A 72,089-nucleotide genomic window follows, 5' to 3' on the forward strand; every position below is an offset into this window, starting at 1 on the left:
ATTTATTTTGAGAAGGAAAATATTGTGACAGAAATACCGATTAAAGGTATTCATCCAGGTGCATGCTTGCTGCCTACCTAATGGATCATACGTAGTTTCAGACACAGTTAACCAATGTTTTGGTTTGATAAATATGGAAGGCAGTTTAACTAGAACTTTGCATTGTCATCCAGGATCGATATCTTTTGATAAATACTATGATATATTTATCTCTGATTAAAAAAAAAAATCTATTGTTATATTCCACATTACAGAAACTTATAAAGGAGAATTCTTTGTAGAGGACAGACCAAGAAACATATCTATTTTGAATGATAAATTACTCGTTGCAACTGAGACCTATACTAGTATAATATACTATAATAAAATGTATGATATAATTTTTACATAAATTTACTTTCTTTCTCGATGTATGAAAATAAAAAAAAAAAATATGAGGATGTTCTTGATATTCTTATCTTGACAAACAATTAAGGAAAATTAATGAAATCATAGACATTGAAGGGAAAGCAAGCTCATATAATTAAGAAATAAATAACAAGTTTAAAAACTTCAATGGGAATTGAAGTGGGTCGGTCACGTGATCAAATCCTGTGAAGGCCGAAGGCCTTCTCAGAAGATTTGATCACGTACCGACCCACTTCAATTCCCATTGAAGTTTTTAAACTTGTTATTTATTACTTATATATACATTTGAGACGGACAATCGAATGTAATCGAATATAAATATTCCACTAACTGCACGTCGTAGATTTTGACTAATTACGCTAGGTGTAAATCGGCTTGAAAAGCGGTTACGCTTCAAATTCATCTGGCAAAGGATTCTGCTTTGAAGGAAATATTCTGTGAAAGGCTACTTGTGATCAATTATAGTGAGCGTATTGGTGTCTTGGAATTTTTGTATTCATGAGAACCCATATTCGATGTTTAAAAACACAAGAAACACGTCCGATGTTTGATAATAAAAAGTTGGAGGAATTGCGGTCGGAAAGGGATGGATGGAGACACTTGTCCGGACCAGATAACTTGAAATCAAGTACAAAATTTGATCAAAAACATAAAATCTACGATTTCAGTAAGGCATATTTATTAATTTATGATGTTGACATGGAGACACTGGCGACAGCTTACATTGTTCAGACAACGTCACAACGATCTCGATGATGGAGGTGTGCCTACCGAACTTCCAAAGTGCAGTGTTTGTCAGCTGTTTGTGGCGTGATTGCACTACATTGATATTTTTCAACAGATTTTCAAATTTATTGTGAGTAAAGTTTAATGAAAAAAAAATTATAGCATTCAGAGGTCTGCGAGAAAAATAAGGGTAAACGTAGAGACTATGCAGCTCAGACATGAAACTTATAACACGTAGTTTTCTATTCTCTATGTAAAATCGATCAAGAACTGTATTAAATACTCGTTTACATTGTAAATAAAATGATTATTATTTTACTTGCGTATTTTGTACATTTTTATGCATGAAAAACATGCTATATTGCTTAGTGGAGTAAGTCTTTTTATGTAGATATTACTGCGCTGTGTGATTAGGTCACGTAATGACCTATGACCTTCGAAAAACTTCATACAGGTATGAAGATATTAACTCTCTGCATGTTTATATAATAGAGAGATACCACAAATGTATATATTCCGAAAAGAAGTCAAAAACTTCTACAATATTGCATATTCTGTTAAACAGTCTCAGAAAAAAAGTAAATAGTTACATGTACATTGTATATATATATATATATATATATATATATATATATATATATATATATATATATATATATATATATATATATATATATATATATATATATATATATATATATATATATGTAGTATTGTATTATATTTAATGCCACAATACTGAAGCTGCTTCACAGTCTTCTTTCTATCTTTTAACTTCCTTCATTTTTTGAAGTTTTTTTTTCTTTATCAGGTTTTCTCTTCTCCACCTTCCAACCCCATGTAATGTTTCCCGACGAGACTTTTGCTGACCAGTTAGTTTTCTAATTTGCGCATAAGGTCCATTTTTGTACCATTACATTGTCGTTTTGAAGTATAACAACAAAGTCTATGACTCTTTTAATTATAACTATATAAACAGTAATAAGAGGGGAACTGAGAGAACATATCGTGATGTTCAAGTAAACGAAGTCCATATGATTACTTCCTTAGTGTTTCATAACGAATGAATATAAATCTAGCTACACCGAGAAAAGGAAGGGCCAACAAATCTTCTAATATAGTGTTTCTAAATAAATGCAGACTAAATCTAAGCCAATGGGGGAAAATATGATTTGTAAATAGACCTTTGATAAAGCTTTTGTTTTTAAAAAGCCTGCAGCTAAAATTGGTCATTGAACTGATCTCTTATCACATGATTAGAAACAGATTACCAGGCTTGATATTTTTCCTTCCCTTTTCTCGGCAAGGACAACATGGCAAAAATGTGTCGCCATACCTTCTTATTGATTTGCACCTTTTCATATAATCGGAAAGTGTACAGATGCCATATCAAAGTTCATGGTACCCGGTTGAAGGTAAGCAACGCAATTTTCAAAATAAATCTATGACAATTTATTGACATGTGTTTTGTATCTCTTAGATCTAACATTTTTAAACCAACTTTATAATAATTAAGCTACATTATACATACAAAAGCAATCTCGCTTAAAAACTAAATTAAGATCAGGATTTATTTTTTCTTGTTCATATATGATCTTTTGAATTAAAGAAAAACTTGCATTCACTTCGGCTTAGAGAAAAACATTGTAAGATCCTTAATATAACACTTTTGGCACTCTCACTTCTGTTTCCCAAATTTTAGTATAGGGGAGGAACAACAAGTTAAGGTATGTCACTCCTGACATAAATTATATCAAGGATTTTTTTAGAAGTATTTTTTAGATAACAACTCAAATATAATGATTCAAAATCGCAAAGAAAACTGGAGGTTAGGGTGCGTCTTACTGAGCAAACCGTACAATTAACTTGACCTTTTTCACTTAAATTGTATAAATTGTAACATTAAGGTTTATCCCTTTAATTTTAATCATACTTTGTCTGATGTAATCATGGCAATAAATATAATTTTATTTTATGTTACATTGTTTGAATAATATTTACTTTTGAAAAAATCCTGCAAATTAATGCGCGAAAATTACTGTGTAACCTTTTTGCACTAAAAACTATCAGATATGGTGTATTAAAAATGTAAAAAGACAATAAATATTTTATTGTATCAAGCTTTGACTTAAAACGTTTCGTGTAGTGTAAATTATGAACAAAAACGTTGAGGCCATTGATGTTAATTTTGTTTGTTTGTATGTTGTTTAACGTCCCTCTCGAGAATTTTTCACTCATATGGAGACGCCACCACTTGCCGGTGGAGAGCTGCAAATTTTGTCCTATACTCGGCATTTACGGCCATTGAGCAGTGAGGGCTCTTTTTCGTACCAGCACCTACTGCGACACGGGACCTCGGTTTATACGGTCTCATCCGAAGGACCGGTCTCCACGTCCCACAGTGGGATTCGAACCCGCGACGTAAGGATCAACTCCTTACGCCGCGACTCTAGAGCAGATGCTCTAACCACTGCGCCACGCGGGCATGTAAATTCTGAGATAATGGTAAAAATATGCAATGATCAGGCAAAAAACAATATAAATTTTATCTTGACTTCTTCAATATATTTTCATTTCTTGGAAAAGTCTGTTGATTGAATGTGTAAATTTTGTTCTAAAAATATTAATTGCTATATAAAAGTAGCATATGGATTCAGTGACATCCGTAAACTGTAATATACTTAATTTTTGTTAATAAAACATAGAATCATTTAACATGTTTAATGAATTTTTTTTCTCTAAATGATTAAAAGTTCGATTCCAGAAGTACATTCTGTACATTGATTACAGTTATTGCCCTGATACATTTTAGCGACTCTCTTGGTAGCTTAAACCTTATGCATGATAATGTGTAATAAGAGTTCTTGAATTATTTGTTTAATTATTTTATAGGCGCATTTTTAAATTTCTAATATTCGACTTCATGTTTGATTTATTATAAATTATTTTCAAAACATGAAAATTGAATATTTCAGATCGTGTTATCTTTCCATCTTTTAATTTTGATAAATATATTTCTGCTTTTCGTATGCCAGTCAGTGTACCAATAGTAATATTTTAAATGATATGCTTCGATAGCGAAATATATTTGACATACATTAGCATCTTTTCTCTCAGCCAAAGTTATGAATATTCTGATGATTCTTTAGTTTATACTGTAAAACCTATCATCTCATGTGAAAAGTAGAAAACAATCAAAATTTAAGTTGTCAAAATAATTTCTAAATATACGCAAAATTACGAATAAGTTGCTTTTTAATGATTCATAACTTGATCTGTATAATACTTTTTTTTACAGTTCCTTGAGTACACAGAAGTTTCAATGTCATCTTTATTTTACATGTAATTTATCGAAATGGACTCAAAGGCAACGTCTCAACTTGATGGTCACCTGAAATGTTCTCTCTGTTCCGATTTTTTCACAGATCCAAAGACACTGCCTTGTTTACATACTTTTTGTAAGACCTGTATTTTAAGTTACATGGAACAGGATCGTGCAAACAAACCATCCAAATGTCCAGTATGTTTTGAAACCTTTATAAAGAATCTAGATGATATCAAAACCAATACCTTCCTACAAAACATGATCCATCTGCTTAAAACACAGACGGAATGCACAGACCTTATGTGTTCCTTTTGTAAGATTTTGGGAGACATTAGACCGGCAGTCTCTCAATGTCTCACGTGTCTGGATTTGCTTTGTGAAGAGTGTGCAACATCAAGACACACATATACCACCATCACTAAAGACCATAAAGTAGTGTCTTTGAGGGAAATACGGACAGGACAACACAATGATGAAATAAGATCCTCGCAGTGTTTAGAAAACTGCCACTTGCACCCAAACGAGGGGCTGCGATACTTTTGTATCACATGCAAAACAGCAGCATGTTCTGATTGCGCAATCTGGGAACACAAAGGTCATAACACTCGACTCATTTCAGACGTAAGAAAAGAAAAGGAAATTGTAATAAAACAATTACACAATGAAATGACATTGAAATTATACACCTTGGAAAAAAACAAAGACTTGATAAAATCTAAACAAAGTAAACTTAGCTCATTGAAAACTCAAATACAAAACGACATCACGAAAAAGTGTTCAGAGGCTGTGAGCAAAATAGATAGAGGAAGAAATAAAATACGTATGCAGCTAGAGAATATAATGACACCGAGAACTCAGTCTCTTAAAAATGGATTTGAAAAGATATCAAAAGAATGTAAAAATATTAAAGAATCATTACAGTTTTCTGAATTGATGCAAAAGGGAAGGGATTGCGAAGTTGTTTATTTATTAGATGACATTTACGAAAGGTTGCAAAACCTTGCAAAAGCTGATAGTTCAGATAAATGTCTTTTGGAAGACATACCAAATTTAACGATTCAAATAACAGAGTCACAAGTAGAACTACTAGAAAACAAATCCCAGTCACCATTAACGTCTTCAAAAAGCGACACTTGTGGAAAGTGTATTCCTAAGGAATCCGATGAAAATACAAACCTGTCTGATTTCGTATCTCATTCTTCAAAAGCAGTGCAGACAGCAGAAGAAGACTTTGAAATCACAAACAAAAATATAGAAGTAAGAGTGGGACGCAGAAAATACAAATTCAATTTGCTTAGAATTTTGTATTTAACAGAAACGGATGACATGTTTAAAACGTTGAAACCAATATATAGTGGGATTGCATGGGTAGATGACAATCAGTTTGTTGCTGTCGATAAAGTTAATGCAAAAATCAAAATGGTTTCCCTTTCATCTGGCACAATATTGAAATCTGTTGTAGGATACCAACCACTAGCTGTTTCTGTTTGGAAAGATGGCATATCTTTTCTGTCGGTGAACAACCAAATGACATCCTTTAGTCGAGATTTCGTTGTGCAAAAAACACTCTCTGGCATATCCGCTGTATTTGCATCCCTGCCAAGTTTGAATCAATTGATGTGGACATCAAATGCAGTAATTTATTTCCAGAAGAATAATTTTGTAACATAAATACCTATGAAAGATCTTCCTCCAAATGGATATTTCTTACGTCATGCTTGTTGTCTTCCGAACGGATTATATGCTGTTTCAGACATGATTAATCGATGTGTTTATTTGTTAAGTATGCGTTGTGAATTAATCGAAACCTTATATTGTTATCCTGGATCAATATCTTTTGATAAATACTATAATATATTTATCTCTGATTTTGAAAATTCATCTATTGCCGTTTTCGACATTGAAGGGAATTATAAAGAAAGATTGCATGTGGAAGAAAGACCTATCAGCATATCTATTTTGAATGATAAATTACTAGTTGCAACTGAGAACAAAGTTTTATTGTATGATGTAGTTTTTACATGAATTAAATTATTATGTAATAGTGTTTACGTTTTAAAAAGGTGGTGTGTGCTCGGTATTCTTATTATGTATTATGACTATCCTTAATCTCGTTTTCGACTCGGGGACTACAAGTAATATTTTCTGTAAATCAGTATATTAATGTTAAATAAACATTATCCTATAACAAGGGGGGGGGGGTTACGATTAGAACTTCTTTTATTAACCCTGAATGTAGGATTGGATGAAACTTAGAGAACACAGAAATACATGCTGGTTGCTTCTATGTAAGTAAATGATATTAAAAAGGATAAGTTAAGTAACTTATCCTTTTTAATATCATTTACTTACATAGAAGCAACCAGCATGTGTTTCTGTGTTGTGCTACATCCTGCAGCTATCAAAAACTTATACATGAGAAGAAGACACTAACTGTGGCATTCAACTCGACATTTAGATATATCGACGATGTATTCTCAATTAACAATATTTACTTCCATTCATATTTCGACCCGATATATCCCAGTCAAATTGAAATAAAATATACCACAGAGTCTGACACGTTTCATATTTAGATAGAAAAATACCTTAATGGACTTTTGAGCTTGATTACTGTTCGTTATCTCCACATTTCACTCAGTTACATGTAATTGAGCCAGTGCACATGTGACCCAGTAGACTAGATATGCATATTAATGTTATTGTGATTTAACTTCGACAGGTGATCTTGCATTCAAAGGTTATATAGTAGAACCAATTTCAATTTATTAATAAAATGTGCAGTAAACAAGAAATTGATATGGAAAGATGATTAATGGTGACCTGTAGATGTGCAATAACGTTTCGGAATTTTTATTTTCACCCTGAATTTTCAAATGGGGGGGGGGGGGGAGGGGCAATGATGTTTAAAGTCTTAATGTCAAAGGTTTCATTATTTATGGTCTGGTTTGTCTTTTTTCTTAATTTGACATTGAATGAAGAAAGGGTCAAGGTAAAAAAAATTGATGCATCATATCTGGTGTCAATGTCTTCTATCCATGTCCCAAATTTAAATTCATAACGTCAAAGGCTTCTCAGATTATGCCCTGAATTATAAGTTCATGTAAAAGATTGACCTTGACTTTATAAATGAATCAAGGTAAAAAAAAATTCGTTGGCATGCACCATTTCTCTATACAACCTCTCCATGTTCCAAGATTTTTAATGTCAAAAGGTTCTTTAGTTATGGCTTGAAGCTGTTTTTCTCAATTTGACCTTGAATGAAGAAAAACTATCGGTGAATTAGAGGTTGATGGTTAAAAAGCTAACAAAGAGTGTCTAAAAATTAAATTAAATGTAGAACACAGCAAGCGCGGATTTAGACAGACATTCACTACCGTCAGCGAGAGAGAGAGAGATGGAGGGAGTTTCGATCAGTTGATAAGTTGGAGACATACAATAAAAAAAAAACCCAATTCTTTTCGATCCTTGATTAAATTGTAAATAAGTATATCATAAAATGTTTACATTGTTTTCTTTCTAACATTCGCTGACATATAGAGCGGGGGAAGGGGGTGGGTGTGGATTTAAAATGTCCCTATTGTTTTGTACTTTTGTTTATTAGAGTTTCAATTTCAAGTAGATATAGACGTTCGTTTATCATGCCAATTTGCGAGAATGACAAAGCGAGTGAACATTTGTCAAAACAAAAGAATAACAACGATTAAAGGTAACTGAAAACATCGCAGTGTCAAGTGATAAACAAACATCATGCATTCACATTAAACCCTTGCCACCTTGTGAACGTGCAATATTTGTTTTTAAATATTTATAATACATCTTTGATACGAAATCTAATCTAACCTTACTAAAATCGATAAGTAAGGACGTCAACTTTAATATATATATTTAATTAAAAATGTAACTGATTCATTTTTTAGCAATATGCGTAAATAATTTAAATGTGAAAAACTAGCGTTATTCATGAGAAATATGGTGAACATAAGTTTGACTTAGCTAAGACCTCGCTAAGTTCGTTTTATGTTACGGTTTGAGATATACTTAAGGTGAAATATCCCTCTGCTCCAAATTTCACGATTTTTTTTTTAATTTCCAACTTTGATTCTCATTAACAACAATAGCATTAGATTCAAATGTAAAATAGTTTGAAGTTTGAAGCGGTGCTTACTTTTTCACAAATTAATATTATATCTAATCATGATTTGAAGAAAATTTGATATCGTAAATAGAAAGATCAATATTTTTTTATCTCACCCTAAAATTATAAAAAATGAGGTATATATGAAAATAATATATACTATAATATCTATCAAATTCATATTAGAAAACATAACGAAGCGTTGCTCTTTTAATCAGAATATCACATTGTTTTCTGTGCTTGTAAAATAAAAAAATAATGCATCCATCTACAAGAGTTATCTTTCCATCTACAGGAGTTATCGTTCTTCAAAATATTTCTAGTGAAAAAAAAATTGATTAATTGAATGTAAAAAGTCTGGTTAGTCTGCATCTGATTTTCTGTAAAAATTAAAAGAATTATCTGTTAAGAGATATAATTATCTCAATTTTAACAGTTTAAAGGAACTGAATATAAATGTTTAAGGTAAACTATTATAAGTAATTAATAAAAATATAGCAATAGAAAATAGAAATCAATATTTGTAACTATGTTCGGATTAAAGCAGGCCCTGAGATTGTGCTTAAGTCATACTTATGTCCTACTTAAGTCAAAAACTTAGCAAGCTTTATGTTACGAGCGCCTCAATCGTAAGACCCGTGATTTTTGTTTGCTATAATGATGACCGTTTTTCAGAAAGTGCCAAGTTTTCAATATTTTTTTTTAAAGATCAGATTTGACCCGACCAAAAAATTCCCATTATTTGACATTTTTAACGACATTCAAAAATTCCACTATTTATACTTTCTAATCTATTTATGGGAAGCATTTTTACATAAACATATATTCATTAGCTTAAGGGTGTCACTTTTTATCACAAGAGAGAAAGAACCATATGTGGAATATTATTAAAAGATCCCAATTTTCAAGTGTTGCAGAATATGTCACCAAGCCAAGAACTCTATAGTCTCTAATAATCTGTATACATGTAACAAGTACTAGTATTTAAAGTGCAGGAAATCTATACACTGCTATAGCCATTGATGCATGTACACTGGTTAACAACTAGGCAGTCATAACATTATCGTCTTCTCTACATCTGGGTTCCTAAAATATGGTAAGTAAACGATATTTGAGCGTTAACCTGTTTTATTTTTTAAGATGAAGCTTAAACTAAGTTCATCGAGAGGAACAAAAAAATATGTACATACTTCCTCTCACAATGTAACCTGGCTGATGCTTTGGGTCACCTTGGAAAACAAACTATGGTTTGTGTTTCTGAATCTCTGACAGAATTTACATAATATTTGAACAACTTTACTTTGGTATAATCAGTTCTTACAAAATGGCACTAACGGAAAACATTGGATTCAACGAACAGTAACGATAGCAAATAATTAAACGTCATATAAACGCCTAAACGCAAACCTTGATTTTCTGTTGAAAAATCATCCTGATTTTTTCTTTCCTTTGTATGTTTTTAATTAGAATGAGACGAACTTTTTAGTATTGTATACATTGTATATATAGTGCATTGGCTCTATTCATTTACCCAGGCAACTTACCCAGTTCATTCACTGATGTACCTACTGATTGACATATTTAGTATTTGGGGTTATAATAACATAATTTATGGTTAATATTCAAAGAATATTCATATTTTAAACAATGCATTCAGTTATATTTCGCTTAAACTGAAAAAAAAAATTAAATAGACTAGTGTTTGATCTTTGTACTGTACTATTTATAGGAAAATCTATGACATGGAAGGGCAATCTATAATCAGAAACGCAGAGCACCTTAAATGTTTCATATGTTTGACGTTTTACACAGAACCAAAAACATTACCATGCCTGCATTCATTCTGTGAGACTTGTATTCTAAATTGTTCTGAAAAAAAAATATTTAATTGCCCCCTGTGCTGGAAGGCCTTTGTGATACAACCTAATGATTTAAAAACCAACGGGTATCTGCAGAACATGATTGATCTTTTCGAAACGCTGACGGATTCAACAAACCATGAATGTTCATTTTGCAAGGTCAAATTTAAAGAAATCAAGCCAGCCAACTCTAGATGTCTAACGTGTTTAGAATTCCTTTGTAAAGAATGTGCAAAATCCAGACATGCTTTCAACTCTTTCACTATGCATCACCATGTAGTGTCTTTGTCGGAAATAAGATCTGGAAAGTATTATGAAGAAATAAGATCGGCACAGTGTAAAACAAAGTGCACCCTGCATCCAAACAGAGTTATGGAGTATTTCTGTATTTCATGTGAAGCTTTTGCTTGTTGTGATTGCAAATTTTTACAACACAAGAACCATAAAGTTAAACTCATGTCTGATTTAAGAACAGAAAAAGAAAACATCATAAAAAATCTATCTGACGATTTAAAATTTAAATTGTCCACTTTGCAGGAAGACAAAAAGTTAATTGATTCTAGAAGAGACGATGTTTCAGCGATGAAAATAAAATTACGTGAAGATATAATGCAGAAATGTTCGGAGGCAGTAAGTAAAATAGATAGAAAACGAAATAAAATGCTGCAAGATTTAGAAGGATTTGCCGAACCAAGGATACAATCCCTTCAAAAAGAAGATAACAGATTATCTAAAGTGGCAAAAAATATTGAAGAATCTTTACATTTTTATGAAATTATGCAAAATGGAAATGACTATGAAGTTTTTCCTTTATTCGAAAAAATTCAAGAGCGCTTCCAAAGCCTCAAAAAAGAAAGTACTTTAAATAATTCTGAGTGTTTACTCGAAGAGTGTTTGCCGCAGATTGGGATTCATGTAACGGAACCAGAGTTAGAATTGACATACAATGATAAAATCACGGATAGCGATTTGTATCGTGAATCGGGGGATCCAAGTGACAATTCAGATAGTTCTTCATCCGAGCAAGCATCGGACGATGACGAGGAAACGGAAAGCATTTCCGTTACATTAGTAAGGGAGATTTACGTGAAAATATACTCCGATTCTGAGAGACCCGTTTTTAGTGGTATTGCATGGATTAACAACAACAAGTTCGTAACAGTGGATAAAGCTAATGAAAAAATCATAATGTACTCACTGTCATCTGGTAAAATATTGAAATCAATTAAAAATTCCAAAGCATTAGCTGTTTCTGTTTGGAAGAATGGCATTTCTTGTTTGTCAACTGACAATGTAATGTTAGACATCAGTCGAGATTTCAATCTGCGGGACACTCGTCATGGGATATCATCGCTGTGTGCAACCTCTCCATCTTTAAATCAAATGATATGGGTAGAAAAAACAACAATATATTCTCAAAACAAAAATGCTGTGAAATTACTACCTGTGAAAAATATGCCTGAAGATTCACATCCTTGTTTTCTGCGGCATGCTTGTTGCCTACCAAATGGATTGTTCGCAGTCTCTGACACAGCAAACCAGCGAGTTTACTTAATTAAAGAAAACGGAATTATATTTAAAACCCGATATTGTAATCCAGGATCGATAGCTTTCGATAAATATGACAATATATTTATATCTGACTATGACAGGTACTGTCTAGTTGTTTTTGACATGAATGGCGTTCATAAAGCAGATTTATATATAGACGAGAAACCAAGAAGCATATCTATATTGGAGAACCAACTACTTGTTGCCGCTGGTCACAAAATTTTGTTATATCACGTCGATTTAATATGAGTTATATCACTGAAACTGTTGTGAAAAACATATACTTTTTCTGATTTCAGAACTGACCCTTATTTGATATTATCCATGTTCTTATTTTTTTTTTGTTCACAATTATGTGTAATTAAAATAAGAAAGACTGTACTGAACAAGAAAAGAACAGAAAATCTTACTTGTTCATTTAATATTCATACACATAAATAATAATCATCATATTTATGTGAAATATATCCATTTTGTTGATAAGTTTGCAGAAGAATCCAAATTCTGATTCTAATGCATACATGTAGTATTTAATCAAAAGGAATTATACAGAGAGAATGGATATATTTGAATTGATACTTTCACTATCCATTAAGTCGAAAGGTGTATATGTATATTCGCAAGGTTATATATGTTATTTAAACGAGTTTGATATAGTGAATATAAAACCACTTATTATCTTATTATTATCTTCATGTTAATTTCTGTCCATCAAAATTCTGAGGAAGTTCTTAAACACACTTCGTCTGATTGATGTTCTGTTTCGTTGACATATATGACCCATGTTCATTATTGTTCACTCATGAAATAACTGGATACCTTTTTGCTTCTTTTTTAAATAAAAAAATAACAATAAAACGGTTTCTTTGTTTTTACGCTAAAGGACGGTTGCAACACTGCAGAAAAAATTATTATCTGCAAAGGGATGCTCTGCTTGGCAGTACTCTAGTTCGGTAATTTAAGAGCTTATGCCTGCGTGATATATATTTATTTCATTGCTTGATTTTATCTATGTTACGCACGAAAACAACTTGTAGTCAACATTCTCTAAATCAGAGACAGATCAAAAAAATATTCATATGAAACCTTGATCATTTATTGCTCTATTACCATCGCGGGCCATGATTTTAATAAACTTTAATCTCCACTAGGTCAAGAAGTTTTCACATGTTTAATTTTTCTGGCCCGGTGGTTCTTGAGAAGATTCTAAAAACATGTTACAAAATTTTCATTTATTCCTAAGTATCTTTCCTTAAACGAGGCTTGGCTCTTCATTTGAACAAACTTGAATCCCTTTCAACAATGGATGCTTGTGAACAAGTCCGTTATATCCAATTTAAAAAAGAAATCGATGAAATTAGACTACTTTTCAATCTTGTCATCATGAGTGCATATACTTATTCTAAATTACACTTATTTTGAACAAGCCTTTTTCTCTTTATTTGTGTAATGTTCGGGAAAAAATAATGATACTTCAAATTACACTTGCTTCTGAAATAGATTCTAATTTACACACTTTAACATTTTGAAGGATGGGGGGGGGGGGGGATTTGGACGAAGGTAAGTGTTTGTGTCCATTATACAGATTTATATAGATGTATTTATCCGTATTGTCCAATACTGGTACATATGATCGGAGAGCGCACCACAGGATTCCACTTTGTCCACAGTCACTGTACTACAGTATCATCCAGCTGATTCCATCTTCTCCACTATTCTTGGGGAGAAGCAATGTTTTTAAACATTTGTGTTGCAGTGAGTTGTTATGAAACACTCTGAGTTATTCAACTGGCAGTTTGGTACTTTCTTATCCTCTATGTGGTTACTAAGCTTGATAGCTCGGATTTTCCTTTTGTGTTGTAGGAAACTAAGTTGCTGGATGTTGATATTAGCCCCTTTATCGTCTTATATTTTCATACACTTATCCTTTATTTCTTATGAAAACCATTGCCGTTAATCAGTCAGTAAATGACACTAAGCTAGCTACCTGCATAGATTTCTTGAGCAAAGGCTGTTCCATCAATTATACATATATAAATATAAACAATAAAATGTCTTTGTTTGTTAGTACGGGAATTAATGTCGCAGCTATTGCAGAAAAAATTTACGTGTACGCGGGTTATGTATTTTTTCTGCAACAGTTGCGACATTAATTCCCGTACTAACAACCGAAGAAAGCATTTTATTGTATAAATAAAAAGGAATTTCAGCTATAGCTCCTGCTCATGTACTATTAGGAGATCTAGGTCTACTAGCATCTTGATGAACGGATCCAGGCTTCTAGACTTATAGCCATGACTAATGAAGCGGCAGTTCGGTGCTGTGGAATCTCTCTCTATATTGGCTCTAGTATATTGTTCCTAAATAATATGGCACTATACTCTAAGGTTGAGCGTACTAACGAGATGTAAGATTTATTCAACATAAGGTGGAGTCTACGGTGGAGCTTGCCTTGCTACATGCAATGTTTTGTGATTGCTCTATTTTAGATCACTCGAAATAATAATACCAAGGTTATTGTTATGTGGCACAAACTGACGTATATGCTTATTTAGAGAATTTATAGACAATGAAAGATGTGGATTCCTGCTGAGTAGGTAGCTCTTCTTGGTATTAAATTACATGTCCCTCTTAGAAGCCCAAGTATATAGATGTTTAAATCAGTTTAAAATTAAAGTGTAATCTGGTCTTGGGGTGATCGTATAGGCCAGTATATCACACAACCATCAGCAAAGGGTCAAGCTTTTGAAGTTAAGTATTATGGTGCAGGTCATTTATGTGAAAAGAAAACAATATCAAAGTATGGTCCTTTGACTGGAGCACACCGTTTTGACTGCAAGTGAAGCATCTCCTTTCACAACATAGGACGTCAAACGTGAGCAGAGAAAAGAGCTGATTCAGTACAATAAGGGTCCTTGTACACCGTATGCCGTAGTGTTTCAACTTATAAAGTAGTTTATCTTAACAACAGTATCAAAACTTTAGGGACATCTAAAATAATTGTCAATTTGTAGGTTTTGGTCAAGTTTCGAGAAAATTGGTCGATTGCAATGGCGAATTGTGATTCAAATGAGAAACCCAACCGTGCGGAAGCCGTGATTTTGATGGATAAGCACGTAATCCTTCTCAAAGTGGGTAACATATGTTGACACACTATATGATCTAATAGTTTGGATATAATACAAGTTGGAGGTTTGTAGTTTTCTAGGAGGATACAATCCCCTTTCTTGAAGTAGGTGACACTTTTGCTGTGGTCCAGTCTGAAGGAAGGCAACCGGTATCCATCCATCTTTGAAATAAATGCAAAGTCGGGTGCGCTCATTTAGGTTTGTTGTTAGGTCTGACTGCTGTTGAGATTTGTTATCTTCAATTCTTTTCAGTATCTCTGTTGGCAATTATATTATGTTACTTATTTCACTTCCTTTTGTGGTTGAGGGAACATCTTTGGTAATGGTTGTAGTAATCACAAAGCTGAACTGTTTGAGCAAAAATCGGCTTCTGATATACTTTCACTAATAATTTACCTCCATCTTTAAGCTAGTGTTCTCTCGTTTCTTTGATTTTATACATATCCATAAGGGTTAACTGTTCGTCTGATTACGTTCTTCAATTGCCATATTTTTGAAGTCCCACTCTGCCTTTTGGAATGCATGCATGTACGCCCTATGTGATAAATCTGTAGGTTGTTGATTTTAGGCTTGTCTGCATGTGCAAAAGAATTTTACTGCAAAAAAGTGTTTCAGCTTTCTATTCATACAGGGTCCCATTTAATTTGTTTATTAAACATTCTAGATGAAACAATATCTGATACCTATCCTCCTTGTGCCTGGTGGCACATAGGGCATGGCGTCTCCACTCATTTCTACTGGCTTCTAACTGCTCTTCTTGCTGCATTCCAAGGCTGCCATCCAGCACCTGCCTTTTCCCTTTCTACTGTGCGGCGCCGTGTTGTTTTTTGGTCGCCCACGCTTTCTTCTTCCTTCTATCAACACGAGGTTACAGTCACTGGTTGGTTCCTTTCTCAGTGTATATCCAATAAACTTCCATCTTCTCCTGTTTATACTTCCTCGTTGATCGGTCTTTTCCTTGTTCTCTGTGAATCGCTTCTTACTCGATCTTCCCATTCTATCTTTGTTATCGTTTTCAAGCATTTGTTCTGTAATTGTCTTACTTAAGTTACTCTCAATATGTTGTCTCCTTTGATCATTTTCCATGTTTCACTTCCATATATGGAACCTACACTCTTTATCCAGTAATTGGAATATTCCACTTTTAAACAGGTTGCAGAGTGGTTCCACATTATTTCCTCTTTTGAGCCGAAGGCTCAAGTGAGCTTTTCTGATCAAAATTTGTCCGTTGTCTGTCTGTTGTCATTGGCGGTCGTTGTTGTTGTCGTAAACTTTTTACAATTTCATCTCCTTCTGCAGAACCACTGGGCCAATTTCAAACAAACTTAGTATCCTTGGGTAGAGGCACATAGTATCCTTGAGTAAAAGGAATTCAAGTTTACTCAAATGAAGGGCCACACCTTCTTCCAGGGGAGATAATTAAAAAAAAGTAAAAATTTGGTGGGGTCATTTAAAAATCTTCTTCTTCAGAACCACTGGGCCAGAAAAGATAAAACTTATGTGGAAGCTTCCTGACATAGTGTAGATTTAAGTTTCTTCAAACCATGACCCCCGGGGCTAGGGTGAGGTCACAACGGGCGAACAAACTTTTACATAGGAAATATAGGAAAAACATTTTAAATTCTTCTTCTCAAGAACAGCAAAGCCATGCTTGGTCATATTTATATGGAAACATCCTCAGGTAGTGTAGATTCAAGTTTGTTCAAATCATGACCCCCAGGGGTAGGGAAGGGCCACAGTAGGCAATCAAACTTTTACATAGGATTACATAGTAAAAATCTTTGAACATCTTCTCAAGAACAGCAAAACCCAATCTAATTAAAATTAGATCTTCCATTCGCTCCCTGATTTTTTTATATGTCGCGAGGAGGTTTGTGTACAATGACAATGTCGACAATGAACAAATTTTGATCAGAAAAGCTCACTTGAGCCTTTTGCTCAGTTAAGCTAATAAATGTCTTATGAGCTTTCCTACCTGGGAGCTCATGATAATGCACATGAATGCAAACCATTTATTAATGAATCTCAAGTGAGCTGATTTATGAATTTCAGATGAGTAAAAATGCTCATGGGCTCCTTGATTTATAAGCTTACAGGCATGTTAATTTTCATCTAATTTACATTTTCAGGAGACCGACTCACTGATGAACAGGGCAGGGAGCTCAAAAAGCAATGAGCAATGCAGATTCTGCTAAAGAGAGGCTCGAAGGGTTTATTTCAAAGACAGAGGATTTCCACCGTCTCATGAATTTCTTAGAGATAATTTTTTTTTTCCATTGTGTTGGACAATTTTTCTTACATAAAGCATTAACAAGCTTGAAGAGATTCTTTCCTTGGGTTGTGTACTTTTTAAAATACACTTGTACTTCATTACAATATGAAAACATGGTTAGGATGACCATGACAATTTCTAATATTTTAATGATTCTCTTTCCAGAATTAACTACCAAGCATTGTTTCTTATAATTCCAGAATTAACTACCAAGCATTGTTTCTTATAATTCCAGGCATTACATAAGATGACATTCAGTACGGAAAGTGCCAGTGATTCTGGAACTGTTTATTATTATAGAAATGTCTTGAACATGAGAAATGTCAAAGGAAAAGTGAAGAATTAATACAGACCACACAAAATTTATACTACACTATTTTGGATGGTATAATCATGGCACTTTTCTATGATCATTTTGGGTTAAATGATTTTGATAGTGAGAAAATTTTCAAAATTTTTACGGTGGAGGAAAAATTGCAATGGTTGGATGAAATTTGTGAAGGAATTGTAAAGAAATGGTTTTTTGACAATGGCACAGACATTTGAAAATCCTTAAGAAAAGTACTTTCAGATCCCAATCACCCTGAAAATTATTGGACAGAAAATATCTGTGAAGGCGGTCGAATTAAATGTCAGTTTTGTGAAAAGGATTATGCTTTGGGTCATTACAGTCACATGAATCAAATTAAAGTTCCTAATGTTGTTGTAAAGAATGATAAAACGACCAAAAAAAAATGACTCCGACGAATTACAGGACTACATTTCTCTGCTGTTTAAGTTAACCTTATTGCACAAAAATTTTGATACAGCAGTAGATATGGGAGACGGGGAACGTTCAGTCAGATCTACTAAGTATGAACTGCCCATATATAACCGAACAAAGAAAATGTGTATTCAGACACATCCAGAAAAACACATAATACACAAAATGCACCCTCCTGAAACCAAGCGCCTGTGATGAACATTACTGGAGAAAGATTTTTTCTACAAACAGACCTAAATTATGACCCTTGCGATATTAACTTACTTATCTATAATGTAATTAATAACCTTTGAGGTAAATTGTACGGTGGTACATTTAAGACACGTAATTATTAAAATAATTTTTTTAAAATACCAGGAAAAATTAATCTCGTGAAAACGACATATTCTCTCGTGAAAACGAGATATTATCTCGTGAAAACGACTTATTATCTCGTGAAAAAGTGAAAAGTGAAGACTTAAAATTGTGGAGGAAAATTATTATGCTGAAAATTTAATTGAAGCTTTATTACGTTCATGTACATCCAGATGTCATATTTCATAAAAAAGAGAAATTTTGTACCAAAAGGTAACTATCAAGTGTAAGGACATGTGTTGAATGCTTTGTCTGTTGTTTAATGTAGCGAGAGTACAAATTTAAAAGAATATGTTACTTTGCAGCATATGATTTGAGGGAGAAATAAGCCAAATTAAGTTATGGTAAATCTCTGATGATTCTACATTTTCAGGTTATAATGTTAAAAAATCATACAATAGACAATACCATTGTTAATCAACATTCATGTAGTATAAATTACTCTGTATATTTCTTCATACAAATAGGCCTACAGATCAGCATTTGACATCCTTGGTACTCTGCAAATTTAAAGCTTAACCTGAGAAACTTTACTTTGCAGATTATTCATTGAAATGGATTTGCAAAAAAAGTTCCCAAACACTGAACACCTTAAATGCCCTCTCTCTTCTGATTTTTACACAGACATTTTCCAAGACATGTATATTTAGATATATAGAACGGCATTGTGTTGATAAACCCTCCAAATGTGCAGTATGCTTTGAAACCTTTATAAAGGATCCAGAAGATATGAAATCGAATACCTACCTGGAAAACATGATCCATCTGCTCAAAACACAAACGGATTGCACAGATGAGGTTTGCTCTTCTTGCAAGCTCTCAGAAGATATAAGATCAGCAGTCTCTCGATGTCTTACAAGTTTAGATTTTCTTTGTGAAGAGTGTGAAACATCAAGACACACATTTACCACCATCACTAGAGACCATAAAGTAGTACCTTTGACAGAGGCATGGACAGGGCAACGCAATGATACAATAAGATCCCTACAGTATGTAGAAAACTGTCCCTTGCATACAAACGAGGAGCTGCAATACTTTTGTAACCCTTGTGAATCAACAGCATGTCGTGATTGCACAATATTGGAACATTAGTCTTGTGTCAGATGTAAGAAAAGAAAAGGAAAATATGATAAAACAATTACATAGTGTATTGACATTGAGTGTCTAACTTGGAAAAAAACCAAGAGTTAATAAAATCAGAACAAGGTAAAATTGTTTCAATAAAAACGCAAATGCAAAATGATATCACAAAAAGGTGTTAAGGGACTGTGAGTAAATTACACAAAGGAATGAATAAAACACCGAGAGAGCTTCGCAGTACAGTTAAGGTGACGAATGGAAATATCGGCGAATTTTTTATATAGAAAATACATTCTTTACAAGGATGGGTGATTCTTCCTAGGACTTTACTATTATCGGACAAATGTAATATGGTTGAAAACTACACGTTGGGTACGTAAGATTTCTTATCTAGACTTGTGACGTAATGTGGCAGTCACGTGATTTTAGCAAATATACCTGCAGTATTGAGGTCATCTATAAATTCCAATATTGCAAGGGCATAACCAAGTTAAAAATCTAAGTTTAATTTTTAATTATTTTCAACACTCTTTGTAGTTTGTGAAAAGTGCTGCTAACCTATATAGATTTCTGCTATATAATTGCTAAAATTACGTTTGTTAGACTGTATGTTGAATATTTTGCTGGTCAAGTACATTAAATATAGATATAATTAATTCATTTGCAAGATTTCATCAGGTTCGCAGCACTTTTCAAATATCTTCATATCTCTTGAGTTTATGTGTAAAAGCTTGTCATAATTCATTGAGGGTATGCCCTTGCAATATATCGATTTATTACGACCCTTCTATTACCCTTCAATGTATCTGCATACAAATATTCGGCAGTATCGCTTGTCTAGGAAATGTACGGGAAGTATATGAATAAAATTATAAAATAGACATCGCATCCAAGTTAATGGCATCTTATATATCTTCAAATATATTTTATTTAATTACAAAATACATTTTTCATTGTGTAAAATATAACTTGATCCGCCTCTCACTGCATACAAACTGCGTCAAATTTTACGATATGACGTCACATTGACAAGTGCATTGCAATCAATGAATTGTTTATATATTGCTGTGTGGGATTTAACCAAAGACAAAAATACATGCAATAGTAAATATTGACGTAGTTTAAAGCTATCCAACAGTTTAAAATAGCAAATCGTTTCATTTTGTGGTAATTTGAAGAACATCTAATTTTGTGTGATGTCATAGTAAGCATTTCCCGTTAAAGTTAGGCCCCGCCTCCTTATTGCAGCCTTAACTGTGCTGCGTTGAGAAAATTATGACACCAAGAACAGAGTCTCTTATAAGCGAATTTGAGAGGATATCCAGGTTTTGCAGAAATATAGGAGAATCTTTAAAGTTTTCTGAAATGATACAAAAAGGAAATGACTGTTAAGTTGTACATTTACTGAATGAAATTTACGAAAGATTTGAAAATCTTGCAAAATCAGATATTTCAGATAATTGTCTGATGGAAGACATGCCAAATTTAACGATTCAGATAACAGAGCCACAAGTATAACTAATAGTAAACAAAGCCCAATCACCATTAACGCCTGTAAAAAGGGCACTGTTGAAACGTGTATTTTAAAAGATTCCAATGAAAATGCAAACCTGTCTGATTTCGTAAATTATTCAAAAGCAGTGCAGACACAGAAGAAGACTTTGAAATTAGAAGAGAAAATAAGGGAATCAGACAGAGAAAATATAAAGTCAAACTGCTGAGAAGATTAGATTTAACAGAAAAAGATGATAAGCATAAACCAACTTATAGTGGGATAGCATGGATAGATGAAAAACTAATGCAAAAATCAAATTGGTTTCACTTTCATCTGGCTCAATATTGAAATCAGTTCGAGGATACCAGCCGCTAACTGTTTCTGTTTGGAGAGAAGGAATAACTTGTTTGTCGCTAGACTATCAAATGACATTGTTTAGTCGAGATTTCGTTGTCCAGAATATCTACTCTGTTTGCATCCCTTCCAAGTTTGAATCAATTGATGTGGACTGCAAAATCGGCAATTTATTTTCAGCGGAAAAATGTAGTGACAGAAATACCCTTAAGAGACATACCTCCTACTCCCTTTTTTTTACGTTATGCTTGCTGTCTGCCAAATGGATTATATGTCGTTTCAGACACGGTAAACATTTGTGTTTATTTGTTTAGTATGAATGGTGAATTAATCGAAACTTTGTATTGTCATCCGGGATCAATATCTTTTGATAAATACTATAATATATTTATCTATCCATCGCCGTTTTCGACACAGAAGGGAATTATAAAGACAGCTTGCTTGTAGAGGACAGACCCAGAAGTATCTCTATTTTGAATGATAAATTACTCATTGCAACTGACAAGAATAATGTTTTATTGTATGATATAGTTTTTACATGAATAACTTACAACGCATAAACTTGTGTGATTGAAAAGAATAGTGTGTAGTCGATATTTGTAATCTTACTATCTTCCTTTTTTCACATGAGGACTGCATTTAACTTTTACTGACTGTAAAGTTGTATATTAATGTTTCATCAAAAATATGAAACACCAGAGAAAGAAGCAAGATACTATGGGACTCATTGGTAGTGTATAATGATAATACATTGAAATCATTACATCTTTTCAGGATAATGAGGTGTAATGAGGTGTAATTGATCAATCTTTAAAATACAAGTAATTGAATGTTAAATGAATTACTTTTAAGAAAAAATGTCGGTAATGACCATTACTTTTCCACTACTTTTCAATTACAATTCGTATTTTCATGTAGTTTTTATATGCTGCTGCTGTGAGACTGTTTTAAGACATTAAGACATAAAATTGTAAACTTTCAAAAAGAGGCCATAGTAGCCTTCTTTGGGATTTTGATACATTACCTCATGATGTATCAATTGGCATGTCCTTGTTATTAGAAAGATATCACCCGGACACAGTAACAATCACTAAGATACATGTACACCTTATGTCACTTACTAGTTTTAGCCTTCAAATACCCCTTTGTGAAAATATTCTTTGCAAAAATCTTAGCTTACAGGTAACAACATATATAGTTACTAGGTTATTTCTGGCAAAATGACCAGTGTAAGAAACACATTGTAATGGGACAGCATTCACCTTGATCGTAATTTTTTCACCAGTGTGGCTGCAACTTTGTAGCACATGTTTATAATGTGTACTACCAGCATGTAAAACAGACCGTGGTAAGTTTTGGTTTTTATTTAATGTTTTTTAACATTCGTCCAATAAAGTCACCTTGGTAGGCACTCATCAATGACATACTTATGTGTTTGTTCAGGTGTGACGTTAGGGATAGTGTTTGAATAGATTTATGTTCTAAATTCACAGTTCAACCGAACATAAATTATTTATAAAATAAAACTCAAACACTTTTATATAGGATGAGCTAGCATGCGCGAGTGCAACAGACTTTAATGAAGTGTATACAGTATACAAAGCAGTCTTTAGTTTGACTTCTTATCCATATCATTCTACAAAAGAAAAAGACTCAAATAAAGCAACAACATCAAAAAGAACAAAAACATGTACAAAATATTGATACTAGAAGGGGTGGGGTTGGGGTGGAGGATTAGTCTGTTGCAATGTAGCAGCGAACTTCGAATGACTTAAAACATCCGAAAATCTACCTTATACGTGACTGAATCATGCGTAGTACGGATTCAACCTATTCACCCATAAACAAAATGAACAACCAATCGATCTCCTTTACCGATGGACCTATTCTGCATACATAACAAACACACGTGTTTTACCGTAACTTTTATAAATATATTTTCTTTGTCAAGACGTTTTATTATCAATCCAATAACAGCGTGTCACTTTGCTTGATCAACCGTAGTAAAATTTCACAAATTGATTACCATACTACTCATCGATTGGGTGTTTGATTTCAATGAAATCAATACTAATTTGCATATGAAACCAGAACCCAGCAACACCACTGACACATGGAAATCAATTTGTGAAATTTTTATTTTTATCAGATATTGTAGATATTGTAGAATTTAAGTTTGTTGAAATCTAACACCTGGGGTAGGTTGACGAAACAACAGGGATCAAAGTTTTTCATAGGAATTTATAGTAGAAAAAAATCTGATGATGAAGAACAACTGGGATATATCGACTCAGGTAAGCGTCGTGTCCCATGGACCTCTTGTTATTTAAATGAATGAGCGGAAGTAAATGACCGGAAGTATGGTCTGCCATTTGTATCGATGTCAAGTGTACTTAAGTTTTTCATTGAAATAACATTTTTTTTTTGGTACGATCAATTGAGTGAGAGTGTGATCGTGTGAATTATTGATTATCTTCATTTTCTTTTTCTGTCTGTCCTTTTGAAAAGAAATTCTTAGTTTTAATTTGTAAAGGGCGACTAGCTTATTTTCGTTACACACACGAATTGATTAAGAATTAGTTATAGCAAGTACAGCATTCCAAAATGGGGTTATACTGACCTAATTTGTTTTTGCTACACATCGTTTTAACGAGAATAATCAAGTTTCAAGGTTTCATAATCCTAGGCCAGGCAGAGTAAAACATATTTTCCAGGCACGAAATTGAATATGAATTTAAAAAAAACATTAAATTCCATAATAAGGCCCAAAAGCCATGGTAACCTTTTTTGGATTGAGCCACAAATGTTCCCCAAAATGCATCAGGTGACCAAGCATCACAATGTAAAATATATGACCAAAGCAAGCAAAAGTTGACAGACAGACGAAGGGATATACAGATGGACGGACGGAAAAATCCATGCTATAATACGGCCTGTACTTTAAAAGGGTTCTTCAGAGCAAAAAGGTCATGTTGGTCATTTATAAACATTAAAACTCTCAAAGAACGCGGGCACCTTAGATTGGCATTCGGCAGAAATCTAGGCACACTTGACAAGTGAAAATTTCATTGACATGTCACATGAGATGTTTGCATTCTTTTGAGGTGTATCGGGTTCCTGTGAAATGGGAAATGGAATTATTTTCCCGATATTGTATTTTGATTTGCTAAAAAAGAACTTGAAAATTGGCTAGATGAGTCATTTGGTACAAAATGTTACAATTTTTTAAACACGTTTATCTAAAAATTTGCCATCTCTGGGTCATCTCTCCATAATTTAAAACGTTTTTTGCGTGCATTTTAATTAAAAGAAACAGCAAACATTTTTATATTACGGAGAGAAGACCCAGACACCATAAAAATGAACTTTTTTCAAAAAAGTCCCATTGTGTAAATGTGGTTCTTCATTGTCGTTTTCAAATCCATATGCCGTATGTAGCGATGATAGCTAAGTAGTATGCGTAACCTGTCCAGCGCACTGGAACTGGAAAGTTTTGGTTCGATCCTCGCATGAGACATTATTTTTTTTTAATGCAATCAATCAATTCCTTTGTCAGTTTAATTTTATTTACTGATTTATTAAGATTTTTAATTAGATAAATTTTGGTTCAGTTGCACCGAGAACGAAGGCAATTCTTCCTTCCTACTGAATCTTTGATATACACTAACTATACCCTATTATCTTATAGGTTTTTATAGTCACTGTGTTACTATATTATCGTAACTATTAAAATAAGCGGGCTTAAATGTAACAATCTGACAAGGTATTTCAAACTAAATGTAACATTGTCTTATGCTTGTATGTGCGTAACTTTGTGAAGTCTGTCCAGCTGTGGTAGGCCGACCAAATCAATGACATTTAAGGACTAATGACCCTCTGCTCCAAATTTCACGATTTTTTTTTAAACTTCCCAACACTGATTTTCATCAAGAGCTATAGCATCAAAATCAAATGAAAAATAGTATGAGGTATGAAGCGCTGCTTATTTTTTCAGAAATGATTTTTATGTCAAATCATAATAGAAAGAAATTTTAACACAGAGATTAGAAAGATTAATAATTTATTATCACAACATAAAATTAGAAATATGCGGTGTATATGAAAATAACATTTAGTGTCATACCTACTAAATTCCCAAGTCAGAAAATCACAATGTTATATGTGGGTGTAAGAAAACAATACATCTGTTAGCAAGAGTTATCTTTCTTATGAATATTTTTTCATTGGAAAAAAATGTAATACTGATAAAAATTCTATATTTGGTGCTTGATACATTAAACCATTGAACTTATTCAATTTTTAAGGGTTTAAAAACTGGATTTAAATGGGTTTTTTTTTTGGTCAAACATAATAAAACAATTTGAAAAGTACAGTCAAAGGAAATATAAGGTAGTGTTTCCATCATACGTTAAGTTTGATCGAATTGACTGCTCAAAGGTCTCGATAATTAAACTCTGATAAAGTAAACTGAGTAATACTAGGATATTTTACTTGGAAAGTTATCTCTCTTATCAGAGGGTCGGTCCCCCTTAAACTATAAATGTTTCGTACACATGATTCCTGCAGATCACACGCCAAATACGCCCATCTTCTTTTCTGTGGTTTCAAGATTGGTTACATCAAGTCCCTTGAGACGAGAGAGAAGCCACAATATGGGGGTGAAATTGTTCATGGAAAAAATAGGGAAATATCTTTAGGATTCTAAAACACATGACCTACGTGACGCAGGTAATTATTGTTGCCCATGGGCCCCTTGTTTCAATTTTATTTTAGCCATTCATTATAATGCGGCTTTAAAATTTTTAATATTTTTAAAATTTTTAATATAGATATTATTTAATGATATTATCAATGAAAATGGCGAAGATAAAGAACAGTGAACAATATTTTAAATTTAATAAATAATTTATTAAATTGAAAAAAAGGTTTTCGGGCTCATTGAATCTCTGAACAGAGAGATACCTCTCACTGGAAAAAAATATACGTAACATGTAATATGATATTTCGTTGTAAACTTATCACACTAAAAGTACTTTTCTGTCGAATTTCGCCCTGCAAGGTGTAGTACAATGGTGTGCATTCTAATAATAAATTGTATTTCTTTTGGAAAATATTAAGTATACTATAATAAAATTTATTTGACTGAACAGAGGTATGATGAACCTTAAATACGGACGCTAGAAACATCAGAGGTGGGATCAAGTGTCTAGAAGGAGGAAATAGCCCCTGTTGACCTGTCACACCTCCCGTAACTTTTTGTATGTCTCATATAAACGGGAATAAACCGTATTCAATTTGGCGTGAAAACAATGGCAAAACAATTACTTGAACCTAACGATAGCACTTGTTTGTTAGAAAGACTAGCGATTACAGAATTTGTTAAATACTTATTTTAAACGAGCCTGTTGAAAGCTTTGTAATATTGGTAGCTTACTTTGCGCTCTCCTGTGGTTTGAATCATATTTGATTTACGTTTGTATGAATCTTGATGTTTTAGTTCAACCTTTTGGCCAAAAAGGGACCGGAGGAATGAATTTAACGTATATTACTTTTATTCCTAGATTTTACATACTAAATTTGTTCAAAATTTATTCGACCGCTTTAGGAAAAGATAAAAATGTTAAAAACTTTACGTTTGACGCATAGCGACGGACAAGCACCGAAAGCAGAAAGCAATATCACCATTGTTGCCAGGGTGACTTAAAATTGTGATTCGAAGTTTAAATAAAATTTTTAATTTGGAGTTCCTTTCCTGTGTTTTGTTCTCTCTCTCTCTCACCTTTGGACTTTATAAATCTAGTGTTTGTGCATACGTAGATAATAAGTGCAATACTCTACATGGTTTCATTAATATTCATCGGCATCAAATTTCGTGGATTTAGTAAAAATCACAGTTTCGAGGATACGTAAATTAGTGGATAATGATCCTAACAGGAAAAAATTATCTTTTCATTTTTTTTGGTCGCCGTATGCTTTAGCGGGAACCTTCATGCCATTTACAATGTTAAGAGTACGTAAATATTTGAAAACAATCACTAATAGGTGAAAACTCTTTGATTTATTTTTTTTATATTTTACCCATCTGTATTTTTAAAAGTCGGAACCTTCAAGCGTTTACAACGCAGTATATATTTTATATAACAATAAAGGGTGAAGTATTCAATACCGTCTCCAATATAACACTATGAGCTCCATTAAATATCGGATATTGAAACAGATTATTAAAACAATTAATTAAATAGACTTTAATCAACGTGAAAAAGACATGCAAGTATCTCAAAATATTAAGCCAATTTGAATTTTAACTTTTAGGCGCTCATACGGACGATAATTAAGTGTGGCAACAGGATATTAAAAGTAATTATAAAATGAACATTAAGTATTTCAATTTACAAAATGGTGTTAGATAAGTATTTTCAAATGCACGGCGTGTGTTACTAGACTTGACAGAGACATCCAGACCCCCTTGTTTGTAGATCCCCGAACAAACACATCCACGCTCACTGGATACTACTTCCCAAAATGCAAATGCAAAATAGACGACAAACGATTAAGCCGTGAATGGCTTCCAAATGGCAGGACTTTCTCAACATACAAAATTACCCGTTATCTCATGTTAAACAAAAAATATGTTTCTAATTAAACAAACAGATAAAAGTAAAATTAGCATTAAATTGTGTTGATAATTTGTATGAATTTAGCCTGTTTTGGAGAGAAAGTAATTAATTATTTCTACTGGAATTTTTATTTAACGAAAATCTGTTGTTTTTCATTGTGCGGGTGATAATGGGGATTGGACCATTAGATTGTTTGAGAATAACAAATTTAACACATTTACGCCAGATTATCATCCTTTTTGGGTAATACCACTAATTGGTATAATCAGTATGCACCGCATTGACGGATTTACGTGTTGTTTGTTTATCTCCGTGCAGAATATTTAAATATTTTTACTAAAAATGTCCAGATAATTATCTAAAATTATTTCTTCCTCTTTTTTTATATTCTTAAACTGACTCAAGTACGTTTATAAAGTCAACCTGTTGGGAAAGGGGGGGGGGGGTATTTGCATATTAGTACGAAAGTCGGGTTTTTAAAAGCTTTTTTATAAATAAAAATGGAGGCACCAAACTTCGATGAACATTTGATTTCGTGGATCTAATCGACAACGAAATCCACGAAAATCGGTGTTCCACGAATAATGATAAAACCACAGTATTTACATACAAAAAATAATATGTTTCATGGTTACAAACATATCTTACCTTCGCCAAATGGAAAAACACAAATAAGTGTAGAAATATATAGAACGCCGGGACTGTCTTATATGAGGATTCAACATTATATGCAGTGTTCTCTTCATTATATGTGGTACTATTTTGATTATATGAAGTAGTTTTTACAGTATATTGTGTGCAACTCCCATTATACACAGTACTTCTTTCATTATATGATGTAGATATGCCATTATGTTATGTACATCTATCATTATATGAGGCGTTTTATCATTATATGAAGTGCTCTTAACATTATATCCGGTGGATCTAACATTATATGCAGTGAACACAACAATATATTATGTACTTCTCACATTATATACAGTATATTCATGATTATATGTAGTATTTCTGTTATGATGATGCTGATCCTTAAATATTATGCCCGGTCCTGTTAGCGTTCCGTGCGGTAGATTTTGAATTTCGTTATGATGTAGACACAGTATCACATGCGGTGCTCTCTTCTTTATGTGTATGATCTTTCGGAAGCTACCTTTCGGAACCCCTCTTGTTAAATTTAGAAAGTTCTACCTTTTTTGTTCTTAGACAGTGACGTAGCTAGAACTTTAAGGAAGTATATGCACAAATTACGATGAGAGTACTGGGGGCCACTCAAAGCCCCAGCGGGTCCAGGGCAGGACCCTGCTAGGAGAATTTTCATAATTTTCGACGTAATCAAATTTAGAACATGAAAAAGAAATTTATTTAAAAAGTATTCAAAAATAATCAGATAAAAAAATCAATATTTTGCAACAAAATAATGAACAAATTTAAGTTTGTTCAGAAAAAAGCTAGTTTATCCACAAAGATTAGGTAAATTCGGGTGGGGAGCCATAAAAAAAATTAATTGTTGTCAATTCAAGTTAATTAATTATTAATTTAAAAATATACAATTACGCCACTGTTAGATATGAAAATTCTTAATGATTTTAGGTTATCTTTAATAATATGGTAATCAACCACACGTCGGCCAAAGCATCGCGGAATAATCACATAAAAAACAACATTTATCCTTAGATTAAAGGAAATTCGAAGTCATATCAATACTTCAGTAGTTTACAACGAGAGAGAGAGAGAGAGATGCACTTATTACTGAAATAATTTTATTGTTCCATTGTATTGTTAAACTATGGCGTATAAAAAAATTGTTGAAATTGTCTTTAGTTATACTATATGAATGTTATGTAATGTATCAGGAAAAGATAAACGATTTTCAAAACAGAAAATGTATTGAGTCTTGGGTTGTACTTCAAGATTTTACTTCTAAAAATATATGTGGTAAAATTGAATACAATATATATATATATATATATATATATATATATATATATATATATATATATATATATATATATATATATATATATATATATATATATATATATATATATATATATATATATATATATATATATATATGTAGAACCCCCTCTACCAAATAAAATGAGAGTTAAAAGTGTATAATGTACATTGTGAAAATTTAGCACATCCCACCCCTAAAAATGAACAAACAAATATATGAAAAAATAAATAAATACATATAGTGTTTTCTATAAGTCGTTGTTTAAGCCCTGCTTTACTCGAAGGCATAGGAATGCAGTTAGTTTTTGACATTGATTGTCCTATATATGAAATGAATCTTTTTGAATGTCATATTGTTCACAAAAAAGATAGAAAATGCCTCAATTTTTTTCCACTCCCAAAATATTTTTATCATACCCCCCCCCTCTCTCTCTCTTTTCTTCATACCATGAAATAGAATGGATTTTATTTTACTCTATTACTTCATATCTTTAAAAACATTTTAACCTGTTCACGGAGCATTACTTATTAACTGCTTTAAAGTATATACGCATGTTTTTATTGTACTGAGGTCGGAGTTCTCAAGGTCGATAAAAAGAAGAACAGAATTTTTAACAGAGAGTTCCGAAAGGTAGCTTCTGAAAGATCATACACATATAGCACTGGTTCTCTGCCCTTGATTCCAGTCGCTGCCGCTAGGAATAACACGTTTTTTAGGGCGCTTGCGCCCGTTAACCAATGTCAGGGTACCAGTCTTATACACATAAAGAAGAGAGCACCGCATATAATACTGTGTCTACATCATAACGAAATGCAAAATCTACCGCACGGAATGCTAACAGGACCGGGCATAATATTTAACGATCATCATCATCATCATAACAGAAATACTACATATAATGATGAATATACTGTATATAAAGTGAGAAGTACATGATACATGTATATTGTTGTGTTCACTGCAATATGATGTTAGATCTACCGCATATAATGTTAAGAGCACTTCATATAATGATAAAAACACCTCATATAATGATAGATGTACATAACATAATGACACATCTACATCATATAATGAAAGAAGTACTGTAAATAATGGAAGTTGCACACGATATACTGTAAATACTACTTCATATAATCAAAATAGTACCACATATAATGAAGAGAACACTGCATATAATGTTTAATCCTCATATAAGACAGTCCCGGCGTTCCATAGAAATACATCCATTTTACATTCTATTCAAGTATATCAAAAAATATATTTAAGGTTTCCCCCTTTTTACATAAATAGCATTATATGAATTACCTATTTGCTTATGTGTGATCTATTTTTAACCATTTTCAGAATATGCCTGCGCATTTTAAATTGTTATGTTGATTTCGTTGTTACTGGTAATACAACATGTGTCTCAAGTTAAATCAATGATTGCACACGATAAATCTTCACAGAGTGAAAACTATTACTTTCTTCATTGAAATTTCTCACGATGTCAGATGATTCATTCACTGAGAAGGACAATCTTTTAACGAGCGAAAAAAGAGGGGGAAATTGTATAGAAATTATAAGCCTTAACGAAACATTTAACATAACACGTGAATCTGACCCTAACAGCCTTCAAAATGATCTCAATAGTGAAACCAGTGTAAAAACTCCATGGGAATGTACATCAGACACTAAGGAAGAAAGGATTTTTTTATCCTAATGGAAAGAAAGTGGAGCTTCCCCCAGGTAAAAAATATCATCTATTTATTTCATGTTCCTCAAAAGATATCCAAAAAGTAAATAAAATATGCGAAGAGTTGGAGAAGAGATTCTTCTTCAGATGCATGCAGTTTGACAGAGATTTCGTGCCCGGAAAACCTTTGGATGACAATATCAAAACTGAAATGGGAAAAAGCGTAAAAGTTTTAATTGTGATGAGCCCTGCTTTTATGTAAAGGAGAAAGGCCGAAAACTGTCCACTCTGCGAGAGAAAGAACTAATCGAGGGCCGTAGGCCCGAGATTAGTTCTTTCTCTCACAGAATGGACAGTTTGAGGCCTTTCTCCTACTTAAAACATGATTTCCTTTGTTCTGAAAATTAAATAAAAATGTACAAAATGACAGCACACATACGATGACAAGTTCATTGTTTACGGAATGGACAGTCACAGGTAAGCTAGGGATGCAGAGCAATTTGTTGAATAGCAATTGTGTTTCCAGATGCAAATAACAAAAGGTCTTTGTCTTAAGAATGGACAGTTACAGGTGGATTTTGTGGGATACTAGTATTTATACAAGTATGCGATGCTTCAAAATCAGTTTACAGTTTGCGTTGTAAAGGCATACATGTTTTCCTGTGATGGAGAGAGTATATGAGAGAATCAAAATCTAATAAACCAAAATATGCGCAAAATTAGTGATATTTGGATCTGGAAACAGAAAAGAGTAAAAGAAATACTACCCAAATTTTGACCCAAAAATGAACGTCGACGACAGATACAGATGATCAAATTCGAATCAAACTTGGAAATGTTTTATTTGAATTCTATTTTTGAGGATATATTAACTGCAGCAGTGTAATGGTGAGATGCAAATTGTGTTCTGAGTGTTGGATTACCCATTATGAGCCGATCTTCGACCTGAAATGTTTTTCAAATCATATTTGGAAATGTTTCATTTTTATTTATTTTCTACCGAAATATTAACTGCAGCAGTGTAGTGTTCATGGTGCAAACAGTTTTCTGGGGTGGAGAATTTAATATTAGACGTACTTCTATTTGAAAATGAATTCTCCTCGAGGGAATGATTTTTACGAAATTTTAATCAAATGTGAAATTGTGTCATTTGAATTCAAGTTTTGTTAAAATTAAGTTTTGAGTATTGAAATAATGTGCATTACTCATGGATTTAAAAGAGTAAAATCGAGTGGATGCTGTGCAGACATTGTGTTCTGGATTAACTTTGATTTCCACGTTCTTTTTGTTATTTACATGTAAATTAAAAAGTATTTAATGTATTTGTTTTTGTTTCCCTCTTGAATACATTCCAAAGTTTACCTGTAACTCTCCATTCTGTTTGTTTTAACTGTCCATTCTTTTTTGAAAAAAAACTGTCCATTCTTAAAAGAATGGACAGTTTTCCAAAAAGAATGGACACTTACAGGTAACTTAATGGATTGTTTGAGGAGTTAGCTAAACATTAAGCTATAGAATGGACAACACAAACAAAAGGTTTACGTCACAATCATGTTTTAATGAAAGTGACTGGTGTATGTCAGAGGCCCATGAAGCTATTGACTCTCTTAAGATTATACCTCTTCTACTGCACCCAATTGAGGATGAAAAATTTCCAATCTTTCTGAAGAGGTACAGATATATAGATGCACAGAAGGAAGAAGATGTACCTGCAAAGATAATGGACGCATATTATCATTCAGGTCTGAGTTGAATTACTACGTAAACTAAAAGATTTAAGGAATGAATTCAAGAGAACGGACCCAGGTTATACAATATAACTTTGCTTGCTTTTCAATTCATTCCTCAAAATATGATTTTCTTTTATCTGGTGTAAGAAAAGAAGATTAGTCGTGGAAATTGATTTCAATTTGTACAAATTTTAAATGTAACATCGGGTGGATTGATAATTTTTGGACGTACATGTAAGTCATTGTGACGTATGTTATAGAAGTTATACGATATAAAATTAATATTCTTGCCAATCAAATAGTGCGTTACAACCAGAATTAAATTATTAGATTGATTGATTGATTGATTAATTATTGCATAAAGCCGAGTCGGCAATATCTTCGTATATATCCGTATATTATTAGATAAATTATAAGATAACATTCCTAAGAGAATTTATTGATCAGCATCTAAAGTATCTAACACGTTAACAAACATGCTTTAATTATTTCAGAGGCTGTGAAAAGAATTGTAAAGCAAGGTGAACAAGGTATTTAAGCGTAAAACCGTATGCATTGTCATGCCATTTATGCTTATCAGTTGCAATAAAAAAATTAAATAAATAAAAAGAAGCCAGGTGATCCTATGGGGTGATATAAGCTATCCGTTTTCGTTGTCATCATGCATCATGTGTTGTTCATTATTATTATTTTTTAAAATATTGATTACACTCTTAACTTTCATGGCCTAATTTTAATGTATAACGTCTGTGGAAAAGAGGTGAATAAATTATTACCTTTTTAGTCTACCTCCAGCGTCTTAAAATGTAACCTAAAAAAACTGTACTCCTAGACTACCTACCCAGCAATAAAGTTTTACGATATCAAGTAAGCAGTAACCCTTTTATAAAAGTTTGATATTTGTATAAATATAATAATGTTAGATGCCCAAAGCCATTTATCAATCTCATATCTCATCCTTGGAAGGTAAATGTGAAATTCTAGGGGGTAAACTTAGACAAATGAGAACATTCTCGGAAAAATAAAAAAATATATATATAGTTCTCTATCAGAGTGTGATTCTGAATTTGACGTTAGCTTATTTCAATACTGTTCAGGTCATTTCTGTTTATACCTTGAATTATTAGCATAGCAGCAATGTAAACTCTGAATGATATTAGAGGTACTGTGAGCACTGAGCTCACAAATAATATCCCGCTCCCATATGATACAATGGCAAAGTCAATTTTTTGCTTTTGGAAAGCCCTATTATCTGTCTGATCAAAGCATAAAATAGGAGGTGCTCAATGGCACTATGTAATGAAGATTCTGTGAAAGGATCATTATATTTTATTCAGTGGTAAAGGAGGAGTTCCGGATAAGGGATGGGTATCTCGTTTATTAAAGAAAGAATGGAATTGTCCATGTTTTGCTATGTGAAACAGGAAATACATGTTCAATCAAAAAATAAAATAAGAGGTCACAATGGCACTGAGTAAAAGAGATTTTGAGAAAATCTCATTAGATTTAATTCAGTGGTATAGGAAGAGTTGCGGATAAGGGATGGATACCCCCGATTTTATAAAAAGAATGACCGTGTCCATGTTTACTATGGGAAACTCGAAATATGTGTCCAATCAAAAAGTAAAGTATGAGGTGCATAATGGATTACGTAATAAAGATTTTGTGAAAGTATCATTAAATTTTATTCAGTGGTACAGGAGAAGTTGGTATTAGAGACAGGTACCCCCAGTATTATAGAAAGAATGGCAGTCTATGTTTTTGCTATGGGAAACCCGAAATATATGCCCAATCAAAAAGTAAAATAGAAGGTCTACAATGGCACTGTGTAGCAAAGATTCTATGAAATCTCATTTTTGTTATTCAGTGGTATAAGAGGAGTTGCGTATAAGAGATGGGTACCCCAAAGCGTTAAGGACGGAGGAACATATGTACAGACGGACGAACGATCCGACACCAACACCACTAAACAATCCCCGCTTTTCAAGCGGGGGTATAATAAAGTGAACTATGAAGATAATAAACAGTAATTAGTAATCATGCTCAAAAGTCTATTGAAACGGTACAAATTTTGAACAAAGCAAACACGCACCTCTAAAAAATCAGAGGTGGGATCAGGTACTATGGAGGAGTAAGCATCCCCCTGTCGACCGGTCACACCCGCCGTATTCTCTTTGTCATGATCGGGTTAACAAAGAAATCCTAGTCAATTAGGTCTAACAATTTGTATGAAAGATGTCAGTCAACATTCGACCTAAGGACAGATTGTATTTGCAAACAAGATTATCGACCATAGATTTTGCGAAATGTTGACTTTAAAAGAGATTGTTGATTTCTTGTATTATCAACTTATTTGTCAATAGCTTACTTCGTTTAAAAAATATTCATAAGAACATGCTGTTGCGTATGAAATCAACTGTGAGACGAAACACTATCTGCATGTGATAATGGATATTGCTACAGAAATAAGGGAAGGTGACGATAGTCAAAATCATTACATTTATCATAAAGTTTAGTTGTAAGTTTGCCATCAATGTCTTTCGCTAGTAAGATATCCAAATATGAGGGAATGGTGTCAAACTCCGTGGTGTCTTTGATTTTTTTTTTTTTTGAGTAATATGCTTTATAACTTAAAAGGAATGTTAAAGATTTATTACTCACCTTAGGAGAAGGCTTAAATGAGCTTTTCTGATCAAAATTTGTCCAATGTCTGTCGTCTTAGGTGTAGTAGTCGGAATCACCGTGGTGAACTACTCACATTTTCATTTTCTTATTGGCACAAGGTATCTTTGCTTGAAGGAAAATTAAATTTGTTGAAATAAAGTGCAATACGTTCTTCCAATGGGAAATAATTAAGAAAAGACAATAAAGGGTTTATAAAATCTTCTTTTTAAGAAGAACTAGGCCAGAAAAGATGAAACTTATCTAGAAGCTTCCTGATATATTGTAGATTCAAGTTTGTTCAAACCATTGGCCTGCGATGAAGTAGAGCTACAATAGAGAAACAAAGCTTTACATAGGAATATATGAGACATTTAAAAAAAACTCCTTCTCAAGAACAACAAGGTCATGATTACTCATATTAATTTGCAAGCATCCTTGTGCAAATTCAAGTTTGTTCAGATTATGACGACGCCCCGGGGGTGGGGGTGGTAGGGTGGGGCCAAAACAGGATCAATGATCAGAGAAATATATAGGGAAACAATCTTAAAAACTTCCTCTCAAGAACAGGGTGGCCATGAATATTCATATCTGTTAAATATGCAAACGGTCAGGAAGTGGAGATTAAATTTTAATCACATTATGACCCTTGGGGTTTGGGTGGAGTCCTATTTAGGGATCAAAATTTCATTTTTTTTCCTGAAATTTTAAATAAGCAGGTGTCAATACATCAGAGCATGCTCTCAGTACGAACAATTTCTTAAACAAGGAAAGCTACTGATGAACAAGTTGATGAAATAAGGATATCAAGTCATCATTTCGCAAGTTCTATGGTCGAAACAATGACCTTGTCAGCAATACCATCTATCATTAAGTCAAATACTAACTGACGTTTTTCATGCTAATTATTAGGCCATTATTTAAACACTGAATTATCTACGGATATTTTCCGATTTTCCCGATCATGACAAGGAGCACATGGCGGGTGTGACCGGTCGCCAGGGGATGCTCACTCCTCCATGGCACCATCCCGCCTCTGATGTTTTTTGAGGCCTGTGTTTGCTCTGCTCCTGATTTGAATTGTTTAAGGGGACTATGAGCTTGAATACTGTTCGTTATCTTCATATTTCATGAAACATTCCTATATCATGTTGATTCAAGTCTGTCAGAATTTTGGACACTTGAGAAGTGATCGATGTAGTTAAAATGGGGGATCGACTTTTACATAAAACATGTACTCTGCTCAATTGACATAAGTGTCCTGTTCGGGACTTTCACCTGCAGTTGTTTTTTGTTTTGTTTCTGGTCTTACGCAAGTGAAATACAGTATGTTTGAAGAGATGTAAAGAAAACTAATAAACAGGACTTTTTTAAAGAGCTTTACCATACCCATGAGATATAAAATGAACATACTTCTTTTCTTGCTTTAACAAGAATTAACGGCGGAGGAAATCAAGAATCAAAACGGAGCACGTCTGATGTCGAAGACATTTATACAACAAAAACCATATCGTAAAAAAGGCTATGTTTTTGAAACTGGTAATCTCACTAACAGAGAGCGAGAATACTTGAAAAGCATTCATGAGAAGGTAAATTTATATCTCTGAATGTACGCCAATAGTATCGTAAAATGTAATTAATGCACTTATCCTGTACAAGACAAGTTTCAATTAGAAAATCAGTTTTCACTTTTTAATTACATGATTTGCTCGTTCCTTTGGTTGCAAAATGTATAGGACTATAACATTTCAGCTTTTGTAAATTATTTTTTTATTATTCATAAGAAAGAAATTAGGGATGTCAACGAGTATTCGATTACTCGAGTATCGTTCGGTCATACCGAATATCGACTAAAGATTCTTTACTCGGTAACTCGTTAAAAACGTGCTATTTACAGTAATCTTAAATTCAAAGAAATAAATTTGGATTCACCTCATCTTTCAAACATCGGTGTTTTCGTGACTAAAACTCATAGGGTAAGGCATAAACCATTCCTACTTCATTAATTATAGTAAGGAAATCATTTTCACGTTGATTTTTAGTCGTCAAACACATATACATGTATGTACACGTAATGCGTGTGTAATTTACAGATGTTTTTCCATGTTTCATACAGAGTGTTTCAAAATATACATGTTACATTTTTAAATCTGATTATTTTTCTTACCTATCATAATTCTACTACAAACTATATATCATTTTAAACATAAAATCCTGCATTTTTATTCCATGTGAAAAGGTCAAGGAAATCATGGTATCACGATGATTAATTGTGACATAAATGCCGATGTCATAATTTGAATATTTTTCTAAAGTGGAGACTTAGATAGTTTAGCAAACTCCTGAGAAAAGCGTCAGATAGATGTTTTCAGAAATTGATGCTGGTAATATCAGCATTCCCAGCATATATTGAACTTTGAAATATAATATGAAGTTATCAGAGTACAATTTTTCAATAATGCAATTCCCTAAGAAAAGGGTTTGGCCTCTGCTTTCGCCAATCTCAATCTTTGGGTTTTTTTTTCTGTAGCGGTTGTTTAGGAACAGGGTCTACAATCCTAGGCCACAGATATTGAATGAGCTCTAAAGAAATATAAACCTTCAAATGAAAAGTGTCTAAGCAAAATATATGTGACAAAGTTATACAAATTTTGAGAAGCAACTTTCATTTGTAGTTGATATAGTGGAGATGATTAAGAACATGTAATGTGGGCTTTTGACGTTGTGAAATTCAACGTAGCAAAAATGACGTAATTTAGAAATTTCACTAATTTTCATTAATGTTTGAGATTTCGTCCAGTGTGGAATATTTTAGTCGGTAATTGAACATAATGAATCTTATAGATACATGCATCAAGTAGATAAAAACACTTGTCTATATCTTTTTTCTTGTGTTTGTGAAATTAAAGATTCAAAATGTAACATATATTATGAAACACCCCGTATGAATCCAATTTGTCGTTGTATTGCTTGTTTATACAGCATTTCATAATTTTAACATTTATCGCAATCTTTCTATGTTTTGATAGGAAGTACACTAAAAATTTTACCAGTTATGTTACAGACTTAGCTGGAACTGGGCATGTAAAAAGGTCTCAGGTGATAGATCAATCACGTGTTATTAGAGAGGACATGCGAAAGTACTTGAAAAACTTATTTAGACAACATATGCGATTAAAAATAAAAAAAATTGAAATTAATTACAATAAGTTTAAATAATTATTTCTAATTCAATGTTGATAATAAAATACTAAGAGTGTGATGGTAGCGTACATGGAATATATTGCATCAGTCTCTAAATCCAAAGCCTGGCATCGCAATATATATATATATATATATATATATATATATATATATATATATATATATATATATATATATATATATATATTAATGAGTACCCGACCATGCATCGTTCGACTAAAGCACCCGATTATTCGACTTGCCTATCCAAGTGAAATTGACATCCCTAAAAGATATCATTTTGCTCGTAATTTATTTTTGGCACTTTTGCAATCAGAACGGTACTACATGTAATTCCAACACAGATTGATTAATTTATCATGAAACTTTGTTATAACTAGTGTGTAATTTCAACAAAAACTGCATTCTTTGTTGATTTTCATTACTACTGAACCTGGTATATAAGTTACAATTTTATACATTTCTCTATTTTCTTTTATCTTCACTTATTTGTTTTACAACTCCTTGACAATATTTTGTAGGAAGTGACGTCATTTCCAATTGCTTCATATTAACAGAACCTATCAAACACTAAGCTGAAAATGCCAAGATCATGTATTTATATTTTGTCATCGATTTTATTTTTTTTTAATAGTGTGAACAACAATTTGAGGCGGCTGCAACATTGGTGTCAAGCCAGTGTCTTCTGAAGTTCTACAAGATCTTTGCTTTAACTAAATTAACTCACGCTGCAGCCGTACTCCTAGGTGCTATCGCTGTGTCCTCTACAATGACGCTTCAATACATGGCTGTACTAGTCAGTAGAGATAACAGAAACATGTCCAAAGCAACGTTCCCCTTCGCACTTTTTCTTGGATTTGCCCTATACATTTTTTTTGTCCTTGGAACAATCGTCTCACGAAGAAAGGTCAGAATCTTTCTTAAAAGCTATTTTACATGTTAAAAAATTGTATGAAGTTGTATATATGCATACCTGATCGATCAAATGTTTAATCATTTTAATTTTTTTTTTTATATAACAACTGCAGATGAAAGCCAACGTACAAAACAAATTATGGCATTTTGTGAACAAAAAGTATTTTCGGGAAACAAAATGTTTGATTGTGTATGAAGATTCCAGTGTTCATCAGCCATCAGTATCCTCTGAAATTATGATTCATTTTACTTCTTAATTTTACAGAATTGTACCAGTTTCGCAAATCACAGAAACTGTTGACATATTGCAGCTTTTATCCCAAGCTAAAAATCTATAACTTTACTCTTTTAGACTCTATGAGGAATCATTTAGTTTTATTTATCTATATTTTTTTTGGATATATTTGTAAAAATATTCTTTAAAAAAGTTTCATCATTTCGCTAATTAAAAAAAAAATCCAAAAAGTGTACCTTAACTAAACATTTCAGTTGATGTTAATTCGCTACAATACAGCGCCATGCCAGGTATAATTAATATCTCTTTAAGAAAAAAAAACTTTTTATATAATTGTATAAGCTCATATATGTACAAAAAAAAATCACGTTAGGTAGCCGTGATTTGTTTTCCTTTTTTAGGAATATGTGAATATTCTTCTTAACAAAAAAGAATTCCATTTGGATCAGGACGAACTTAAGGTATTTTGAGAAGCCTGTTTACATCTGATTCGTTAAAAATTACTTTTACATAGCTCTGTTTGCTGTTCTTTTGACCAGGCAGTATAAATCTGCGATGCAAGTTTTTTTTTCTGTCTAAATCTCTGAATAATTTTAAATGATACAGTAAATGAACCTCTGTGAAGTACGATGTTTTCCTTACTGAAATATTGTTTTACTGTAACTGATGAAGTTAGAATTGCTGAAAAATATTATTCCTTTTAAGAATGTGGCTGCGGCGAAAATTGAAGAAAAATTGGAACAGTTGCAGTGCTTAGGACTTTTGGCGGAATGGTTCCAGCTAGGTGTATACGATTATAACCGCCATAATACCTGGCTTAGAAAGCAATGTCTCTGTCAATTATTGGAGGGAAATCTCATTCAAAGGAAAGTGATTACAGTGTGAAACAACATCTTTTGATCATGTTGGATACGTTGACCTGACATTTGACATATGTTTCTCGACTTTCAATCGCCTTTTCCAATTAATTCTGAATTTAAAAAAAATTTTCGTATCGTAACATTTTTTTCCCATTTTAAAAGTATCGATGTGTTAAAAAAGAGAACTCATTATCTACGAGGATAATGAACATATCAAAATGATACCGTTTTAACAGCATGAATTTGTCATATGATAATATTTGATGATTATTATCCGCATTATTCAATTTATCATAATACTTTTTTTATTGTCGAACGGAGTCCGGCGAAATATTGTTATTATTTTGTCTGCATACGTTCGCAAAAATTGCTAAATGACAATCTTAATGAAACTTCTGAGTATTTAATAATCACCAAGTCTAGTTGAGCATTCAGAATTTAAAATTTCAAAATGGTCACTGTTGGCTGAAAACAGGAAATATGAAAGGTTTTAATATAATTTTTTTCTATTGGCCCACCTACATGTTTTAAACATTAAATGAAATTTTCAGTCAAATTGATTTATGCAAAGAAATAGAATCGGTTAAATTGGACAAACTTTTTAACTGTTGCCGTAAGAATAAGAAAGGGGAAATTTTCTTTTGTAATTTCATTTTTTTTCTCTGTCTCTATAGGTATTTCATACGGCATAATATTGATGAGTAAGTGTCTCTTCAGGTTTCTTAATTATAAAATTTCCAAAATGGCTGCCCTTGAAAGAAAAAATTGCTAAATTTATTAAATAAATTTTTAAAATAGTAGTGATTAATCTGCTTTCAGCTCCAATATGGCACCGCGGAGGTCATTTCGGGGTGATATATATTACTGCTTGCAATTATAGAAATTATTTTTATTGTTTTATCACTTCAGGGTAGATAAATTAATATAACAACCAGGTACGGATCCAGGAATTTTTTCAAGGGGGGGGGGGGGTCTTACCCCAGTGAAAAAAATTCCTACCCAGAAATTTCTTGACAAGCAAAAAAAAAAAAAGGGTGGGGGAACCTAAATTCCCTTCCCAAACGTATTAAACCCAGAAATTTTCTTGACAAGATAAAACAAAAAAAAAAAAAACAAAACCAAAACAAAAAAAAAAACTTAAAATCCATTTCCCAAGGGTGTAAAAATTTCGTGGTGGTGATATTGGGGTCTCTGTTTTCGGAAGAGGGGGATTCCAAAGTCATTTTTACTTGCTTCAGTACATACTTTTAATAACTCTGCAAATCCTAGGGGTTCGGAACCCCCCCCCCCACGACCCCCCCTCCCCTCCCTTCTTGATCCGCGCATGACAACTAATGACAACGAAACTTGTTATTCAAGGAGGGGGTCTAGAACACCCACCCCTTTTCCTAGATACGACTAAGTGAATATTCCTCTTGCCTCATATTTTAACTACAGCAAGATTATTCTCCCAAAAAGTGCAGTGGGGGTAGAGGTCTCCCCACTCGTACTAGCGGCCTGTTTTAAAAGGTGTTATAGCGAAAACTGGAGAGGCTTTTTTTTATTATTTTATGAATAACTGAATCTATTTTTATTCATGCAATATCTAAAATATTTTCCATACTCCTGCACATCTTGCAGACAATTGTTTGCATGAGTATTAAAAGAGCTCAACACTCTACTTGTGAATATCCAGGATTTAGGCAGATGCAGCTTAGAGCTTTGCTGCTCATGTATTAAAAATTAATTTCAAATTTGAAAATCTTTTTCTTTCCTCTTGGAGAAAAGCAGGCAAACAATTTACATGGATATAATGAGCAATTAGCCTTCAACCAAAATTGTGAAATCCATGACCCTTGGTAAAAGTGTTTGGCATCAGAGAACTAAGCTGGATAAACATTGAAAATATATTACGCATATAAAAATCTCTTTTTTTTCTGGATATCTAACTACAATCTGTTTAATTTTTTTTTTTTTTTTTTTTTAATAGAAATTAGCCCTATAATAAATTGTGAAATTCATGTCCCGAGGGTCAGCATTTAAGTTAGTCATATATTGAAAATAAAAGGCTTAACATCGTCTCTTGACGCCTTTTTGAAAAGCGTAATAACGCCTTATGAAAGGGAGTAATATAACGCCTTTTTGAAAGGCGTAATAATGCCTTTTAAAAAGGCGTAATTACGCCTTTTTTCGTATTATTATGCCTTTATTGGGGTTATAACACCTTTTAGAAAGGCGGAATAACGCCTTTCTAAAAGGCATTATAACGCAAACTGAAATTTAGGCGTTATTTGGCCTTTATTGGCCATATAACACCTTTTCGTTCGTTATTTCGTTATTTATTCGTTATTTCGACTTTTTCGCGTTATTACGCCTTTTTTCGCTTTAACACGCCTTTTAAAAAGGTGTTATTATTTATTATATTTTTTTCACTGTTAGATTGATCCTAGTAGGCTTTCATATTTTACAATATCTGCCAGTTTCAAAAAAATAGTGAGTGTGCAGTTATTCTTAATTTTGTTAGCTGTGATCTTTCACACCCTTTCAAAGGAAATTAGAAGTAATCATGCAATTTGTAATTTAATTGTATTCAGTGCAATTTAAGATTTTTACTATAGATATAAAGTTTTCCCAAGTTAGATAATGAGATTTTGCTCCATTGTTCATAGATTGTTCATACATGTAGATCATGTTAACGAAAGTTTTATTTAATTTAAGGGAGCCGACTGGCGTTTTATTGTGTGAAAACTACTACGGAGAGACTCTTTAATTTCATACAATATGTACCTTACATTGACTTCAGTATACATGCCAATTTTAGCGAAAATCTACCGTCTGGGTATTTTTATGGACCATCTCAAAATACAGATACATTTACTATAGGATTATATAGGAAATACCATTTTTTCGCACTTTGGAGCAAATAATACAAATGCTACAGTAAATAACTATAGACTTTTTGCTCAAATTATATTATTTGATGAGTAATACTATATTGTACATTTTATGCAAGAAACACAAAATTCTACCGTCTGGTTTCCAGAGGGGACATCTCAAAATGTCAAAATTCATGATATTTTCCTGTTTTTATGGAGTACTACAAAACATGACAGATACCACATATTTACATAAAAAATAATAAAAATGATTGTGATTTTCTCAATTTCCTATGTTTAAAATTTCAAGAGCATCTATACTTTTTTTAATGACATAATTAATGACCCCTCTGAAAGAACTTCGGTTATTCATAACGTTAAAACACACTATAACGACGTCTACCTATATACCCATCATTTGAAAAATCGTTTTAAAAATCAGTTATTTAAAAACGTAATTAGAATTTTTAACCTGAGATTTCCTAAATTTATTAATTTTTATAAACTTTGTTTATAGTTGCTTTAAAAGAGTAAATACACTTTATTTTACTATGCTGCGCGAAGTATTGTGCAATGAAAACCCCAGTCGGCCCCCTTAAAATTAAATTCCTTATGTGAATTTTTTAAGAAGTCAAGTAAAGTTTTTGTTGAAGATGAAATTCTTTTTCAGAGCTAACTCTTTGTCTCATATATATATATATATATATATATATATATATATATATATATATATATATATAATATCAAATTTATAGTCTGTAATCCATATTTCAAATGAACCATATGTTATAATTATTGCAATCATTCACTTGTTTATGTAAGTATTTCCATTTGATGTAAATTTTTATGCAAGTCCTAATTTAATATATATTGAACTGTTATAGGTACAATGTAAACAATGTTATGCTTATTATAAAAAAGAAACATATATTTCTTTCATTAGCATAAAATAAATATACACTATTTGTGCTTATGTTTTAAGGAATGTTTTGAGTTTCAAGTGCCTGTGGTGAAAAGCTGTAAAGTACTGTGAACGATAGTATTGTTCTCCCGCCTACATGTACCTCCAAGTCAATTTTTAAAAGTTAACATATTTGAATGATTTTTTTTTTATATTTATAAAGATATTTATATGAATTTTCATAAAACATTATTTATTTGGGAAAAAACAAAGAGAGAAAACTTTTTAATAATTCTGGTAAAACTTGCGTTTTTCACTATATAGAAATCAACGGAAAACGGAAAATATTTTAAAGACATCTTCCCCTCCCCCCCTCCCCCTCCTCCCCCCCCCCCCCGTGAAACCAAAATTCCTTTTAACAAGTAATATAGACTGTCATTTCACAAATTCATACCAAAACTTTTTGTGTTTCAAGGGGGGAACATATGTTTACAGACAAAAATCGACAAAAATCCCTTTTTTCCCTAATTTCAAAGGGGTTTACAACTAGAACATTGTATTTTATTATTGATATATATGTTTAATTTTATATGCGTAAAACATAAAAAAGAGTTAAGAACATTACATCAAAGAATATTTTAAAATGTGGTGATGGTTTAAAGCCCGATTTCAATGGAAAATATCGATCGTCTACCACCCTTATTGAAAGAGCTGGGATTAGGGGTAAATAACTATTTATCACTGGTATTAAACTTATTAATTAATTACCATTAAACTGTTGAACAGTTCTTTGCATTCAAGAAAGATTTTATGGCCAAATTGCCATTAATATTGAATTATATGGGTGTGAAATGTAGGCAGGAATCGAGAGTAAGCGTACGTAGTTCTTGATCACATTCTCATCATATAGTGTAATATTTTTCCCAAGCCAAAAATAAAACTGTATTTTAAAAAAAAGCGCCAAATCGACAGTCTGTTCTAACCCTGCGGGTTGTTCATGCATCAATGATCTTTAAGTCTGCGATTGCGAGTCTGGGTTTCTTTGTTTACATATAAAGGGAGTTTTCCCGCAGTGTGTTCACATATTTGGCGGACAAAGGCATTTGGTAAGATTGTACGATTACGTTGTTATATTTGAGGTATGTATAATTTTGATGATGTTTGCATTCATCGTCGGAAGGTTTTCGGTCTCGGTTACAGTACCATCAACGATAAATCAGAGACGTATAGATCTACTAATAGTAGGCCTACAGTGTATATACATCCCTTGTTGAATGTGTGTAAGTGTAACGGAGAGAAAACCGTGGGTTCCGGCGATGTGATATATGATGTAGATATATACAAAGGGAAGATGAAGTGTCTCGGTACTACTGCACCAATTAAAAAAAATGTGTTGTTTACGTCATAGTTATAGTTTATTTTTAGTATAATTGCATATATATATTTCATGTATTTCGCAATACACTTTCCTCTCCCGTAAACCCCCTCCTTTTCGTGTTGAGAATTAAGTTTTGGAATGACTTTCCAGCGGAACGGTTCAGTGATCTACATGTGTCTACACGTGTAGTTTAACATTTACTGTATTAAATTAGTTACAAAATGAATTACTTTACCATGCTTACAGTACACTGAGTAAGGGGAATCTAGTCGAAATCACAAAATATATGTTTATACACATTGTAACACAAGGGATGTTTTCGGTATTAAAAAAATAATCCTTCGGCCTTGAGTTTTCAGACATCAAGAAATAGTCTTCTGATTTTCTGGTAAAACAGGTTGAATTTTTAGTTTCAATCAAAAAGAAGGCCTATTTTATTTAAACATTAGAATAAGTGTAATGTATGATGTACCCTGATTTATTTATAAATAAAATTAACACTATGGAGCACATAAAATCTATCCCCGCTATTGGGAATAAAAATGTGATCCCTTGTAACACTTAAACCTATATAGTGTTTAATTTTTGTATTGTAATAAGATCTTAAGGACAAATTAGTTAATATTATATTTTAATTCTGAGAAGTTGTCAACTTCATCAATTTTAAAATAATTTAACTATTTTTATGTATTGAATATGATCATTCTCTGAACTATATAAACTCAAGAGTATCTTGAAGTAGCCTAGCTAGTAATATTTCATTATTTTGTTGTACAGTGTTGTAATTGATAACTTAATCATTGAAATGTTACCAGCCTGGCACACAAGCAATAGATCTAGAAAGTTTATTTCAATATCTAAGAAACTCATTTTTTTAGCTCACCTCAACGAAGTTGGGGGAGCTTATGTAATACCGTCGGTGTCCTAGTTTTTGGAGCAGTTTTCTTTTCAAATACTTTGATGCTCTATATCAATCAGAGATGCATGGAGGATGCTCTAGTGTGTTTCACTGTATCGGTCAAGGTTTCAGATGCTGCAATTTCAGCTGAAGAATGACCAGGTTAATGTTTTTGGAGCAGGTTAAAGTTTTTGGTGCAGGTTAAAGTTTTTGGAGCAGGTCTCATTTCCAAGTAACTATAAACCCTATATTGACCAAACTTGCATGGATGATACATCTAAGGATGCACACTACTGGACTTGCTTCAGATGCTGGATCTGACCTATATATAACGGATGAGAGACCAGGTTAATGTTTTTGGAGCAGATCTGACATTTCCAAGTAACTATAAGCCCTATGTTAACCAAACTTGCAAGGATGATACTCCTAAGAATGCACACCATTGGACTTGCTTCAGATGCTGGATCTGACCTATATTTTCCAGATGAGTGACCAGGTTAAAGTTTTTGGACCACATCTCATTTCCAAGTAACTATAAGCCCTATATTGACCAAATGTGCATGGATGATATGTCTGAGGATGCACACCACTGGACTTGCTTCAGATGGTGGACCTGACCTACATTTTTCCTGATGAGTAACCAGGTTAAAGTTTTTGGAGCAGATCTCATTTCCAAGTAACTATAAGGCTTATCTGAACCAAACTTGCATGGATGATACATCAAGGGACGAACACTCTCAAACTTGCTTCAGATGCTGGATTTGACTTGCATTTTCTGGATGAGTGACTAGTTTTAAGATTTAGATAAGTCCATTCCCAAGCAGCAAGCCATATCAGACCAAAATTGCATAAATGTTGCATCTAGGGATGCACACTACTAGATTATTAGTTTAGTGGGACTTTGCCTTACTTAAAGACAACATTCGTAGAAGTGAGCTTTGTAATCTCTGATTACCTATGTTTTTCCTTTGTAACACCTTAGCCCTCTTCTTCAAGAGAAATCAGGAATTTAAGTTTGACTATCAATTCCAAAACAATTTTTCTAAAAGATATAACATTTGTGTTTTTTCAAGTGTGACTGAAATAATAAAACAACTTTGTCACACAAACAAACACATATATTAATCTTGAACACATCACTTAAAGTGATCAATATGTGTAAACACTAACAACACATTTACTTATTTAATATGCAGGAGAATGGCTTCCAAAGTTTCTATAATTTCCTTGGTGCTTATTGGCATCACCATGACATTTTGGACGGTTGCCATGTTAACCCCAGGATGGCTTGTTGTGTACATAACCAACGAATTATATCCACAGGGAGTAAGTTGGGATATATATTTTCAATGCAGTCAGTGATAAACATATAGAATAGACTTTTTATTTGTAAATACTGGAAAGGCTACGAAAAGAAAAAAAAACCTTTTGCTTACTGGGTACATCCCTTAGATGCTCTACAATTTTAGCTGACATGCTTTCTCTATGCATGTATTTCAGATGAAGGCTGCCTTCAGTATATTTTATTATCAGATGTGTTACCCCTCTGACCAGTGTAAGACTGATTCTCTGTCCTTTTCCAAGGAAGATAACTCTGCCTCATCACCGGGCATGCGTAAGTTCATTATTGTTCATATCATTATCAATTATGTTAAAAAATTATATTTATATTTACATCCACAAAATATTATCTCCTTTATTTCTTAAGAAAACCATTGCCGTTTATCAGTCGTCAGGTAACACTGCTTAGCATATCACCTCTATATACAGATTTCTTGAGCAGTGGTTGTTCCATCAATAAAACATACAATGGCGTGCATGCCAATAAATCACTATTTCATCCACTAAATCTTACTTTAAATGATTATTTGTACAGATATAGATATAAACAATAAAATGTCTTTCTTTGTTTTTAGTGTGGGAATTAACATTGCAGCTATTGCAGAAAAAATTATAATAAATAATGCATTTTTTTCTGCAACAGCTGCAACATTGATCCCCTTACTAACAAGCAAAGAAAGTGTTTTATTGTTTAAATGATATGATTTTATTTTCACTGGACTTCTTCAAAGTATATTATCAACACTTTTTCTTGAACCAATTTGTTTTAGTCCACAAGTGCATGGTTTGATCAAACTTCAATCTACACAATATAATAATGATTGCATTTTCCTTTACAAATGCATAGACTTGTCCTAAAATCAAAAGTTTAAAATCTGATGTTGCAATCTCACTGTGAAATTAAGTTAATGAAAATAGGAATGACATTTTTTAAAGAAAAAGGGAAACTCTTCATTATGATAGTAGATAAATTAGATTTAATAATTCTAAGTTAGATATGTTATTCATGATCTTTTACATATTACAGCTCACTTCGTGGAGATTCAGCTGGAGGCTTGCTTTGCAATCATTGTATGCTGTGCCAGCTTTGTTCTGCTCCTGGTGAACCAAAGAGCTGTCCTTCCCAAAACCTCCCGAGTTGTAGTTGGAGGCATTCTTGTGTTTCTTGGAGGTACGCTCAACTTGCAGTAAAAAATTATGTGTTGTGTACATGTATAAATAAATAAATGTTAGTGTAAGGGTCACTGAAATAAGATGAAAAAAACTAGAGAGAGAAAAAATACCCTCTGCCCTGGAAGCTTGTGTTATAAATCTCTGAATTTCAGGTTTGGTCAAGGTAAATATATTGATACTTGGAAGTCAGCATATTTCTTTTAAATGAAATTTTTAAATTAGTAAATATCTCCTATATACCACAAATCCACACTCAAAAATATTTTTAAATGAGATCCAGTCTAACATGTATTTCAGTGCTTGACAACTACCAGTAAAATATGTTTCAAGTCAGAATTCATTATTTAATGACTACCCATTTATCAATTTTACTTACTAAAGAAGGTCATTTTTTTGTGTTTTATTTGTAATAATGTTTTCCCAGTAGGAACAATCAAACTCATTGAAAACTTAAGCTATAATTTTAAGATTCGTATCTTGTATATACAATATAAATATATAGGTAAAAGAGAATACAAATTTTAGGTGATAGGGTCATAGAAAGTGATGTTTGAAATCATCTTGTCACCATACTTTGCATTTTCAGTGGTCTCTGAATCCATCCTTGTTGGTCGGATGATCAATGCAAACTTGAAGACAAATGACCAGTTCTCACAGATTCTAGAAAATATACCAGTCAATTTACCTTTCATTGTGGATTACCGCGTTGGTGTACAGTATTCTATCATCCTGACCGACCTCGGTGTCATCACTGGCATCATCTCCTGCGTGGCTCTGACCTGTGTCTATTGTAGAAGTCGAGGTGCATCCTCAGAAGAACATCAAGTGTTGGAGGTGTACCCACCGGTCACTCAAAATTACCAACATCTTCAAGAGAGTTACTGAAATCAAAAGTACTGACAGTTTTATTTGAGATTTGATTTGAATCTCTGAGAAACTAATTGATTTTGAAGACTATAACTGCCAAAATATTTACACGTAGTATTGTTCAATCATGAACCACTTTTTGCTATTTTTATTGTTTTTGATGTGTTCATTATTGCTCCACACAGATTTGTGGGTCATTTGTATTAATCACTATTTGTCAATCACTTTTCCATTCATCCAAAAGGGTTTATTTTTTGCATGATAGCTCTTTAAAGATTGTTCTATGGTGTTGAAGTTGGTATTTTTTTTTTTTAGCAAGCAATAAGGCATTTTTTTTATATCAAAGTCATCAAATTTGGAATAAGTAAGGTTTCTTAACAAGTGTAAGAAAGAATGGAAAAGTAGAAAAAAATCAACTTTCTAGACATGATTATTAGTATGATACTTAAACTATATCCCTCAAGTTTAATTATCTTACTTACTGCAAAAGAGCAAGAGTCTAATCTTTGACTTTCACATCAAAAAAAGCTCTTTCAGCAAGTGATATTTGTTTTGAGGTAAATCTTACACTTGAGTGATGTTTGCTCCTATTTAAGCCTGGCATCTTACAAAATGCTTGCTTTTGACAAGTGGTTAAGTAATAACATCACTGGAAACTGTTATTTTGACTTTTTTATATAAATTGTATAATTACAGTTGTTAAATGTTTTCTCACTATGCTTAAGTTGTCATTTCTTATCCTTCCACCCTATTATTAGATATATACATGTATCCCTTAGCGGTGCCCTTGCTGACTTACAGTTTTATAGTCTGTGTACATGGTGCTTTCATATTATGACATTATTTTCATGCTTCAAGTATTAGAATAAAATATATGTTATAGGGCCCTGTCACACCAAGCTGCGTCCACACGGAGTCATTTCGGCGTTGTAAAAATGTTAAAATGATAAAATCGCAGTGGAATCGCAGGGAAATCGCACAAATTTCAGTAAAATTTTTACAATGTAAAGATGTCACTGCGTCCCTACGGCGACCCACGCGTTTCTACGGCGTTCTCGCGGCGTGCTACTGCGTTCCCAACGGAGATCTCTTCGCGATTGACTGCGCTTCCGCGGAGCTTTTACGGCGTGTTAGGAGTTGTCACCTAGCGTTCACGGCGTTCTCACTGCGCTTGCTGCGTTCACAATACGTCCACAATGCGTTCGTCACTATGGATATATATTCATAAGGAGTGTAACACATTTTTTTTTAAAGATTCGAGTCACATAACGAAAAGACTTCAAAAATGATATATTTGAATAATTTAGTACTAAATTACTGTTAGTTTTATAATTTAAACCCTTCTTTTTTCAATCATATCAATTCAGATGTGTTTTTTCTTTGATTTTAAATAAACACATTGAAAAGTTGTTATAGAATTTAAGTAATTCCATCGCAACTCCACTGAACAACAGAACAGGTTCTGGTGTAATTTTTACTTCCCAATTCTACTCCCATGCTCCTGGCCAGGAGTGCAACAAATACGTTAGAATTATTGCTGATCAATTATGAGGCGATTGCTCTTGTTTTGTGAGCTGGCTGACAACGCTCTAACAACGCCGTGAAAGCGCATTGTGATCGCCAACGTACGCGGTAGAAACGCCAAGGGAGCGCAATGATCGCAGTGACAACTCCTTGTTGTCGCTGTGTAATCGCAGTCATAAAAATCACAAGACAATTAATCTCATTAGAAGCGCCGTAAAAGCGCGATAGAAACGCCGTGATATCTCCAAGGACTCCGCGAGGTCTCCGTGGAAGCGCAGTCTACTATCACTGCGTTCATGCTGCGATCATGTGCGTCTTCACGGCGTGCGTACGGAGCTCCCACTGCGTTGTTGGAGATATCACCGCGCTGCTACGGCGATCATACTACGTTTCTACTGCGTTCTTATCAGACGGCGATCACACGGCGCGTACTTTGTGCATGCCCAAAGTGCGCGCCGTCCCCTGGCGTTCTAGGAGACCCTACGCGACCCTACCGCGTTCAGTGGAGATCTCGCCGCGTTGTCACGGCGCTGTAGGAGACTCTACTGCGCTCACCTCGGCGTTTTGCATTTTTTATGGACGCCGTGCGATCGCCGTGAGGACGCAGTCCCGGTGTGACAGGGGTATTACACATATCTTTTTGAAATTGTAATAAGAGAGGGGAGGGGAATGGAAATGAAAGCACATAGTATTATGTTTGAATGAACAAAGTTCACATGATTACCTGAAACTATTCTACTTTTTAGCTCTACTGGTCAGAGACCAGGCCCCAGGATCATAAAACAGACTTAGATTTAAGTCAAATTTTCAATCCCCTATAAAATGTTCGTTAATTTCTGAATTAATGTCTAAATTTGCAGATAACAACATTTTTGTAAAGCAATATTGAACAAGATGTGTTTGTGAAACACCGACGCCCCCGTATGGCAACTTATAGCAAAGGTTAAACTTTCTCAAATGCAAATCAAATATATCGGTACCCAAAGTAAGGTCTTGTATCGAGGAATAAACCTGTGAAATATGAAAGACCTAGCAGCAACCATAAAGAGATGTGGAAAAGGTTAACGTTTTTTCAAAAGTATATCAAACATCAATGTCAAATGGTCAAAATTAATGGTGCCCAAGGAAAGACCTTCTCCCAAGAAAAACACAGGTGAAATATGAAAGCCGAAGCACCAACCGTTTAAATGTTATGACCAAGGTTCAAGTTTTCCAAAAGAAGGTCAAACTCCAAGGTCAAGGTCAAAGGGTTAAAGTTGTTGGTATCTAAAGAAAGGTGTTGTCACAAGGATTACATATGTGAAATATGAAAGCTCTAGCACCAAACGTTCAAAAGTTATGGCCAAGGTTAAAGTTTTCTAAAAGTAGGTCAAACTCCAAGGTCAAGGTCAAAGTTGTTGGTATTCAAAGAAAGGTCTTGTCACAAGGATTACATATGTGAAATATGAAAGCCCTAGCACCAATTGTTCAAAATTTAAGGCCAAGGTTAAAGTTTTCCAAAAAGTAGGTCAAACTCCAAGGTCAAGGTCAAAGGGTCAAAGTTGTTAGTATCCAAAGGAAGGTCTTTTCACAAGGATTACACATGTGAAATATGAAAGCCCTAGCACCAAATGTTTAAAAGCCAAGGTTAATGTTTTCCAAAAGTAGGTCAAAATCCAAGGTCAAAGGGTCAAAGTTGTTGGTATCCAAAGGAAGGTCTTGTCACAAGGATTACACATGTGGAATATGAAAGCTCTAGCACCAACCGTTTAAAAGTTATGGCCAAGGTTAAAGTTTTCCACAACTTTGACCCTTTGACCTTGGAGTTTGACCTACTTTTGAATACTTTAACCTTGGCCATAACTATGTATTCAAAGTTGCTGCTAGGATTTTCATATTTCACAGGTATATTCCTCGAGACAAGACCTTACTTTGGGTACCAACATATTTGATTTGCATTTGAGAAAGTTTAACATTTGCTATAAATTGCCATACGGGGGCATCAGTGTTTCACAAACACATCTTGTTGGATATGTTTGTAAAAGTATTCTTTAAAAAAAGTTTTCATCATTGTACGCTAATTAAAAACTCAAAAAACTGTACCTTAATTAGAAATTTCATTTGATGTTAATTCGCTACAATACAGTGCCATGCCAGGTATAATTAATACCTCTTTAAGAAAAGAAAAAAACTCTCTCTTTTTATATATATATATATATAATTGTATAAGCTTATGTATGTAAAGCAAAATCACGTTAGCTAGCCGTGATTTGTTTTCCATTTTTAGGAATATGCGAATATTCTTCTTGACAAAAAAGAATTCCATTTGGATCCGGACGAAATTAAGATATTTTGAAAAGCCCCTTTATGGTCAGAATTCCTTGTGGATTCTTCCATTTCAGACTGTTTATATCTGACTCGTTAAGAATTACTTATACATAGCTCTGTTTACTGTTCTTTTGACCAGACACTATAAAGAACGAGGGCGCATTTGATTGGCATTCGGCAGGAATCCGGGCGCACTTGAAAAATGACAAGTTCATTGTTCTGTCACTTGAGGTTTTAGCATTCTTTTGAAGTATCGGGTTCCTGTGAAATAGGAAAGGGAAATCCCGATATTGTGCCTTGATTTGCTAAAAAAATAACTTGAAAAGAGGCTAGATGGTTCATTTGGTACAAAATGTCACATTTTTAAAAACGTTTTCTAAAAATTTGCTATCTCTTGGTCATCTCTCCACGATTTTCAAACGTTATATGTATAATCTAATTCAAAGAAACAAACAACCATTTATAAAAAAAATGGAGAGAAGACCGAGGGACCATAAAAAAATGAACTTTTCCCCCAAAAATTCCAATGTGTAAATGCGATGCTTCATTGTCGTTTTAAAATCCAGGTTGTATGTGTAGCGATGATATCTCAGTGGTATGCGTTACGAGTCCAGTGCAATGAAGTTCAGCATTTTTTGGTTCGATTCTCGCAAGGAACGTTAATATATATTTTTTTTAATGCAAACAATCAATCCTTTTGTCAGTTCAATTTTTTGCACTGATTTATCTTAAAATGGTTAAATTCTGGTTCCGTTGCATCGAGAGCGAAAGCAGTTCTTCCAACCTACTGATTCTTTAATATACACAATCATGAATTGTAATTGCATATTTAACTATACACCCTTATTATCTTGTAGGTGTTTATTATTTATGAAAAGCATTACTATGTTGACATTTAATCTTCAAATGTTTGGTACACATCATTCCTGTAGATCACATGCCAAATACGTCAATCTTCTTTGCGATGGAAGTTTTTTTTTTTTTTTTTTTTTTTTTTTTTGTCAAAATCTTTGAATAATTTTAAATGATACAGTAAATGAACCTCTGTGAAGTACAATGTTTTTCTTACTGAAATATTTTTTTAGTGTAACTGATAAAGTTAGAAATGCTGAAAAATATTATTCCTTTTAAGGATTTTGAAGAAAATTGACAACTGTTTGCATGAGTAAAAAAGAGCTCAACACTCTACTTGTGAAAATCCAGGATTTATGCAGATGCAGATTAGGGCTTTGCTGATCATATATTAAAAATTCATTTCAAATTTGAAAATCTTTTTCTTTCCTCTTGGAGAAAAGCAGGCAAACTATTTGTAAGGGTATAATGAGCAATTAGCCTTGAAATCCATGACCTTTGGTAAAGGTGTTTGGCATCAGAGAAGGACTAAGCTGGATAAACATTGAAAATATATTGTATAAAATACGCATATAAAAATCTTTTTCTGGATATCTAACTACAATCTGTTTAAATTATTTTTTGAGAAATTAACCCTATACCAAATTGTAAAATTCATGTCCCTATGGTCAGCATTTCACAGGGGAGTGGCTAGAACTTTGAAGTATAGGCACAAATTACCCTGTGTGCGGCAAGGGGTCTGGGGGCCGCCTAAGGCCCCCAGCGGGTCCAGAGCAGCGCCCTGGTAGGGGGTTCAGGGGATTCAGATTTTGAGAACCCTGAGTGACAAATTCTGGGCGTTTAAAATACAAAATTCTGGGTCTCTTTAAAATGAAATTTCATATTACGAAGAAAAGCTAAGAAAGTGCAGTCCAACTTTTTAACCAGAGATCTTTAATTAGTAAGAAGAGTTTTACATTTTTTTTTTCGGCGTAATCAAATTTAGAACATGAAGAAGAAAGTTATTTCGCCCGCGTGGCGCAGTGGTTTGAGCACTTGCTCTAGAGTCGCGGAGTAAGGAGTTGATCCTTACGTCGCGGGTTCGAATCCCACTGTGGGACGTGCATGGAGACCGGTCCTTCGGATGAGAACGTATAAACCGAGGTTCCATGTCACAGTAGATGCTGTTACGAAAAAAGATCCCTCACTGCTCAATGGCCCTAAGTGCCGAGTATAGGTCAAAATTTGCAGCTCTCCACCGGCAAGTGGTGGCGTCTCAATATGAGTGAAAATATTCTAGAGGGACGTTAAACAACAAACAAACATAAAAAAAGTATTCAAAAATAATGAGAATGAACAAATATTTTTTTTCAGAAAAAGGCTAGTCTGCCAACAAAGAAGTGGGAAATTCGGTTGGACAGCCATAAAAAAGTTAATTGCTGTTAAATCAAATCAATTCAAATAAAACTTAATACCACACATATCATATCTTGGGAGCGTCAGGTTTTTTTTATATATCTATATTTAATTACACGTACTTGCATATAGAAATTTCCAAGACATTTTATAAGAAGTCCTACAGTGAAACAACCGGTTAACTATTGCAGGTTATTATTACTTTGCACAGATCGGTGGTTATTTATACATTCATGATCTCTCTAGCAATGGCGAAAATGATATTTAGTCATTTATTTTCTTTCTTTTTTACAGTTTTGTTTCATTAAGTTTTTTTTTCTGAAAAAAAAGTGTAGACACGTGCCTTAAGTGCCTAATGGCAGCTACGCCACTGTTTCAGCCCCTGGGGTTGGCTATGTTAGTCATATATTGAAAATAAAAGGCTTAACATCGTCTCTTGTGAGAAAAGCATAATAACGCCTTTTGGAAAGGCGTTTGCTCTGGAGTCGCGGTGTAAGGAGTTTATTTTTACGTCGCGTTTTTGAATCCAACTGCGGGACGTGGAGACCGGTCCTTCGGATGAGACCGTATAAACCAAGGTCCCGTATCGCAGTAGATGCTGGTACGAAAAAGATCCCTCGCTGCTCAATGGCCTTGAGTGCCGAGTATAGGCCTAAATTTGCAACTCTCCATCGGCAAGTGGTGGTGTCTCCATATGAGTGAAAATTCTCGGACGTTAAACAAATCATAAAACAAACAAACAAACCAAGTATAGTTTACCAGGTCCAGTGTAAATGGGTGCAGAAAGCCAGGTGCAGTGTTACCGAGTTCTTTTTATCAGATCCAGTGTTACCAGGTGAGGAGACCAGGTACAACTAGTGTAACCTGTTTTTATTCTACTAGATCCTTTTAATCATTAATAGAATTAGAAAATTGTAAGTTTATTAAAGAAAAGTGAAGTGTATAACAAAGAAGCGGTCCTTGTAACACCCCCCCCCCCGAGTGCTATAGACGCGCACTGTCAGAGAAACTGAAAGATACCTTTGGCAGAATGAAGTCTTCACCATAGACACTATAAATTCCACCCAGGATTCCAGATTGGAGGTGGATATTGGAAATATATAGGTCATTTGAAACCAGATGGTTCAGCAAACTAAACCAAGTTGTATAGGGCTATGTTGATGGAGAAAAGACAGAAACCCACCTAAACTTTGCCAGACTTAGGTGAAAGTATTCGCCGCTTGACTCACTTAGCCTACCCGACTGCTCCCTATGAAGTAACAGAAATGATTGCCAAAGAATAGTTTGTTGATGCTGTGACAGACTTTAACATAAGACTCCATATTAAAAGTCACTTAGTGATGCGATGCGACTAGCAGTGTTGTAAGTCACATTCAGAACGTAGTAACGGCCGATGGAATGTCCTTAAAAGTAAAAGGACGAGGTAGCTTATCGATTCAGGTGGGAGATAAATGGACATATCTCATACTAAAATGTATGCATATGGAATTAAACACGAACTGCATTTACAGGGGCACATAGGATGAATTCATGTCAGTCTGAAAGAAACTATGGCAATTCCTCCAAGTAGTGAGATTATTTGTTATATGCAAGCATTGTCACCCCCAGAAGTAAAAGTAGAAATATCTCTACTGGTATGGCCAAACCATAAGATAGATAAGGGCAATCTGTCTAATATTAACAAGACAAATTTCGAATTTGACATATATAAGAGGGCAGGTGTTGAATAAGATGATTATTTTAAACAGACACCTAAAACGAATGCATAGGAAACAAGAGATATCAGAATAACAAGAGATATCAGAATAACAAGAGAAGAGGCAAATTTAAGATTCTTTTGTGGAAACACTTATAGACGAGGATTGCCAAGCATCTTATTTGCAAGATAATTTTTTTTTTTCAGTTTTCTTTAAAAAAAAATAATAATTTAAAACCATTAAGAGCTAATAGCAAAATTTTCCTGCTGAAACCATATTCCAAATGAGAGGTCTTAGAGTTTCATTAAATAAACCTTTGTTGTAACGTTCTTCCTTAACGTATGATAAATATCCGTTTAATTATATGTTAAGCGTATTGCTAATAATTCCTATGTTTAACATACCTTATATCTATGATCTTCGTTTTTATATGGTAAATATATGTTTTGTAGTTTTATCTTTTTATACAATTGTACCACATTGAATTCATTAGGACTTAAATTATTATGTCTTAAGGACAGATGATACAAGCAATGCCTGGATTGTAGGGATGTCAGATCGGTCAATTTTTGATAATCGGTTACTCGGACGTTTTTCCGATCGGGTACTCGGTAAAAATGTAATAACAAGTTTGTTAATTTTTAATTGTTAATTTGTTAAACTCCAGAGCTGTTTTGTCACGTTTTATGAATGTATATAAACTCCAGAGCTGTTTTGTCACGTTTTATGAATGTATATAAACATGGAGTCCAAAGGAAATGATTTTTAGTACTAAATTTATTTATCAAATAAACACAAATGACGCAATAAATACATCAAAAATTACAAATGGTTTACAGTTCTTGTTTAAGATCTATATTTCATCAACGCAAAAGGAGGACAATCTGTTACGCAGGTTTGTGATGATTAGACTAGCGAAAGAGGAGGAACGGACGTTGTTTTGATTATTAGTCTAATATTTATTCAACTTGCTATGGAAACTGACTTTAAACATTTTTTTTAATCTTTATTTATTTTGAAGTGGGTAGCGGCATGCATTTCTGTGCACTTCCGATTTCGCTGCCATATATTAACTAAATAATTTCAAAATGATTTGAAGATAATAGACCATATTAGTCGATGTTCACTGAAAAACAATCATTGAAGCCATAAAAAAAATTAAGGACCACAATAGGTGAGTACAGCTGTACCAGGTGATTGGTCACTAATTACTTCATATACACAGCCATAGGCGATAATGGGTGTTTACATGGGTAGATGACGACACGCTAATTACCCGTATGCATACATGTATTTGAGTTATTTTTTTGATAAGTTTTTGATAAAAAATATGTACCTTTAAATAAGAAAAAATACACATCCGAGTAACCGAGTACCATTTTTAGTATTCGATACTCGGACGTTCGATCGAGTATCCGGTTAACCGGGTACTCGTTGACATCCCTACTGGATTGGTATATATTTTTGGACCTAAATTGGTTGTGAATGTTGCAAATAATTTTCTAAAATATCAAGAAATTGTAAATCTTCTACGATGTTTTAAAAATCGATCTTTCTGCAACCATTCTTAATAATTTATACAATTTTTTGTCACTTTAAATCCCATTATTGTGAAACATTGAATGAAAAATGAAAAAAAAAAACTATGCGAATAAACATTCATTTTACTTATATAAACGAGACTTAAGTTGTTATTTTCAAAATTTTCGATAAAAGTTTGTTTGTATTATCTGTCTTTATCGTCTGTTGTTCATTATATGTTGACATATAAACAACCAATTTAACTGTATTCTTAAGTGATCATTGATTTGTTTCCTTATCACTCCCTATCATCAGCCACATAGACTGCTCCTTTTTTGAAAATAGCCCGGACAACATGACACATATTCATATCGATTTTTACACTAACCAAACACAATGCAATGCACCACACAAAACCAGGACTGTGTAGACGGCCGTATTAAAGTACGTGGAAATCGGTTAAAGGTAAGTAACACTTAAACATAAAATTAATGAAAGTCCAACAAACTTGTGTATTTTTCTATGCAAGTAGCTATACAATGCATGCAACAACACACTTCTTTACAAACTGAATCAGAGTTTTCCCCCTTCATAGTTTGATTTTTTTTTTCAGTCAAGACAAAGACTACACTACAGCCATTTTGACACTTCGACACCTTATAACATTGTACGGATTCATTATTTAACCTTTCGTGATATTGTCCCTTCGCATGAGCTCTTTGTGATCATATACTATATGTTCAAGATTTTGGACCTAAGGAGGAGAACTGATTGATTGATTGATTGTATATTGTTTAACGTCCCATTCGAGAATTTTTCACTTATATGGAGACGTCACCATATTCCGGTAAAGGACTTTAAATTTAGACCTATATGTACTCGGCAAGCAGGGACATTGAACAGTAACGGTTCTTTATCGTGCCAACGCCTTCCGTTACACGCTACCTCGGTCATCCGAAAGGCCTACTTTAGGAGTAGTAATAAGACCTAATTAGGAGTAACAAGTTAGACTTTAAAAATCTGGATGTACTAGTACTTTACAAAGTCAGAATTATAGCTCAGCTAAAGTTACATAATGAGTCAAAATCATATGTTTCTTTAATGAAACATGTATCAAAAAGCGAAGTATTATGAAAATTACCAGCACTGTAAAGCAAGAAAGACTGAAAAATATGTGAGGGAAAAACAAAGGTTCTATATACCGTATCGTTGTTATCGTCCATGTCAAGGTCTAACAACTTTTATTTTTAGTATAAAACTTGTAAACAACATTGAATTGATGCATGCAAAGGTAAGGAATATGTTCTGATAATCTTTTTTGAAGATTGTATAAAATTCCTCGATCTACCGACATGTATTATTGGTATAATGTTACCACAAGAAACTCTGACTTTCAACTAACTTTATTGATGATAAAGATTACTATATAACAGCATTATAATTGCAAGCTCAGCATATAGAATTACAACACCTGCAAAATACAGGAAACATATATCAATGGGAAAGGCTGACTCAGTGTTTCAGAGTTTGTTGATAACCAAATTTAATTGACGCAACTTTACTACAATTATAAATGTCAAAGTTAATAAAAGATAAACGTTTCAATATCATTACACCTCCCTCTTTAAGATAAACAAAAAATCTCAAGTTGTTTCAGCAGTTCCCTTGCATATATGTGTCAATCAAAATTATTGATACACAAACAATATTCAAATAGCAGTTGAAATTATTTACAAATAATTACAAGAAAAGTCTCATAGTGGAGTTAGAGGTTACTAGCACTTAACTCCGCTGGAACTCAACTTTACCTTGAGCTCAAATCACATCTCTTCGATTAGACGCCTCGGTCGATTTATGGGTACACCGCAGCGCGACCTTGTTGCCCTTTGTTCGGTTAGAGCATTTTCAACTTGATTTTCAGAAGCACGTGTATCAATGTCAATGTCCTTATCGTCGATAACGATCGGCAATCGCTTCTCTTTCGCTGTACTAATAAGCTGACTTCTGTTTCGTCGCATCTAATGATTTTCGGTCTGCACAATGTACGATTGCGGTTCTTTTGATTTTGCTCGGATTTCTGCCGGTTTCCACATCTTTCCCTCTCGGACTCGCACGATGTCACCTGTTTTTAATTCAGGCATTTGTCTTGTATTTCTGTCGTAATATTGTTTTTGAATGGCTGCTCTCTAGCGTAATTTATCTTTAATTTTATTTCTGCTGTCCGACATCAATAATTCTGGTAACATTGGAATTAGAGTTTTTGTTCTTCGTCCAAACATTATTTGAGATGGTGACTCTAAATTTCCGTCTATTGGTGTGTTTCGCAATTCCAAGAAACTAACGTACGGATCTTGTCGGTCCGCTTTGGCTTTTTTCAAGATTTTCTTCACAGTTTGTATGGTTCGTTCCACCATTCCATTTGACTGAGGATAATGCGGTGAACTTGTAGTATGTTTGAAATCATAATTCACTGAAAATTTCTTGAATTCTTCACTTGAATATTGTGGTCCGTTGTCGCTCATAACTTCCTCTGGTATCCCGTATCTTGAGAAATTTTCTTTCAATTTTTTGATAACACTTGAGCTCTTGGTTGATGTAAGTTTTGCTACTTCAAAGAATTTTGAAAAGTAATCCACTATGATAATGTAATTTTGACGATCCTGCTCGAATAAATCTGTACCAACTTTTTGCCAAGGTCGATCAGGTATTCCATGTTGAAGTAACGGCTCCTTTGTTGCATATTCTTAAATTGGTTGCATACTCCGCAACTTGTGATAAGTTCGGCAATATCGGCATTAATTCCTGGCCAAAACAAAATATCTCTGGCTCTTTGTTTCGTCTTTTCCAGCCCCATGTGTGCATTATGCAGTTGTTTAAGCATGTCCTGCCTCAATGAGTCTGGTACGATCAGTCGTTTATTTTTCGTTACATACCCATCATAGTATCCGATTTCATCTCGGTAATTCCAGTAAGGTTTAACTGCTTCCTGGCATTCGGCCCTTGTATCCGGCCATCCCTCCAAGACAACTTGTTTCAATTGTTGCAGCTTAACATCGTTTGCCGTTTCTGTTTTGAATTTTTCCATCTTCTTTTCGTTTATTGGCAAGTATTCCAGGGTATGTATTTTGAATTTGTCCTTTTTGTTTTCATTCTCTTCGTCCTTCATTGTTGCTCTGCTTAAGGTGTCGGCAATATAAAGTTCTTTGCCTGGCTTATACTTTACATTTAAATCGTAAACTTGTATGCGCAGCATCATTCTTTGGATTCTAGGAGGCGCTGTTGCAAGTGGTTTCTTGAATAAACTTTCTAATGGTTTATGGTCAGTTTCAATGTTGACGCGCTTCCCATAGATATATTGATGGTATTTCAAACACCCAAAGACAATTGCAAGCAGTTCTTTCTCTATTTGGCTGTAATTTCTTTCGGCTTGACTGAGTGATTTTGACGCGTAACTTACTGGTTGTGAGTTTTGTAGTAAACAGGCTCCTATTCCTTCTGAGGAGGAATCCACTGATAATGTGACATCATTATCTACGTTGTAGTAGCGTAATAGTGGTGCTTTGATAAGACAATCCTTAAGCTTCTTGTAGCAATCCTCATGTCTCTCGTCCCAATGCCACTGTATTTCCTTTTGTAGTAGCTGACGTAGGGGTTTATTCAGAGTTGCGAGATTCGGTATAAATTTTCCCACGTAGTTTACCATGCCCATAAATCGTTGTAAATCCTTTTTGTTTGAAGGTGTTTTCATGTCGTTGATTGCTTTAATTTTTTCTGGGTCTGGCTTCATCCCATCTTTGCTGAAGATATGTCCAATATACTTAACTTCAGGCATTCCAATTTTGCACTTAGCTTTGTTTAATCTCAAGTCTATTTTCCTTGCTCTCTGTAATACTTTCCTCAGTCTGTCCTCGTGCTGAAATTCATTTTTTCCCTAAACTAGGATATCATCCATGATAATTTCACAGCCATCAATATCTTCAAATAGCTGTGATACAGTTCTCTGGAATATCTCTGGTGCAGAATTTATTCCCATCGGCATTCTTAGATATTTATATCTCCCAAATGGCGTGTTGAACGTGGTCAATTTTGAACTCTCCTCATCCAACTGAATATGCCAGAATCCGGAGGAAGCATCCAGGGTACTGAATACTGAGGCTCCAGCTACTTTAGATGCAACTTCTTCTACGGTCTTCATAGGAAAATGCTCTCTCCTCACAGCTTTATTGAGATCTCTGGGGTCTAGACAGATACGGACTTTGTAAGGTTTTTCCACAACGACCATTGAATTGACCCATTCTGTAGGTTGTTGAATTTTCTCGATTATTTTCTGTTTTTCCATGCGGTCTAATTCAGTTTTTACCTTCCGTTTAATTGTGAACGGAACTTTTCTAGGTGCATGCACTACAGGACTTACTGATTTGTCGACTTTGATCGTATATTTTCCTTTTATTTTCCCAATTCCTTCAAAAACATCCTTGAATTCGTCCAGGACTGCGTCTTTGTTACTCGCAGTGTTAACTCTTGCAATCAAATTCATTTCGACACAAGAATTCAATCCTAGCACTGTTGAGACATCATCATTCACTACATGAAAGTCTAGATTATAGAACTTTCCTTTGTACGCTCCAGTAAGCACCGCTTTTCCGCATGGTTTTATTTTGTGACCAGAGTAGGACAGTAACTTTGCTTTGGATTTTGTAAGATTAATTTTTCCGCTTGAAATGGAATCAAAGGTTTTCTTTGACATGACATTTACTTGTGCTTCTGTGTCCATTTTCATCCTTAATGACTTGTTCCCTATTTTGAGATGTGCCGTCCATTCTCTTTTTGAATTTTCCATGGCGACAGTGTCAACACTGTACTCGCTGTCCGAGTCTTGGTTATTAACCATGTTTACTGAACGTTTCTTGAATTCATGTGGTTTCCGGTGCATTGTGTTTCGACACATTTTAGAAAAATGGTTTTTCTTTTGGCATTTATAGCATTGTTTTCCGAATGCTGGACAGTTTCTCGGCTCGTGGCTTTTCCCGCATTTTCCGCACTTTGATTTAATTTCCTTTTGCATCTCTCGTTTGGATTTCTGCTTCTTTATGAGGTCAACGCCCTCTGTACTTGCGCCACTCTCCGTCATGAGCTTCATTTGATTCTCTGTTGCCTCTGTCGCTCTACAAATTTCAACGCTTTTCTCCAAGGTTAGCTCCGGGGTTCTAAGTAGCCGACTCCTAACGCTGTCACTCCTAATTCCTTGTACGATTCTTTCCCGAATTAAAGAATCCTTGATCTCGCCAAATTCGCATGATTTGGCCTTGTTTTTCAGATTGGTAACGTAACTGTCAATTGGCTCTGCTGGTCCTTGACTTCTGGAGTTAAATATGTGACGTTCAAATATTATATTTTTCCTTGGATTACAGTACTCCTTGAATTTATCTAGGACGGGTTTCAGCTTCAGTTTGTTCCTGGCGTCCTCAAATTCAAAGGTGTTATATATCTCCACTGCATCTGGGCCGATCAGATGAAGCAAAATATTTGTTTTTAGTTTGTCTTCTTTGTCGTCCATTCCACTCGCTGTGAGATATATCTGAAATAACTGTTCAAATTTTCTCCAATTTTCTTTTAAGTTCCCTTCTAGTGAGAGAATTGGCGGAGGGTTAAGCTTGTCCATTCTGACACCATGTAATGTTACCACAAGAAACTCTGACTTTCAACTAACTTTATTGATGATAAAGATTACTATATAACAGCATTATAATTGCAAGCTCAGCATATAGAATTACAACACCTGCAAAATACAGGAAACATATATCAATGGGAAAGGCTGACTCAGTGTTTCAGAGTTTGTTGATAACCAAATTTAATTGACGCAACTTTACTACAATTATAAATGTCAAAGTTAATAAAAGATAAACGTTTCAATATCATTACAATTGGGTCTGAGGGTAAATCACACATTACTTAAATTTTCTCTTATCTAGAGGACGACTGGGGAAGGTACTACTTGCACCGTGTTTCTCCCCTAAGTTCCCATTGGTCGATCAGAACTGGGTGTCTCAATCTTCTTCAGATTTACTACACCCAGAATTTAACATCAATTCCCTAGGATACTTGCCACTGGTGTTTTTAACTTTTATACTTTTATAAAACTATTACCCGTAACTTCTTTATTGCTGATTCGATGTCCAACTTCTTACGGTAGCTTCTGAATACCTGGTCTCCCAAAGCTTTACCTTATATACCCTACACCCGGGGGACATCATTTGAACAAACTTGAATCTACACTACCTGAGGATACTTCTGCATTAAAAGGTTTTTAAAGATATTTCCTATATATTCCTATGGTTAATTTTGACCCCCTGTTGTGGCCCTGCCCTAACCCCATGGATCACGATTGGGACTAACTTGAATCTACACTACCTGATGATACTTCCATTATAATATGACTATATAATCATGGCTTTGTTTTCTCGAGAAGAAGAGTTTTAAAGACATTCTTATATATTCCTATATAAAATCTGGAAACCCTCTCGTGGCCCCGCCCTTTCCCCGGGGGTTATGATATGAACAAACGTGAATTTAGAGTATGTCATGAAGCTTTCTCATAAGTTTCATCTTTTCTTGCCCAGTGGCTCTTGATAAGATTTTTAAAAGATGCCACAAAGTTTTCACGAACTCTTCATTATCTCCCCTTGAAAGAGGGTGTAGCACTTCCTATGAAGAAACTGACATCCCCTTCACCCAAGGTGTTTTGTGGCAAGTTTGGTTTAAATTAGCCCAATGGTTCTTGAGAAGAAGTCGAAAATGCGAAAAGTTTACAGATGACAGACGGACGCTAGACACTCTTTGATCAGAAAAGCTCACTTGAGCCTTCGGCTCAGGTGAGCTTTAAAAAAGTTTACTTCTTTTTTAAATGTTCGCTTGCAAATGTCATTAATTCAATTAATTAATTAATTTGATTGTCAAGGGCTTTTTATGTTTTGAAGACGTAAGTTGATAATTACCTCAATTTTTAAATCCATGTTTGTCAGCAGTACAGGATCACAAGATGCCGACTAGACGACAAAAGCGTAAAAACATAGAAGTTCAATAGAAATCCCTTTTTGGTATTACTGCCAAAGCAGCAATCGCCAACTGATACCGTTCTTCCTTAAGAAGATATTTTAGAAGGATCTTTTTCTTTGATTAAATTATATGTAAGGCTAATGATTGCTTTTATTTTGTGAATATATGACTAATCAAATTGAATGAAAAAAAATATTGCATTTCAATTCATTTCATTTGCTTCCATTGTAACGTATGTAATATTGCTTTCCCAAATATTTTATCATGCATATAAGACGTCAAGTCTTTGACATTGTATGTTGTTTAACGTTCTTTTCGAGACTTTTTCACTCATATAGAGACGTCACCGTATGTCGGCGAAGGGCTTCAAATTGGGACCTATACCCCGCACTCAGGGCCATTGAGTAGTTAGAGTTTTTCATCGTACCAACGCCTACCGTGACACGGGACTTCGGTTTTTAAGGTCTTAAATTAACCGAAAGACCGGTGACTTTTACTTCTAATGCCGGTGCTTGGCGAAGGAACAGGCACTATCTATATTTACGTCGTTTGACGCGGCGCAGAGAACGAGAATACAACTAGGCTACTGTGACCGGATCCTTGACATTGGAAACAGCCACTGTCTCTTTTCTGCAATGCTGCAAACGTTAAAGATGGGATCTTAACATGTTCAGAAAAACTAATTTTTCAATCTTTAGGTCATGTTACCTTGGTACAATGTAACTGACACATAGAAACCAAATTTTTCCTGATATGAGTTATGATATCAAATACTTTTATCAAAAAGGTTTGATGAAATTCTGTGACTATACGTACCATGGCTCCTATGTAAGAGTTAATTTTAAAATAATTACAGAGAGTGACCCTGAATTGTCTTTTCCAATTTGTTTATTTTTTGCTATTAAACCTAACAAGTGAAAAATGTACATGCGAGCTATTTCAGTGCATTCTATGTAAAGATTAAGTTTGAATATACTTGAAAGGTATTGCATGTTCAATGTTAGTTGTTGGGTAACATTGCACATGTATTACTAGTTTGCTTATACCTACTTAGACGCGCGGGTGGCAAGACATTTTGTTGCTTTACAAAAGCATTTTCATCTAACAGTCTATAGCGATATTAATATTCTTAATCATATTGTAGAATAAAAAATAAACTTTGAAATTGTTTTAGAATAAATGCAAAATCTGTCCCTCACACTGTTTAAAGAAACACAGTGACACAAAAACAGAAAAATGGATAAAATAGAATTTGTGCATGGACTAGACAAATTTTGAAAGTATTAGGTTTCATAAATTTACAGGTTTCAAAACCTAAAAAAATCTGCTTTTAAAGAGAAAAAAAAATAATTATGATCTGACCTAGGACGAAAATATTGCTTCACGTCTTCCTCCTTATTGTATACATGCACATAAAATATAAACAAAATACCATGGTCTCAAGTCCTATGAAATGAAATGTCGGTACAGCGACTATTTCCGTAAAAAAGAAAATAATCAGAACATATTTTTTTTTAATTTTGCATACTCTAATTCATTACGAGTTTACGCTTTAAATAGGTGTCCCCTAATGTCGACAAGGACAATAGAAACGATGCAATAGATACAACCTTTGTTTCTTCTCTCTCTCTCTCTCTCTATCTCTCTCTCTCTCTCTCTCTGGTGACAACGAGAGCTCTATCAACGTGAACAGAACAATGCTTTCAAAAAATAATTCATATATCGATAGAATTTGAAACAGGTTTAATGGGACACGAATTCGTGGTCGTTTGGAGAATTTCGGATATTTACCAGAAAGTTGTCATTATGTCTGAAGTCTTTCGATAATTAAAGGTCCTTAAAACTGTCTTTAACGACTCTTTATTCTGGATGAAAATATGTTATCTTTAAACACGTAAATGTGTCAAATGTAATATCACTTTTATAGAAAATCACTCTCGACCATTTTCAAAAATAATCATATCGCCAAAATTGTGCAAAATTACATTTCATGGCATATAACTGGTATTAAAATTAAAATTTGCATCATATGAATCATAATTTTACCTACTTTTTTACAAAGTTCAGCATCAGAAACTTCTAAGATACACTAAAATTTGCAGAATAAAGCTGAACTTGATGAACTTTATTTTGCAGGCGATTCATTGAGATGGGATCAAAATCAATTATCCAAAATAGTGAATACCTAACATGTTCTCATTGTTCCGAGTTTTACACAGATCCAAAGACACTGCCTTGTTTACATACTTTTTGTACGACCTGTATTTTAAGTTACATGGAACAACATTGTGCGAACAAACCATCCAAATGCCCTGTGTGCTTGAAAACCTTTATAAAGAACCTGGTTGAGGTACAATGTAATGCGTACCTGCAAAACATGATCCAACTGCTTAAAACACAAATGGATTGTATAGATAAGCCATGTTCCTTTTGAAAACTGTCAGAAGATCCTAGACCTGCTGTTTCTCAATGTATCACCTGTTTGGATTTGCTTTGTGAAGTGTGTGCAACATCTAGACACACCTTTACAACCATCGCAAAAGACCGTTGACATAGATATCTACAGGACAGCACAATGATGAAATAAGATCCTTAGTGTTCGGAAAACTGCCATTTGCATACAACCGAGGAGCTGCGATACTTTTGTATCCCTTGTAAAATACCAACTTGTCGTGATTGCACAATACTGGAACACAGAAGTCACGAGATCAGACTTATTTCAGACGTAAGAAAAGAAAAGGAAAATATCATAAAACTTTTACATAATGACTTGTCATTGAAATTGTGCACCTTGAAAAAAAAAACAAAGACTTGTTAAAATCTAAACGAAGTAAACTTATTTCAATGAAAACCCAAATTCAAAACGACATCACACAAAAGTGTAGAGGAGCGGTGAGCAAAATAGACAAAGGAAAAAATAAAATATTGATGGATCTTGAGAATATAATTACACCAAGAACACAGTGCCTCAGAAATGGATTTGAAAAAATATCTATGGATTGTAAAAATATTGATAAATCTTTACAGTTTTTCGGCATGATACAAAAGGGAAAGGACTGTGAGGTTGTATATCTATTGGATGACATTTACGAAAGATTCGAAGAACTTGCAAAAGTTGATACTTCAGAGAATTTGTTGCTGGGAGACATACCAAATTTAACCATTCAAATAACAGAGCCGAAATTAGAACTACTAGTAGACAAATCACCATTGACTTCTTCAGAAAGTGGAAATAGTAAAAGATGTATTCCAAAGGATTCCGATGAAAATACAAACCTGTCTGATTTCGTAACATACTCCACAAAAGCAGTCCAAACATCAAAGGAAGACTTCGAAGTCAGTAGCCAAAATAGGGAAATCAGACAGAGAAAATACCAAGTCAAACTGCTCAGAGGATTTGATCTTAAGGAAAAGAAAGACAAGTTTAAACCAATTTATAGTGATATTGCATGGGCAGATGAAAGCCAGTTTAAATTTTTTGCTGTAGACAAAGCTAATGAAAAAATAAAAATGGTCTCCATTTCATCTGGTGAAATACTGAAATCTGTGTTGGGATACCAGCCACTAACTGTTTCTGCTTGGAGAAATGGGATATTCTGTTTGTCGATAAACAATAAAATGACATCTTTCAGTCGTGATTTTGTTGTGCTAAAGACACTCTCTGGCATATCAGCGCTGGTTGCATCTCTTCCAAGTATGAATGAATTGATGTGGACATCAAAATCAGTAATTTATTCTGAGAAGGAAAATATTGTGACAGAAATACCCATTAAAGGTATTCATCCAGATGCATGCTTTTTACGTCATGCTTGCTGCCTACCTAATGGGTCATACGCCGTTTCATACACAGTTAACCAATGTGTTTGTTTGATAAATATGGAAGGTAGTTTAACTAGAACTTTGCATTGTCATCCAGGATCGATATCTTTTGATAAATACTATAATATATTTATCTCTGATTTTAAAAACTGTTCTATTGTTATATTCGACATTACAGGAACTTATAAAGGAGAATTGTTTGTAGAGGACAGACCAAGAAACATATCTATTTTGAATGATAAATTACTCGTTGCAACTGAGAGTTATATTTTGTTGTATGATATAATTTTTACATAAATTTTCAATGTGTGAAAATAAATTAAAAATATGAGGATGTTCTTGATATTCTTATCTTGACAAACGATTCAGGAAATGAAATCGTGAACATTAAAGTGAAAGCAAGCTCAGAAAATCCAAAAGCTTCTCTAATAATGCATAGTCTGTTCTCGGGAAATCTCAGGAAAAATGTAAATAGTCCATAGATATTTTTGTAAGAATGTGCTGTATTATCTAAATACTTAGATGAAATAGCTCCTTTTTTCTCTATACATATTTTAGCCGTTTTTAAAAGTAGTATTGTAAAGCGTCAGATATATTTTATGTGCCGTCTTACAGTCTATAATAAAAACTGATGCATTTAGTGTTTATCAGTCAGTCTTATCATCTGTCCCCTTGTAACATTTTGCACTTAGGCCAGTCTTAAAGAAACTATTGAAGATATTTTTTTTTAATTCATACACATGTAGGTGATGCTATTCAACTGTATGTAAAAGGTAAAGATAACGAACAGTGATCAATTTCAAAAAATCCACAAACAATACAAATATGTGAAGAGGGCATAAAACACGGACCCCTGAAAAATTTCAGAGGTGGGATCAGGTACCTAGGAGGAGTGAGCAACCCTTGTTGACCGGTCATTCCCGCCGTGAGTCCTATGTATTGATCAGGTAGACGGAGCTATCCGTAGTCTATTCAGTACAAAAACAATGGCCTAACAATTGGTATGAAACAGCCAAAATACGACTCAATGATAGGTTATATTGCAGGCCTCTAAGTGACCTCTAAATTTTAGGCGCCAGCTGGCGCCTTGTCGAAAACATTTAGTCGCAAATGCAAAATTTTATTCGCCAGGCAATGTTTTATGCGCCAACTTTAAGAGTTAATAGTAATCAATATAGGGACCCATGAC

The 72,089-nt window shown here is 33.7% G+C and overlaps 5 protein-coding genes across 5 annotated transcripts; 4 read left to right on the forward strand and 1 right to left on the reverse strand.

Annotated features, from left to right (window-relative positions):
• The first annotated feature begins 4,478 nt into the window (after positions 1-4,478).
• LOC133201596 (E3 ubiquitin-protein ligase TRIM56-like) lies at positions 4,479-6,130 on the forward strand. The gene has a single exon (XM_061337392.1). It carries the CDS (start codon positions 4,490-4,492, stop codon positions 6,128-6,130), a length of 1,641 nt encoding a protein of 546 aa, XP_061193376.1. The 5' UTR covers positions 4,479-4,489.
• Positions 6,131-10,335: 4,205 nt separating this feature from the next.
• LOC133201597 (E3 ubiquitin-protein ligase TRIM56-like) lies at positions 10,336-12,309 on the forward strand. Its single transcript, XM_061337393.1, has one exon. It carries the CDS (start codon positions 10,340-10,342, stop codon positions 12,254-12,256), a length of 1,917 nt encoding a protein of 638 aa, XP_061193377.1. The 5' UTR covers positions 10,336-10,339; the 3' UTR covers positions 12,257-12,309.
• An 11,408-nt stretch (positions 12,310-23,717) lies between these two features.
• On the forward strand, positions 23,718-41,406 carry LOC133201599 (uncharacterized). Its single transcript, XM_061337394.1, has 10 exons — positions 23,718-23,747; positions 31,707-31,969; positions 33,278-33,453; positions 33,936-33,971; positions 37,537-37,691; positions 39,941-40,213; positions 40,335-40,442; positions 40,711-40,746; positions 40,858-40,917; positions 41,162-41,406. Exons 1-10 carry the CDS (start codon positions 23,718-23,720, stop codon positions 41,339-41,341), a joined length of 1,317 nt encoding a protein of 438 aa, XP_061193378.1. The 3' UTR covers positions 41,342-41,406.
• A 4,690-nt stretch (positions 41,407-46,096) lies between these two features.
• LOC133201564 (uncharacterized) lies at positions 46,097-51,448 on the forward strand. The gene is made up of 5 exons (XM_061337363.1): positions 46,097-46,178; positions 48,545-48,674; positions 48,849-48,963; positions 49,717-49,860; positions 50,449-51,448. Exons 2-5 carry the CDS (start codon positions 48,549-48,551, stop codon positions 50,745-50,747), a joined length of 684 nt encoding a protein of 227 aa, XP_061193347.1. The 5' UTR covers positions 46,097-46,178; positions 48,545-48,548; the 3' UTR covers positions 50,748-51,448.
• Positions 51,449-63,956: 12,508 nt separating this feature from the next.
• LOC133201600 (uncharacterized protein K02A2.6-like) lies at positions 63,957-65,687 on the reverse strand. The gene has a single exon (XM_061337395.1). The coding sequence runs from the start codon at positions 65,685-65,687 to the stop codon at positions 63,957-63,959; it is 1,731 nt and encodes a 576-aa protein (XP_061193379.1).
• Between the last annotated feature and the right edge of the window lie 6,402 nt (positions 65,688-72,089).

This window comes from Saccostrea echinata, unplaced genomic scaffold (genome assembly GCF_033153115.1).
Source record: "Saccostrea echinata isolate AGI-Se365-2 ecotype Australia unplaced genomic scaffold, CSIRO_AGI_Sech_v1 ptg000045l, whole genome shotgun sequence".
Lineage (NCBI taxonomy): Eukaryota > Metazoa > Mollusca > Bivalvia > Ostreida > Ostreidae > Saccostrea > Saccostrea echinata.

Bases quoted from the DNA above. Each gene is read 5' to 3' on its own strand.
- LOC133201596 (XM_061337392.1), top strand. From the start codon at position 4,490: ATGGACTCAAAGGCAACGTCTCAACTTGATGGTCACCTGAAATGTTCT.
- LOC133201597 (XM_061337393.1), top strand. From the start codon at position 10,340: ATGGAAGGGCAATCTATAATCAGAAACGCAGAGCACCTTAAATGTTTC.
- LOC133201599 (XM_061337394.1), top strand. From the start codon at position 23,718: ATGAAGAACAACTGGGATATATCGACTCAG. The intron at 33,972-37,536 runs GTATTTAAGCGT...TGCTTTAACAAG, and splicing joins TGTAAAGCAAGGTGAACAAG to AATTAACGGCGGAGGAAATC. The intron at 37,692-39,940 runs GTAAATTTATAT...TTTTTTTAATAG, and splicing joins TGAAAAGCATTCATGAGAAG to TGTGAACAACAATTTGAGGC.
- LOC133201564 (XM_061337363.1), top strand. From the start codon at position 48,549: ATGGCTTCCAAAGTTTCTATAATTTCCTTGGTGCTTATTGGCATCACC. The intron at 48,675-48,848 runs GTAAGTTGGGAT...CATGTATTTCAG, and splicing joins ACGAATTATATCCACAGGGA to ATGAAGGCTGCCTTCAGTAT. The intron at 48,964-49,716 runs GTAAGTTCATTA...TACATATTACAG, and splicing joins TGCCTCATCACCGGGCATGC to CTCACTTCGTGGAGATTCAG.
- LOC133201600 (XM_061337395.1), bottom strand. From the start codon at position 65,687: ATGGACAAGCTTAACCCTCCGCCAATTCTCTCACTAGAAGGGAACTTA.